This window comes from Channa argus, chromosome 4, assembly GCF_033026475.1.
Source record: "Channa argus isolate prfri chromosome 4, Channa argus male v1.0, whole genome shotgun sequence".
NCBI classification, from domain to species: domain Eukaryota; kingdom Metazoa; phylum Chordata; class Actinopteri; order Anabantiformes; family Channidae; genus Channa; species Channa argus.
In genome coordinates, this window is record NC_090200.1 from 23,525,671 (window position 1) to 23,597,759 (window position 72,089).

Consider the following 72,089-nt stretch of genomic DNA (forward strand, 5'->3'; position numbering starts at 1 on the left):
GTGGGGCGATCCAAACCCAAGAGAATGTTAATCTGTGCTGGTATGCAGGAGGAATTTGAATTTTTGGTCAGACATACTGTAACTACATACACACATATTGTTTGATAGCTTTTTCTCATAAAACAGATACAAGACAAAGACAGCAAAGTTTCACAAAAAAGGACCTTTACAATTGGTCTGAAAAAAAGGCCAAAGGTTGTTCAAAGTCTAAAGATGATTAAGAAGTGTGAGAAGAGAGGATTGACAGAAATAGAGGAAGGAAGTAAAGAGACAGGGGTGATGCATTTAACAAAGCGATGAGAGGAGTAGAGATGGAAGTTAGAAAATAGAGAGAACAAGTAAATTGAAAAAAAAACTGATCAGAATGATCATTAGCAACATCCAGACAAAACACAATTTGGGAATTGATCCTCAAACTCTTAGCTGTTGATTTTTCATTGTACTTAGTGAGGACTTGTTAACTTTGGAGATTATGGTTAATGGTTTGCACTTATATAGCACTTTTCTACCTATTGGCACTCAAACTGCTTTACACTGCTTCTTATTCACCCATTCACACTCACAATCACACATACACCGATGGGGGAGCTGCTATGCAGCTGGCCAACACTCATCAGGAGCAACTAAGTTGGGGTTCAGTGTCTTGCTCAAGCACACTTCGACAACTGTGAGATTGGTGGACAACCGCTCTACCTTCCTGCACCACAGTCGCCCCAAATGGATGGATTGCCAAATGGATTTTGGACTCCTGTGCATTGAGAATATTTGGGAATATGAGAGAATATGCACCAGGGATCTGAAGGAAGCTGCTGCTGACATCAAATTATGTTCATCCAGCCTGATCTTATTTGTTATTGTGATATTGTGTCTGCTTGTGCTGATGAAATTGTTTAATGAAATAATAATAACATTATGGGAAATTATATTTTCTTAGCTTGTGTTAGATGAGAACATCAGTAGTTCAGAGAGTGCATTTAAATGTTTTGTCTTTGTAAATCTTTCCGTGAGAAAGGCTGAAGGTAAGTGTAGTTCTGACATACACTTCCCGAATCTTGAAAACATGTATGAATGTATGATAATGTTTTATTTTATATGAGTTATTTTTCTTGGGAGTTTTCATTTATATTGTTGGAGGTGGAGTTATCTTTCCATTTACTGAACATAACATAACTTAGGGGAGGCTGTAGCTCAGTTGGTAAAGGCCAGTTGTCCATGGACCACAGGGTCAGCGGTTCAATCCCCTGTCCCAGCTATATGTCAAAGTGTCTCTTTGCAAGACAATGAACCCCTAACAGCCCATTCTCATGCATAAAAACTGTGACAAATCAACATGTGGACAATGATCTTCTGTGCTGACCCTGAACTCACGGGATAAGCCGAAAGGACAAAAGTATATAAATAAAAATTACAGAACATAACTCCACATATTCAAACTTCGTAATATTAAATCAGTATTATCCCTAACAACTGGGCCTGACACACTGATTTTCTATTGGCCAAGAAACAGTAACTCATAACCCTTTGTAAAAGCACAATTTGTTGCATATCTTTAGCAATGTATGTAGCCAGGATAGCTGTAGTTTTGTTTCCTGTTGTTGCTAATTTAAACTAAGCAATGTTACCCTAAAATAACCTAAAAAGATGCTTTATTTAAAGTATCATTTATGTGTGACACTTTGTTAGCTACAGTCTTTAAGATGGTCTCTAAAACCACAGCATGTGCCCAAATTATAAATGGATCTACATGGTGAGAAGAGAATATTGAAACTCAAGACAGGGGATGTTGTAACTTTGAGCATGTGTCATATTTAATAACATCATAAAATTTCTCCCATCAACTCACTGTATAGTCTGAAAGGGATATGGCCATCTATTAACTTCATGGTAGATTAATGTAATTATGTGATTGATATCCAGCTATTAAATTATGGTCTGTGGGCAGTGATCAAAGCACAACTGCAGAGAAAACAGCATTAACTTGTGTCTCTATAAACAGAAAGGGTCTAGCATGACACACATAGGCCCATTGAGCAAGAAGAAAAGGTTATTATGGATAGAGAGTAATTCAGAAAAAACAGGGAAACAGTAGCACAGATTTTGGTTTCGAGTGGCATCATTAAGAGTGAAATGGGTCCCAGTATGTCCCCATTTTTCTCTCCAAAAGTGAGAGTAAGAGGCTTAATTATGACCTGTGCCTACTGGTGTGAAAGAGCCCTATTTTTATCAGATAATCTGATTAATAAAATAGAGCAAAATAAAAAATTACATCTTATATCATGACATTATAATTTGACATAACATTTTAGCTCTGTTTTGGGTCTCTACCACCCTTTGGGAAAACACCTGGCTATTTAACATCTAAATGCTCAACTATATGTTTACAAGCAAGTAGTTACTGTACACGTAGAACAAGATAGGGTTTTAGATGCTGAAAACAGCTGCGGTAGTTAGTAAAGAAATGGTGAGAGAGAAGAGAAACAGCAAACTCTCAGATGGCATGTTGAACAACAAGCTGAAACTCTTCAAAGGGCCCTTCAAAAAAGTGGTGTGGCTAGTGATAATGCTGGTAACATTTGTTGCCAGCTTTGAAAATAGCATCTACCAATACTCAAAATGGAAAATGCTGGAACAAATTAAAAGTTTGCCATTTTAGTTTGAGAGATTTAATCAAATGAGAACATATTCTGTAATGTGAAGGAAAATGTTAATTGCTGGATAGTGGTATTTTAGTAAGACAGTACCTATTTGAGGTGTCATTTATACGTAGAACCTACAAAGATACTATGGAGATCATTTTTTAGGGAGTGTAGTCTGTGTCCAATGCTAAAAATGTACTTGGAGACAAATTAATTAATTCTTTCTGTAATCCAGAGTATCTCAACCGTTTTGGTCAGTACCTGTGGTGTTACTGCCAAACTAACTGTGTAGCAGCCGTGCATGCAAAGGTCTCTTATTGTGACAAGAGGCACTTCAATCTGTCCCAAATTATGCTGCATAGCCAGTAGGGAATTCTGCTGAAGCTATTTGTTGGCTACAGCAGACCTGCATATGATTTGTATTAGTATTTTCCATTGTAGTTGAGGAATATTTTCTGGACACCCACATTCCCAGTGTTGGCAAGTAACTTTGCCTGAAACACAAGGCGCATGTATTTTCATAATAGGAGCCAGGTTGCATGTTGTTTTGTTGCTTGTGTCTCTAGGCTCTGGACCTTCCTTGGGATAAACAGATAAAGTACGTAAGGGATATGATAATAATGTGGATTATGTTGACTTTTAGCCAGGCTCAAATTCATTTTGGCATCAACAAAAAAAATGTAATCTGTTTTCATAAAAAAAAGGGAAGTTATTCTAAGCAAATAAAAACTCATCACACACATTGGAATCTGACCAGGGCTCATTCTAAATCTGATCTGCCTCAAAGTGCAGACCACACAAATTTGAATAGAGGCAAAGTGACAGAAAAGAGGGTACTCCTTATGTAACCATTTACATTTACATTTACATGTAGTCATTTAGCAGACGCTGTTATCCAAAGCGACTTACAAGTGAGGTACAAGGCAAAAATCTAAGTCAAGGAGAAAACATCAAAGCAAAGTCCTATCAGGAAAATGATCACAGTTCACGAGATACAAGTGCGAGAAAGAGCAGAAATGAAAGAGTTCTGTTTTCAGCTGTTTTTTGAATATTGGGAGAGAATCTGCTGAGCGTGCAGAGTTTGGTACCTCGTTCCACCATCGTGGGATCATGGCGCTAAAAGGTTTTGTTTGGTGTCTTCTGTGCGGTTCTCCTGCAGGGGGCAGGACCTCTCTTTAAAATCCCTCATATCTAATATCAGGATGTACAATTTTAAATTTCACTCCAACTAGACTGTATCCATTTTGGCATCTGACCTGTCTATATACATAACCTTTAACCCTCAAGCTTGTAACACGCAACAGGTTTTCACAACTGAACCAATCCTTTTAGTTATTCAGATTTATTGGAGCTCTTCTCAGGTTGAAGCTGGGTGTAACAGGGTTTCTTGACGTTACGAAAACTCAATGTGTAAACAAATAATCATAAGAGTAAAAGCTGTCCTGCCCTAACAGGTGCAACAAACCTAACAGGAGAGCCAGAAACTTGCCAGTCAAGAACAATTTGAACACAGCATGTCCACAAAGTCCCAGGAAAACATTTTACCAGGACAACTTGATGTTTAATGCATGTGTCACTGCCTTAAAGCAAAAAGAAATTTAACGGGAACTCCCCTTTTAAATGATTATGGTGGAAATGCTGAATCAAAATAGCAGTAAATGGATAGATAGAATGAGTAAAAACTCCTCAACCCCCCCCCCCCCCCCCCCTGCTATCATATTGTCTGGGGATAGACATGTTTAAAGTGAGCCACATGGATAAACTGGGGAGCATGGTTAAAAATAAAAGCTGATGGCATCAGTAATCTCTAAAACCTCTTCTGGTATGGTGTCAGATAGGTCCCAGAGAGCTTATGTTAGATCTGTTCTCTCAGGAAGAGGCTGAAGTACTGATCTAGATGACAAAAAAGTAACTAGAAGACAGTGTTCACAGTAAATGAACGGTTATAGAATAAATCTAGATGAAAAAAAAACTTTGGTTTGTAATATCATTGCTGCTTGTGACACATTTGATCATGAAATTGCTTTAAATTGATTTTAATTATGACAAAAACAGCTATCATAAGCCGTCACAGTAATCTATAACCAATAAAAGAAGAGACAACATATGAGAAACAATGAGAAACAAAGACAGCAGCCCACTGAATAGGAATAACTCTGATCAGTGTCAAGATTGTTGCCCTGGTCTTTACATTTGTTTTCTCCCTTGGTCTCTTTTGTCCTTTCAGCTGGTTCAAACACATGTATACTAATTCTGTACACACACACACACACACACACACACACACACACGCGCACACACACACACACACAAACACACACTCCCTCTCAGTTGGGTACCTGCTCTGTGCCACACCCACTCTCATACACACCAGATTTCAGTTGTGATCAAACCCAAGAACATAGCAACCTTCCATATTTTACCATCCTTGTCACATCCACCATAACACTCTTGTTTATCACAGACTTTCTCCTTGTTACATGTTTTGTAAGCTGGTTTTGGACTTTGGTTTAGTTAGTTTTCAGATTTTCCCTTCTGCCATGTTCTCATGTGTCCCAGCTCAATTTTTGTTGCTCCAGTTCTCCCATAGTCATGCTCGTGTTTAACTTCTTAGTTCACAGTCATGCTCACTTTTAGTTACTGTGATTCTGGTTGTCCCCATTATATGCATAGTTACTCTGGGTGTTAGTTCACATCAGTCTTTTTGTTTGTTTTAAGTTAGTCCTGGTACCTTTGTTCCTTGTTACCTTGTGTTCTTCATTTAACCCATTTTCATTACCACACTCCCTTTTGTTGTGATTGCACATGGTTCCTCCATTTATACAAAACGGTGACAGGTCACTGGTTACAGCCTTGAGCATCTTCATTTCTAAAGTGGGCTTTAGAATTATAAAAAAAAAAAAAAGAAACAAACACAAACTCTTGAGGTTTTCTGGTAGAGCTGAGTGTTAGCTTCCACAGCTTCCCCCTGATCAGGATCTCCAGCTCAGGGGGCTGTTCATTGACTTTGAAAAAGAACATTCCTTTTGTTTTACTGATGCTCAAACTAAGACATGATTTATTAAGCAATTTTGTGATCCTTTCCATTTCAGTTATGAACTTTTCAGTTGCTTGTGAAATAGTTAAGCATACCAAAAAAACCTGCCAGCTCAATGTAGTTTGTTTGGGATATACTCTCAAATCAATTGGATTCAAAGCTGTAATCTGCATATTAATTTGTCTTTTGCAGAGGATTACTAAAAATAAATTTAGTTGTATTTTAAAGGGCCTGATGTGTGGTGTGATTATATGCTGTTCCATTGTACTAGTTTACTTTTGTTAAATGTGTGCTCAGGCATGGTGTAGATGACATCTGGTAAAGCCAGATGACTAAAACCATTACTCTAGTCCTATCTTAAAGTACAGTGACCCCTAGTGAATAATCAGCAGAAGTGAAGATTGTTGTGAACTATAGATACAGTATATGGAAATGCACGTGTCCATTGATATTATCGGTGGGAATGTTCAAAAGTGACAGGATTAACAAGAATGTAATGTCATAATGTAATGAACTTATTTACTGCAATGAAAATGTAATAAAAAAAGTAATAAAATTCATAATATAAAAATATTTCCCCTTTTATTCCTTTTAATCTTTTCTTTTATAGGATTTCAGTTGGACATTAGTGGGTGTCCTGTTTTTTGCATAATAATGCCTTATTAGCTAAAGAGACACTTTGGAAACTTGAATAACTGTCCCTATAAACTGTACAACTAATTAGATACTACAAAATTATGTGACTGCTTTTTATTATAGTTTCATTTTGTTGTACAGTTAATGATTCTCTCAACAGCTCTGATGATATAAAGACTGTAGACTAGAATCCATCATTACTTGCAGACACACTCTTACCTATTCCTGCTTGATACATAATTTCAGCTGCTTCTCAGCTTGAGGCTTTCTTTGTTGTATTTTTCACTTCATAATGCACCAAACTGTTTTAATGGGTGACAGGTCTGGACTGTTTTTTTACCGCCCACAAATGTGGAGGTTACTCATGGTATGTGCACTAATGCACTCTAATACCTGCAGATGCTGGCCTTTTAATCTTGTCATACCAGTCATCACAAGTCAGATGGTCTCCATCCTCTTTAGCATGGAAGATGAGGCATCTATAATATCCTAAATTGATTTTTAATCGTTAGATCCCAAGACAGTTTTCTACTTTGCCTTAGTCCATTTTATTGAGTGTAGACACAGCACTACGTTATCTATTAATGGTGTGCTATGGGCACTGTTTTTGCAGGTCTACAAGATAAGTTCCTCCACACGCTGACAAGTGTCCATCTGAAAGCTAAAACCATCGGCCATCTGTACTGAAGCTTTGCATCATCATGGCAAATACAGAGTTTGTACAGTACTGTTACCTTTTATTGTTTGCATGCATAGGAAGTGTTTTTTGGGACATTGTGACTCACAATCAATGCAAGTTGCATTATTTTTGTTGGCCAATGCACTAAAAATTCTTCCTTGCTCTAGAGCGTGTGTTATACAGGGACCCTGAAGCTAAGCTAACTGTTTGCTAGGAGTAGCAATCAGCACAAAAACACGAGTGGTAATGTTGGCCTTAAAAATTATTTAAAACTAATTTCTGTAAATGAGAACATTGGGATAAAAAGTAAGATTTTTCATGGGGACTGCTGCCTTTATTTTTTCACATACATAAAAACATATGTGCACTTTAGCAGAAGAAAATGTATTTACAAAAAGAAATCAATATACACAAAAAATTATTATACAACAACAACAACAGAAAAAAAACAAATCCTTCAATAGGCCTTACAACAACAACATAGCAAGTATGAACAAAGCATGTTGGACACTAAAGTTTTTGTGCAGATTCTTTTTCTTAGGATTTAAAGTGTCTATGTTACAAAACTCTGATGCATGTCCAATATGCAAGCTGCAGTCCACATTCTGTGTTGGTGAGGGTTAAAAAAACAAAACAAAAACAAAAACACTACAAGCTTTCTGTAGATTTATCAATAAAACCTTATTTTTCTCATTAGCCCTCTTCTCCATTAGTCACTGTCAGTGCATTACATTTAATTAGTACTAATTACAAACATAACTTAAAGAATCTGTTTGTAATATTGTTCGCTAAGCAAACATATGCAAGATGCTTGGTTAAAAGAAATTAATTAGCAAAGGATAAATCCAAGATCTTGTAGTGTTTGATTCCATTTACTGTCAGATGGACTGACATGTATTGCCTAAAGACCAAGGCCAATAACTCAAAAAGCATCTCAGAATAAAATGCTGATATAGAACTACTAATTTAACAGATAGAAATTTAGAAGTTTAACAATGTATCTAACTGAAGCAACTGATAATGGGAACAAAGTTAACCAATGATCTTCTCTCAATCAAAAATTGTCAAGAGTGAAAAATCAGTTTCAGCACCTGAGTTTTACAACAGCTTTCCAGAGATCATCAGGTTTAAGAAACAACACCTAACTACCAAAAACCAAATCTGTAATAACAAAACCTGGAGGCTGGGGGTCTACAATTTCCTTCTGGATATTAAGACAACTGCTGCCAAAAAAAAAAAAAAAAAAAAAAAAAAAAAAAAAAAAAAAAAAATCAAAATTCGAAAGTAAACAATCCAAAAATTATTTTGAAAAAATAACCCTTTTGGTTATTTTAAATAATTTAGGGAGACTTGGTAGTAATAAAGGCATCATCTGGTTTCAGCCAGTAAAGAAAGTGGAGAAAAGGCCAGCAAACTTGTTTCATCAATAAAGCTCACTACAAGTGTATAAAAAGATTGAAAACTTACTTGAAGCATTCAATTTCCTTATTCAATAAACTGCCATAGCATAAAGATCGTCAGTTTTGCTTAAATTAGGGAAATCTATTGCTTGAAGAGAGATTAAATCAGACTGCATATACACCTAGAGAGAGCTGAACATTGTCATAACGCAATTTCATGTTATATGTACTGTAGCATCATTTGTAAAAGTGTAAATGTAACTGGTGAGGTGACACTGAAGGTCTTTATATCCTTGTTTTAACTGCTCACCAATACAGCTTCAATCTTGATGAGAAATGATCTCCAACAAGTGCCTTGGCAAGAAAATGAACAAGCCCAAGTTTTTTTGTGTGAAAGGTATGTTTACATTCTCATGATGTGTGTTCTGGGCACTAACAAGTTAAAGTTCGAGTTCAAGGATGAATTTTGAAACCTTTTTGGTTTAAATGGTCACTAGCAAAACAGTCTATTTCAACTGTGTCTTCAATGGCATACCGCTGCATATCTTTGTGTGTTACTACCACCTAGTAAAATAGTGTGAAACCATTTGTGACACTGTGTACCATTGCACCCATATGCATGTTACTAGAAAACAAACCATGGCTCTAGATGTCAAAAACTCCACAGGGAACTGTGGTACTTCGAAACATTTTCTTGCTGGTGTGAAATGACTCCAAACTGTTGAAACCGTTCACTGAAACATGCTGTTTCAGAATATAAGTGTATATAAAAATGTTAATAAATGAAAAGCCATGCAAAAACCCAACAATGTCCCCGGTCTGACCATGTCTCTAAAGAGGTGCTAAAAGTCTGATGGGTACAAGGTTTTGGACATAGAACCCATCATGTACTGAGCTGGAGTCACAGAGCCAGTGCTCAGTTACTGGTCCCATGTTTTCTAGATGTTGGTCCTATACTGGGAATCTAAGGACTGTTCAAGGATCTATATTTATTTATTAGCATCTAAACAATATAGACTGCTTTAACAAATATGGTAATTAACAATTTTGACTCTGTACATACTGGTGAGGTTCACTCAATCAATCTGAAAGCAAAGCAGGAGGGAGAGAGAAAAAACATCCCAAAAATACTTTGTCAATAGCAGCTAGTTTGATAACCAGTCTTTATGTAAAATAAAATAAAACAAAATCCATGTCCTCCAGGCAGGAAGAGATGGTAAAATAAATTATATTTATGCTGACGCATATACATATATTCTTGCATGTGTTTATGTATTATGTGTGTCTGCTGATTCTCATAGTGGAGTTCTTTATCCCAGCAGCAACCCAGACAGGGCATTTAGGTCTCTCATGTAAGGGTTATCACTGAGGATGCGGTCAATCCGCTGCTTCTGGTCAGGGAAGATGTCATACAGCTTTCTCTTTAACTCTGATGTCTCCCCTGGAGATCGCTGAGGAGGGGGTGATGGCGAGGGGGAAGGGGAACGGCGAGGTGGGTGCCATTCAGGGGGGCCAGAGTGGGGCCAGTGCGCAGTTGAGTGTGACATTAGGGTTGGAGGAGGACGGGGATTGATGCCAGGGGCCCTAGGAACAGAGTGGATGGCCTGGACGTATGCTGGCTGCTGCTGCTGCTGTTGCTGGGAAGACAGCCGGGAGTCTGGGGGTCTCAAAGGGGGAGGAGTAGCTGGAGCTTTCCTTAAAGAAAAACAAAACATTAGTATTCATTAAGATGATAACCTTTTCATTTCCACTACCCTTATACTTTAAGGACAGCACTCAGCAATAGTTAAATAGTTTTAAATTTAAAATAATTGTGAACATAGAAGATAATTTATATCATGGGTATACATACCTGTTGTCTTTCCGCATGAAGATGTCAAGGTGAGGTCCATTTTTCCCTAGAGGGTCATCAGGGATCATGAAATGGTCCTCCACAAAAGTGAACTGAAGCAACCTGTAAGAGAGCAAAGAAGACATTTGACCAATTCACAGAATTTGATTTTTTTTAAAATATACATTCCAAATCATAACTGTCTTTTCTCTGCTACAGATGCAACAGATTAGCATAAACTCGCAGCAGACTCAGGAGATTGTTGACATTCCTTTTTATTTAAATATTTATTAAAAAGTATTTTTTGTACTATTTGCTACATCAAAATGAGGGGATGCAAAGCTTTGCACTCAACTGTACATCACACATTTTTACCTCTCTTGGATGATTTTGCGCCAGGTATCCGAGGTATCCACAAAATCTCGTAGGTTATCATTGGTTACAATGATTCCATCAGTTTTTTCTGCTAGGTGGAGCAGGAACCTAAATGTGAGAGGAAGAAAGAGAGAGAGCAAGAGAGAGAGAATTAGCTTGTTCCCAGCTTGGCTGTGGGGAATCCACAGCCAGTGGTACACCTTCCATGCTTAGTAAGGGTGAGTGGACTTTTTGATGCCTCATTGGCATCTGCAAGATCTAACATACAGTTGATGTAAATAAACAAAAACGTGCTCTAAGTTTCCATAAAAATACAGAATGAGTGTAGTTGGTAATGTTTCACTGTGCTGGGGATTTGTGTGGGAGGAGTAAAACATCTACAGATTATTGAGTGGTTAAGTTCCTCCTGCTGCTCTAAGACTGAATCCTTCTTTTCTACCTATTTACCATTCTCCACTCACCTATAACGAGGTCTCAGTTTCAAACTGTGTATTACCTGTCATCATGTGATGATATCCTCTGGCCACAGACTTCTCTGGAGGGCGTGAAGGAGAGCAGCCTCAGGTCTTCTAGCTGGTTTAGAAAATGTTGCTCTATAATAGGAAATAATAAATTTACATGAACAATTAAAGCAAGGGAAGAGAGGAACAGGGTTTAAATAAATTTAGTAGGGTCAAATTGGGAGACACCCAAGGGCCAGTGCCACATGACCTGGCACTGCTGTTAGTGATGTAATCTCATCAAAAGCCAAACAGGTTATACTTTGCCTGCTTTCCCCACGCTGTTCTGTGTTTTATAACTTATACATTTTTTATTGCCATGTGGCATTTACAAACACTGCTGCAAATGGCACTTGGTGTTTATAAAGTCAGCACAGGGCACAAAGTGTGCAAACCAACGCCAATGGTGTGCATCACCGATTTCCCTTGTGTAAACAGATCCACACTGTTTTTTTCTTCTATAAGAGAAGAAAATTAATTAAAAAGTTTATTTAATAAAGCAAAATTCCAGAGGAAAGAAGACAAATCAATAACAGTTTTGCTTGTGATACCTTATAGCAGTGCAATGTGAGCTAGTAATATTACAATGCAGTGTTTCCCATAAAAGTGTTGTAGGCACAGTGGATAACAGAGGTTTTGGTCACATATGTTCAAAAGTTTTGGTCATTTCTCATGCAGCACCAAAAGTGCTGCATGAGAAGGTGAGTATTATTAAGATGTATTTATTGCACCCAAGAAATGTTTTTCCTGTATGTCTCACTGGGGGGATACATTAAAGCCCTCTGAAACTGGCTGTTTATGCTGATGGCAAATATAACTAGATTATTTCTACCAGTGAAAATTATATGTTATGAAACTCAATGTATAACAATACTATTTTCATAGCTATTGCTTAATATTGCTTACAAACACACATAAGAAGCCTTTCCTGCAGGCTTGTGTAGTGTGACGATACTTGTTTGTGTTTTAAAACGTAACCGCTGTGTAACAATCTGAAAAGATCATTTGATTTCTTTGATTTGAGAATTTGTTCTCGCTAACGCAGCTAACACTCTTTATTCACTTACTATGTCTCTACTGCTGCTCTCGCTCTCATCATGCTGGGAAGGAGGGGCAATTAAATGGTGTGTTTAAAGACAGCAACAGAAAAATCAACAACTTCTATATTCAAGGGATGGTTTTCATTTATGTAAGAATGAGAGTGACGTAAATGTATAACAGGCAGTGAAATTTGGGCACAAAATCAACCTGGTTGGCTCTCGTACCTGCAAGATGTTGATTAGAACTGGATTAGCCATGAACATAAAATCACTAACTTTAATTAGAAATGTCTGCCTGTGTGTAGGTGTGGGGAAAAACTGAAATGTTTTTTTAACTTTATATACACAGTCACGCAACACTGGTAGTGGGTCTGACAATTCTTATATAATGCTCATGGCATTATGAACATATTTCAGTAGGAAGTAACAACTGAAACCATTTTTGTTTTACTTGCTATATTTGCACTTAGATTTTTCCTTTTGCGGGACAGATCGGTCCCCTTCTACTAATAACCCTCTTACAGAGAAAGTTGGCAAGCTAGAAAGGCTACCAAAACCTGTCACATGTCCCTCACCTTGAAGTTCACATGCATGTATATAAAGCTGTCAAAATGCATTTACATGTGAACATTATCAGGACTGGAAATCTGTGTTTTGTGCATTTTTTTTTTACATTTAGGGAAAGTTTTATTGTATACATGGATATGGAAATCAAAATGAAATAATGCTTAAGTTTTGACTTCAGTGTCGAGGCGGAATGTCACCCCTTAAACCTGCTAGTCTGAGTCAACAACATCAAAACCAAAAAGACTAACAAACAAAACAGATCACTACAACAATACTAGACTGCCCTTTATACACATGTAGCATATGTACCTGTTGTGAGTCGGTCTCTCTTCTGACGCCACTGAGGGACAAATACTGTGATTTCCCTGTGGCCCCGCTTCCAAAATGTCTCCACAGCCAGAGCAATGCCTCGACAGGAGAAGAAACGATGTAGGCCGTGACTAAAGACAGAGGGAAGAAAAAAGGAATGACATAGTGAGAAGCAGGAACCCATGGGCAGCAAGATAAGATAGAAATAATGTATATAGTATGTCTGAGAACTTTACAATGTAGACTATCTAAGGACCATGACTTGATAAGATAAACTACTCACAAAAAATTAGGTATATTCGACTTGTGGGTGAAATTTCAAAATGCACATAAAATGCACCATAACCTTTACAGGTGAACTTAATTTGACCTTCTCTAAACTTCTGAATGCATACGTCAAAGACGTAAACATTTCAGTACTTATTACATAACAAACTGCTCTCTAACAAGGTGATTAACCGTAAAAATCACAACAAGTGTCTAATCCATGAATCAGCCACTAAATGTTCTGGTTCAATAAAAATTTGTCAATCCGCTTCATCATGCTCTTCGGATTTTGACATCATGAGACCAAGACGACACCTGACAAGTTATTGAGTCACTGACATTTTTAGTTGCGGTATCCACCACTGTTATTAGCTTTGTTTTAATAAATTGTTTGAGATGAAGAAATTACCATGTATGCTTCTACTTAAAAGCCCTACTTTCATGATATAATATCACAGTAGCATGAACCTTTTACATTTTCCTTAAATTTCACCCAAATGTTGAATATCCCTAATTTTTTGTGGGTAGTGTATGGTATAAAATTTATTTTATGTTAATTAACTAATTTCTGAACTGCACAGAATTTCCTACCAGTATTGCTACCATGTATTTCAAATTTCTAATCTCAAACTGCTTTTTTATTGGGGTCCCTGGCAACAGTAGTAATGAAAATCCTTTGGTTTATTAATCATTTAATACAAAAAAGCTCCAAAACACACACAGACACACACACACAAACTACTTTCAAAGTACTGTAGCACCACCAGCTGACCCAGATTATCGATGGTGACGTGTACAGTCTCTACATACACGTCACCATCGATAATGATATGAACCACAAAACAACACAAACAAAAAAACACCAACAGAGATGAGAAACTCCCTGAGAGCAGCCAGCTTTGCTAAGCAGGAAGCTGCTGCTGCCGCTACCAGCCACAAACCCCAAACACAAGTAAGGACCTCTGAAAAGTATTTATTTTTACCTGCATATAAGTACTTTGTTTGGTGGTATCAGGTGTGTCTTTTAGAGGAAAGTCTGCCTCATTTCAATGCCTCTTAAAAACCTGCTACTGATCACTAAAAAGTAAATAAAACTAGACATCTGTCTTTCTATTACTGATAATCACTGAAATATCTAACTGGCCAACTAGATATGCCTAAAGAAAACCTGAGTTGAAAAAAACAAACAAAACAAACAAACAAGAAAATCTTTTCCAAATTTAAAGATGTTGCTAGATTAAAGAGAGTTTCTGTTCACTTTTTTCATTTCACATGAATTTCTGTAATATGTGTGCTGTTTACAGTTAGGCCAAAATTATTAGTATAATTTTCATACAATTGTACCTTATGTTTGCACCATTCATAAAACTTAACATTAATTAATATTTTACTATGAAGATGCCCCTATTTGCTATATTTTGGAATGTAAAAAATTAGGTTTGCTTCAAACTAAATGGAGTGAAAATTGCGATTGTCAAAATTATTGGCCTCCATCTTATGATATTCAATCATTTCACAGTGTTCAGAAAAGTTCTACATTGCGACAAAGAGCAAATATAGGGCTGATTTTTCAGTCTGATGAGACCAAACTTGAGATTTTGGTGAAGGAAGGGACAGGCCTTCAATCATAAAACAGAGTTCCCACTGTTAAACATTGTGGTGGGAGCATAACGCTGTGGGGCATCTTTACTGCTTTAAACATACCGAACCTTGTTTGGCTGCATGTAATAAAAAGATTATGTTGACATTTTGAAGGATAATCTAAAGAACTCTGATGCTAGTCTAGCTTTAGGTCAGCATTGGGTCTTCCACCATGCAATGAGCTGAAGCATACATTTAAGTTGGTCGAAAACTTTTAGGACACCAAACCGAAATCCATTTGAGAATTTGTGGTGGGAGCTCAAGGTTAATTTCAATGCTTGAAAAGTGTGGTAAATGCTTACAATCCATAGTGGTGTGACAAAATAATTAGCATGTCTCTGGCAAATTGAAGCGTGGCCAAGAAAACAATAACTATATACAAGGTTATTAAATAATAATCACAACAATAATCTTTTATTTGAGTGGCCATAAGAGAGAGTCAAGAACATCTGTCTAAAAACATGAATAGAATTGTGGAAGTCAGAAGAAAAAGTTGGATTGACTAGGGTTTATATACATGACCTAAATTGTTTGATCCTAATACAACTGACTTGCCTGGTATGCCCAATTACACACTTATTTTCTGTGAAATGCCAAAAGGCAAACAAGCACACAAACACAAGGTGACACAACTTAAAAAAACAAAACAAAAACAGAACACGACCATTTTCAGTTTGTGGTCAGAGCCACAGTGTAATACTCTTGGGAAGTTCCAACAAGTGTTGAAAGAGAAAGTAATGAATGACACCACACCAGCAAGACATTATGCAACCATTAAAATCACTGTGGAAACCCGGAAAATAAAACACCACTTAATTGAATTTTTAGACACATGAAGATGTTTACAATATTTTCTTGTCTTAAATGTCTTCTTACAAATATGAAGGTGAATAGCATTGTTTTAATGACTATGTCTTGCTTTGCTCAAATTAAGAAAAACAATAATAATGAAGAATTTTCAGTAAATAGTTGTTCATTGGATATGATAGATGATGAGTCAGGAGTGACCATTGTCTTCTGGTAAGCAAAAGGAGGGGTGCGAAGGCGAAGTGAGAGGAAAGGCAGGAGCGACACAGAACGTGAAAGGAAGTGGTTGCAAAAGCGAGAAGTCAAGGCAAGGTCACCTTGGATAAAGGCCAAGACGAGACACAGCGTGAGGAAACAAGTTCCAGTCCATCTGTCAGTGTGACATACACAACCAGGACAGCCACCTTGTTTTGTTGCATAATTTCTGGATTGAACAGAAACTTCAACAAACCCAATTTTTACTAGAAAAGGCTTTTATTCTCAAAAACACCCCCGTGCACACCTCCGCACACCAATATCATGTAGTTGTAATTTTACTTTTACTCTGCTGGGCACACACACACACAAGGTGATGACTAACAACGTTATGTGAATGTGTAGGATGGTTCTGGTGCACCTACACAATACGGGTTGTGGTTGGGACCTACGCACTTATACAGATGGTTCATTTAGTTTCAACGTGTGACAGAGAGAGAGAGTATGTGTGAATGTCTGTGTGACCTTAAATGATGATGGTGATGTTGATGGGAAGGGAGATGGCTATGCATATAAAAGGAAAACGTGGTGCATGTGCTACAGGAGTGGGAAGTGACACCATTCAAAACACATTGCAGGAGCACAAATTATACAAACATCTGTTTTCACAATCATAGTGGTATGACATGATGAATCTACACTGGGAGAAAAATACTGCCTGTGATTTTGACTGACAGAAACTCATGAGTAATTCATTTAAAACATTTCTTAAATATTATGCTCTCACAGTCGCAATGAGGCCACTGGAAATAGTTACAGCTATGTCAATAAATGCCAGTAAACCCCAGTCTGTACCTGTCTTGAGGCTTGTCATTGCATTGCTATGGTTACGGGTTCTGTTCCAGGGGGCATGATGTGCTTTGCATGTTAAATTAAAAATACTCAGTCACAGTAGCCTTAGTTTGTTTCCTGTTGTCAATACCCAGAAGGAAAACTGAAGTCTATAAATAGCTTGTTTTTTACAAAAAATAAATATATAAAAATTTGAAATGCTACATTTAAATGTTTCTAACTTGATCCTTTTTCAAATTGCTCTTTGTGCATGTGCAATGCAGGGCAAACATTTATCAAAAATTCCCCTGAACAAAACCGACAATACTTTCAGTGACACCTGATCAAGAAGTGTGATATGTTTCAAAGTGCAAAGATGAGAGATTTTTTAACCCCAGGACAACAGAACACTTTGCTCCTTACGAGGTGATGAATTTTAAGCTACTGGTAACTCTAAATTTTGGCCTTATGGTTGATCTGACATGTTTTTGAAATACTTTTTGGTGTAGGCTTTTATTTCTGCATATTTGAAATAAGAGCAAATGCGGGTCTGGCTATTTACGTAAGACATAATAGTTTTCCACTTTTATTCTGATTCTAGAATAATGCCATACTTTTCTAGCATCAAAATACCATGCAACACTATAGGACAGACCCTGCTTTATTCTAGTTTGTTGTTTCTGAGCATGGACACTTTGCTTATATTTGCTTTGGTGTCTGTGTGTGAACGTGTGTATGTAAGTGAGTAGACTCACGCCATAGCTACATTGCTGCCATCTATGATGATGTGTCTGAGCTCTGGACGTCCTGGTTCGTTAGGCAACTTCAGGGTGTAGGGAGTCCTTAGTGACTGATGGAAACGTGCCAAACCAGTCAGCAGGGGTACTGGGGGATCATTTGCGGGAGGAGTCCTTGCTTTGCCCCCCATGTGGCCAATGGTTTGATAAGGAGAGGCAGAGAGCTGTGTGATTGGCTGAGCTGACTAAGGAAAAAAAAAAGAGATTAGTAAAGTACCAGAAAGACAAAGAGGTGAAGAAAGCGATTCATGGCCTAAATAAGAACAAATCCGCAAGATGTACAACCACATAAGCTTAATCCCAACTCTATTGGAAAAGTTAAGTGATATAGTACAGAAAGTAATATTTTAGTATTATTATTATTATTATAAGGCTTTTGACAACTTAAACATCTAAACATGTATGCATTTTATATGGATTGAGAGACATAATTTTGAGTAACCGATGTATAGGAAACCTTAACAGAGAGAAGTTCTATTTAAGACAAAATTAATGCCCCAAATTCAAATGAAAATGTAAAGTTTGCCTAACAAGTATAACATTTCGTTTTTAGCTATTTAAGCAAACAAAGTTCAGCTTTGTTTGGAAAAGCTTTGCTTTTTGAATATCTTTCGACTTTAAGATTTTTATATCTGATTTATAAATTGATCCCATCATCTACGACATCAGCTACCTTTCAGCTTTCTCCTCTTTCAGCTTTAACTAGTTGGGCATACTTCAGCCTAGAGAGCTATTTAAACTTTCAGTTTATCTTGTATTCCGCTTTTAAATATCTTTTACAGTTTTTGAAAAATCAGTTTTAGTTAGAGTTTTTGGTGAATTTTCAGTTTCTGCCTTTAGTGTGTATTGCAGGATCTTGGCCCAGGTAGTGAGTCACACCTCAACAAATTATACATTAAAATGTAGGTATTTTTGTATTCAGAAGCGAGAGAGTGCCGTCTGAAACTGCCATTTGACCCCATTATAACGGCGGTCCATTAATTCTCCTTAGATCACAAACATTTCTACAGTTTCCAGGATTTTTATGCTACTATTTCATGTTACATCTACCCGAGGCAAAACACTTAACCTTCAATTCCTCTTATTTTTTTTTGTAATTTTTATATTACTATTTAGCAAAAGCAAACTTTCAGCTATTTTAAAATAGTTTAGCTTCGATTCAGCTTTCAGCAGAAGCAAACATTCATTCTTTGAGCAAAAACAGTTCAGCTTTTTTTGCTTTGCTTGGAATATCTTCAGCGCTGAAGCATTAACAGTTTCTTTTTGGAAACACTTTTTCTAGTTTTTAGTTGTTTTTGCTGTCTAATAATATATTTAAGTATAAATGTTGTTAGGTTTTAGTTTATTGAAGTCCAGTTTCATCCAGAGCCAGTAAAACATGTTTTAAATATGTAGTCAACAGCCAGAAGGTGCCTGTAAGAAGGCAGGCTAAAACCCTAGCAAGATAATTCCATTAGTACCGTTTCATCAAATTCTCTCTTTCCAAAGATTCCAATAGGCTATATTCGAAATATTCCAGTACAGCCAGTAATTCCGGAAAACAAAGCCTTTAAGCATGACACCTGTGAGTCAGCGCAGTGGCTTAACGTCACAGGAACTCGTAAAGAAGCCAAGCATATTAAAATAATACCTACACTGGGGGTTGAAGCCAGTGACGTGGTAGTGGCCGTCAGCCACTGAGGCGCGCTGCGCAGTGCTTTCACACTCTCAACTTTCACTGATCCTCCCAAAGTCTGAGTTCCACCTCTTGACAGATAGTCCCGCTGTGAGGCGCTGTTCCCTCCCCGTGCCAAGTAGTCTGTTCTGGACCCAGACTGATCAAGGTGGGCCACCGTCATCAGCCGGGACGTCCTGCTGTCAGCTGTTTTAGTATTAGTAGGGATGACATCATCGTCGTCGTCATCAATGGTGATAACCTCGTAGTTTCCTGCACCTCCTTGAGCACTGGAGCTCCTCTTAATAGTGATGGCCTGATAGCAGATTTAATATTTAATGAAATAATAATGTTTATATACACTGGACATGATAATGGGTTTTAAATCATATTTCCCAACACTTAGTGGAACTGTATTTTGCTAAAGCATACTGATTGTACTACATCTTATATAAATGAATAACCCAAGAATTTAGTGGACAGAGTATAATATAATCAATACAGATTATTTCTAAATTATACACACAGGGTCTATAATAAGTAAATTTGATTATCAATTCTGTGGTGCCGAAATGCTATTTAGGTAGTCCAAGGCCTTTCTCTGAACTACCTGTTAGTAATCATAACTGACTGACAACTCAGTCCCAACATTAATAGTTTGTTTTAAAGCACAAATACACAGTACAATGGGAAACATTTGAGTTTGAGTAAGTGCAGATCTGAGAAACTGTCTCTGGGAGCCATTTCTGAACCACTACAGATTTCAAGCTCATCAGTTCAAGCAATTGTACATAAAAACAAGTTATTGGTGACTACCAAAAGTGTTATTAGGCTCAGCAAAACAACAGAGAAATCATTTAAATGTTAAATGTAAATGTAAATGTTAACTATAAATGTAAATGTTAACTATAAATGCCAAGCAGCATGAATTACAAAAGGCTGTAAATACAGTTTAAAAACAGTGAAACAAATTTATCAAAGTCATTTGAAAATTAATGTATGTAAAATTTTAACATACATACAATACTATACACTAGCAAATGTTAAATATATCCGTATTGACTCAAAAGTGACACATCTCTCAGATAAATTTGAGGCCAGATGGATTGGCAAAATATTTACGGGAAATGATTTGAGAAGGCGAGACAGAGATCATAGTACAAGATTAAAGATAAGACGAAGAGAAGGCGGCTTTGAACAAAATACCAAAATGTTTCATTGTTAACATATGAGAGGTGTAAATGTGATATGCTGTGACAGACCAAATGAGTCACAGGTGATATGTGGGTAACAGTGGGTTAGTTACTTTAGTTACTCCTTTCAGATAATGTAATTTAAACTGGATTTGCTGTTTTAAAACCTAATCAAACCAAAACTTAAGAATGAAACTGTTTACAACATCTACAGGTTCATTGTGGTTTATTTAGAGAAGAAATAATGTCAAATTCAATAGCAATTACTTTTTCTTTTCTTTTTTTTTTTAAGAGGAGTATACCTGTTGGGTGGTGGTCTCGCTGCTGCTGCACTGCCTCCGGTGTCCCAGTCCATTGCTGCTGCCTCCATACTGGCTGGGCTTGATGTTTTCTTTAGATCTGCCTGGGTCTACCAGAGCTCTGCTTAGCTCGCGATCCTTCTCTCTGAATCGAGAGATGGTAGAAGAGGAAGATGATGAAGAGGAAGTGTCAGGGGAGCATATAGAGTTCAACTGTCTTTTTTCCACTGCAATAGACCCCTCTTCACAACGCCTGGTTTCCTCAACAATCTTCTCCAGGACGAGAAAGGTATCCTCTGTTTGTCCTGTCTCCTTGACAACACGCTCCACCACTTCCTGCTGGTAACCCATGGTTCTAAAGACAATCAGTAAACAACATTACGTTTAGCAGTAAGATTTACAGTGCATCCAGAAAGTATTCACACTTAACACGCTTGAAATTTTCCACATGTTGTTGTTACAGCCTTATTTCAAAATGGATAAGATCCCCCCCCCCCTTTAAAATTCTACAAACAATACCCCATAATGACAATGTGAAATAAGAAAAAAAATCATATGCACATAAGTATTCTCCTTTGCTTAATACTTTGTTAAAAGACCTTTAGCTCCAATAACAGCCTATTACTTTTGAGTATGATGCTACAAGCTTGGCAAACCTATTTTTGGGCAGTTTCTCCTATTCTTCATTGCAGTTCCTCTCAAGCTCCATCAGGTTGGATGGGGTGAACAGCCATTTTTAAAGCACTCCCAAGATGTTTAACAGGGTTCAAGTCTGGGCTATGGCTGGGCCACTCAAGGACATTTACAGAGTTGTCCTGTACCCACACCTTAGTTATCTTGGCTGTGTGCTTAGAGTCATTGTCCTGTTGAAAGATGAACCGTTGCCCCAGTCTGAGGTCCAGCGCGCTCTGAATCAGGTTTTCATCAAGGATGTCCATGTACATTGCTGCATTCATCTTACCCTCAATCCCGACTAGTCTCCCAGATCCTGCCGCTGAAAAACACCCCCACAGCATGTTGCCACCACCAAGCTTTACTGTAGGGATGGTATTAACCAGGTTGTGAGCGGTGCCTGATTTCCTTCAAACGTGACAGTCAGGCAAAACAGTTCAATCTGTTTCGTGATGCCAGAGAATTTTGTTTTTCATGGTCTGAGAGCCCTTCAGGTGCGATTTCATATGGCTTTTATTAGATCTCTTGATCGCTCAGTTTGGCCGGCCGGCCCGCTATAGGAAGAGACCTGGTGGTTCTAAACTTCTTCCATTTACGGATGATGGAAGCCACTGTGCTCACTGAGTACCCTTCCCAGATCTGTGCCTCAATACAATCCTGTCTCAGAGGTCTACAGACAATTCCTTGGACTTCATGGCTTGGTTTGTGCTCTGACATGCACAGTTAACTGTGGGCCACGAATACTTATGTACATGTGATTTTTTTTCATTTTTAATAAATTTGCTAAGGTTTCAGTCAAACTTCTTTGACACTGTTTTTATAGGGTATTGTTTGTAGAATTGTGAGGAACATAATAAATTTGATCCATTTTGCAATAAGGCTGTAACATAACAAATACTTTCTGGATCCATTGTATGTATTATAGTAAAAGGTGAACTTCCACAAAAGCCCCAAATCTCTCTCAATTTTGATGAATCATCCTGTCCCTGCTGCTGAGAAACCCCTCAATGCATGCTGCTTCCACCACTATGTTTTACCATACCATTAACCAAGGATGGTCACCCATCCTTTAACACTGCCAGATTCCTCCAACTCTGTCTGAAGCCGATTTCTCCTTACATTGTCCAGGGCTTTTATGTGAAAGAAGCCTTTAACTGATCCTTGGGTTCCTTTCACTTGATTGAGGCCCACAGGTTTTAGTTTGAGTAGCCAACTTTAGTAAGAGCCGCTTTTTTTCCAGACGTGTTCCATTTCACAAGTATTGACTCGACTATAGTACTGAGAAACCGCAAAGATACCTTTAGTATTTCTATGTATTCTGCGGGTACGAGGACTGTTTAAGACAATTTATAAATGCAAACCTATTATTTCATAGAACACCATAATATTGTAGAAGGAACAATTAGGCCTGTCAATATAAAATTTTTGTAAGTAAGTAAGTAAGTAAATAAATAACTAACTAACATTATTATTTAACACTTACTGTTACAAAGCACTGTCGCTGCACCGCCGGAACATAGATGAACTACCCTTTTTAGTCTCCCTGAATGCAAGATGCAGCAGAACGGCAGTTTTTGACATAGGCAGATGCTACCCTGTGACATTTTAACATAAAACTTTCACACAGGGGTATTTCACCTAGTTTCAGTCCAGGTACAGCATGAAGATAGAAAATGTCCACTCCAACTAACATCCCACGTCTAAGTTACAAAGAAATCAGCTGTTTGGTTGGTTTGCCTATTAGCATCTGTTACACATGTTTTGGCTGAAGGTGCTTCGCAAAAATAATACTGAAGTCAGCAAAAATGATCAAAGTCATGCCCGTATATAATATGGTAAGTTGATAACATAATTATTGTGAAAGGCCTACCAATATTAAAACAAACATTTTGTGTTATTTAACACCTTAAGCGCATTACCAACTCTACTATGTTATAACTGCCCCAGGGTTGCATAATTCAGTAAACAGGAAATCCCTAATAGCCAAAACATAAGAAAGACTACTTTATGACCTGTACCTGAAGAAATTGACCAAGCAGCGGAGGTTGGTTTCTGGGCTTACAGCCTCCCCATCTTCTGAGACGCCCTCGCAGGAGTCAAGCACGATCGGCCCAACAGTATTTGCCTTTGTTGAGGAGGAAAGGGATGCTGATGCAGAGGGAGTTTTTGATCTACAGCTGCCCCCCCGGCCTTCTCTGTCTCTTTGTCGCTCCCTCTCTCTCGCTCTCTCTGGTGAATCATCCCTCCGCTCCAGAGAGTACTGTCTTTTCGTGTCTCGAGTCTCGCTCTCAGAGGAGCGCCGCTTGTGTGAGGGCCGAGTGCCATTAAGAAGGACAGCCTCAGGACCTAAGCCTATCACTCCTCCTGCTGCTTTACTGCTTCCACTGACAGATGCTGTCACAGTCCCTTTCTCCTCAAAGCTAGCGTCCAGGATCCGGTTGGAGAGCTCCGTTACAGGTGTGCTACTCTGTGAGCGGTCCTGGTCCACCTCTGCCATACCCGGGTTCACCGTCTGGTTAAGCTGTACCTGAGAGAAGAAAGAAAACAACACCTCTTGTCAGGAAGGTACAGTATATTGGTAACGCACCAGAGTTGAATTGCACACTGACTTCCCTTTCACCTCTAGGTGGTACTCCTTTTCAAAATCAGATTCCGTGTCACAAATAAAGAACAATAATTTTTTTAATTTAAAAAAAGTTTGGATTTTACTTTGATTTTACACAACTTTTATTAAAAGTGAGGGCAACTTGAAATGGTATCTATTGTCAAAGCTTATTCAAAACTGAAAGAAGTTTGACAGTAAATCCACACATATGATGTAAAATTAGGTTAGATGACAGGCTGGGTTTGTCAAATGTTTTACTTTGTAGCTGGAAACATTTTAACATTACCAAAGACTGGATTAAATTTAAACTTCTAGTATTTCATTTGTACATGTGTAGTGACCCTCAGATGTGGCTAGAAAATTTTGTTAGTCACAAAAAAAGCAGGTCTTTAGATATGTAAAGCATCAGAAGTCTTTAGTTCTAGGGTATGAGAGATTTCCATAGAAGGGGAACAAAACAACCTTCTCATCACCAACACAGACATTTACAAATAATAATGGAGGGGAATCTTATGTCAGTCAAGATGGGACATTCAACTACAGAATGTTAACTACAATATGTAAGTACAAAAGATGTTTGTGATTTAGTTAATTCAGTTCAGGGAAATGCTCCAAAAAGAATAAGCCCTACAAAACAGAAATGTCCCTTATTTGACTGAACTGTGGCAAACATTGTCTAAGGATTAAACATTCAGCTGCATTTTCAACTTCAGCAAAAGTTCTGCATTAAAAAAAAAAAAAAAAAGTACCCACTAACCAGGGAGGATGTGTTTGTGCTAGTGGGGCTATGAGCTAGCCCCAATAACTCTTCCTTTAGGGCACTGGGCAGCAGTAAAAGCTCCATAGTGTATTTGTCATCCCTTTCCTCCACAAAGGACTTGAATGCCCGTTTCACTGCTGGCTCCCTGTCACTCGGTAGACTTCTCTTCTCCTGGATAAAACACAAATACACTGTTAAGATTTCATTAGTAGCATAAAATGTATATTCTTATCTTCTAAACAAGGTGCATAGCACTAATTACAGTTTCCGTTATTATTTAAGTGTAAGTATACAACAAGGAGCTGGCGGTTTGAGCTCGAGAATATGACACTTACCTGGAAAAGTGCTACAAACTGCTGAACTCTGCTCTGGGCCATCACTACAGGTTCAGCCTGGCCCAATAGTCGCAGGCGGCCTGGCTCAGGAACCAGGACCTCAGCACTCGTGTCTCGAATAAGCCTGTCCAGGAAGAGACCTCGGGCACCAGCGAAGATACAGTGCATGTCCACTGGGTAGCACTCCTCTTTGTGCAGTTCTGGATCACACAATCCTCGAACATATTCCTGCAAGACAAGGAAAAAAAAACAAAAAACTGTGATAGCATGTTAAGGGGACAATGGCCTCATTAATAAAACTATATATTATATATATATTTTTTTGTATTTATTGATTTTGTAGCTTGACAAACTATGCAACTTCTAAAGAAATTGGGAAAGCAGTCAAAAAAGATGGGGACGTTTAAAAAGCACAACAGAAGGACACAATAATTAATGAAGATCAGAACTTTAAAGAAACTCCCTAAAAATTATTTCATTCGCATTAAACAATATAAACATTTATTAAATATGCCAAAATTGCTTCAGTATGGTCTCTTAAATTAAGAGAACAAATTTACACACCCCCACAGCTTGCAATAGAATGGTAGAGCTGACACGTGCTGAAACTGACCACCTGACATTGATGCAGGGAATCTCCTGGCTATGGGAAATATTTGGATGAATCAGCTGCAGGTGGGTGCGGTAACTTCCTTACAGATACTGTGTCATATTTGTCTAGCATTGACGGGGAATAAAAAGGACTCATGAGTTAGAATGTAAAATGACTCAATAATACAGTCGGACACGTTAGACTTGAAAGAACATGACTGCAAATATCTGGGAGTGGCTTTTTAAATGAAACTACCAATAAAATGAGTTGGGAGTTCAGTTTTTTGCAATACCTTAAAAGGGAAATACAACTTTAATAAAACTTTTGCTTAGTCATTATTTTACATTTGTTGTAGGAAACACTCGTTGGGTTATTGTAAACCTACGTAGTGTTTATTATTGAAATGCTTGATAATAGTCTTGAACTAAGAATCACAAGCATATAGCTCATATGTAGTTAAATTTTTTTTTACTCAGTAGAAACTACCACTATTACCATAGAAAGAGTACCAGTAAAAACCACTGACTGTAAGGTTAGACTAATGGGGAGAATGTTCTTGGTGTGAAACTATATATTTTCTTACTAGTCTTTCTTACTATCTAAGTAAGTCCTCAAGGAATTTGTTTAGTCTATATTAACATGAATGACTGGATCTCCAATTTATGGAGGTTATATTTAACAAAGAAGCTTCTATGCTTTCTTATTATGAAAAGAGAATTACAATGCCGGGCTGACAGAAAGTGTCAAGAAACAAGTAGAAAATACTAATACAGAAAGTGTCTGGGACATTCACAAGAAAAAGTTTGGAAACGCCTATGAACTTTTGTATGGCTAATAACTTAAATATTTGTAAATGGATCACAAATCACAAATAATTATTAAATCCATTTGTAGGCATATTTGAGCAGACTAATAGTCAAATCAATTTTCCATGTTAAACAGAACCTTCAGCAATAACTGCCTGAAAAATCGTGGCATTCTACTGATCAGTTTTTCCGGAAATTCAAGCATTGATGCATTTACCTTAATCACGTATTTCCCTCCTAGGTGTTAAAAATGGGCAAACAAAAAAAAACATTTCTTAGAAACTCATTAGTTTATACTTGGGGAAAAAAAAAGGGTCATGTTCTCTGAGCTATGGCAAAGAAATTAAAGATTTCTTTAAAAAGGTGTGCACTGTAGTCTCCAGGGGTATACTGCAACTTGATCCAATAATGAAAAAAGATGCACTGGAAGGCCTAAGTCAGTGGTTCTCAATGACCCCGACATTGCCTGTTTTTCCAACTAACCACTGGCCTAAGTGTACATCTGCCCAAGAAAACAAGCACATGCAAGCTATATTGTACCTAAATTGGCTTCATAATTCAATAAAACAAGGGAGAAACCAGTCTGCACAGACACTGAAACTCAGGTCAGTTGAACTCATGGGCAGAGTTGCCAAGCAAAACCCCTTTTAAGGCGGGAAAATTGTAAGAATAGGTTGCAGTGCGCCAACATACACAAAAGTGGATTTGCACCTGCCCTAACACCATCAGTGAAGCATGGAGGTGGAGCCATGATGATCTGAGGACGCTTGACAAAGGGGGAGTGGGTGATCTGCATCATGTGCAAGGCATACTCAATCAGCGTTGATAGCACTTCATACTTAAAAGGCAACCCATTTCCTCAGGGCAAAGACTGTTTAGGGATAGCTTCAGTTTTCAGCAAGACAATGGCCCCAAGCATTTTTCCTGGTAGAAAGTAGAAGAAATTAGCTGCTGAAAAAATCTCAGTTATGACCTGGTCAGCTCAATCACCAGATCTGAAACTCATCGAGCCACTGTAGCCTGGGAGGAAATGAAATCTGAATATCTACAAAAAGTGATCAGTAGAAAGCCACAGATTTGTCTGACAGGTATTGGTGCACAGAACTTTTTGAGGAAAGTAAAGTTTAACATGCAAATTCGATTTGACCATTATTTTGTTCTCAACTATGATTAAAAATGAATGGTTGAAGCAAGGTGGTGAAGGGGTTAGCGCTGCCCCCTCACCGCTAGAAGGTTGCGGGTTCACGCACCGGCCGGCCGTGGACTTTTTGTGTGGAGTTTTCATGTTCTCCCCGTGCTTGCATGGGTTTCCTCCGTGTACTCCTGTTTCCTCCCACAGTCCAAAAACATGCATTTTAGGTTAACTGGTGAATCTAAAAATTGCCTTTTAATGTGATTGCAAATGGTTGTCTGTCTGTGTATGTCTCTCTGTGGCCCTGAGATAGACTGGTGACCTGTCCATGGTATGCTCCACCACTCACCCAAAGACAGCTGGGTGAGAGACAGCCCCCCCCGCGACCCAAACACGATAAGCAGTGACAGATGATGGATGGATGGATGGATGGATGGATGAATTGTTGCTTATTTTTTGTGTTTTGTTACTCATGTACAACCATTTAATTGAATAAAATCAACAAAAGATAAAAGAAGTACCAAAGTCTCTAGGCATTTCAAAAATAGACCAGGCTAGCTGGTTCTTTCTGGGTTTAAGCTTTGTTAACCACTAGCAATCTGTTGTTTCCATCTACATATGTACCATATATACCTGTGGGTTGTAATCAGTCTTTATACCAACTCTCAGCAAGAAAGAAAATCTTTACTAATGAAACTGTCCTTCTCTTTAATCAAAGCAGAAATACACTACTATAAAATAAAGATTATTAATTCAGGCATTTGTTCACTGGTCATTGATTCACTGTCAAAAAAACTGCGCAACATTGATAATGTGCTGATGTGGCAATACCATTTTTCTCATTTCACTCCAAAAATGTATATTACATGCAAACTCGTAAAATTAAGCCACAAGAAAAGCTGTCATGTGAATAATGGCAGTGTTTTCCCATACCTGAAGAAGCACCAACATTATCATGTGATTACTACTGCAGCTTCACGGAACGATATTACTGGCTGCTGCCATTCTTGTCCTAAGTTTAACAGACTAAAAGTGAAATTATCCTTTTCACATGACATTCTCGGTTGACCGGCAGAGCTTACAACAGCTGGTTACAGGGGGAGCAACTGGCACTCTTAAGAGAGACTCATGACACAAGATGCAGAAGTGTGAAAGATTCTCTTGTTTGGGAAATCACACAGGAATAAACAAATCTACAGATGTTGACAGCTACTTTGCAATGGAAAAAAATGAAGTATATAATCTACAACTTCAACACAAATACACAAAGCCTTTATACTGCCTGTTCTGTTTTAATTTAACCTAACCTGTGTTAAATAATTTGATTTGATGAGCGCTGATAATGAAGGAATGATACCAACAAGTTCAGATCTCAGATCGTTTGAGTTTGAACCTATTTTGTCAATGGTAGTAGTAGACATCTACATCTTCAAGTAGATGGCCATTAGAAAAAACAGCAAATACTTTAATGTTATGATGATTTCATTGCATATAAGCCAAGTGCATGATACAGAAATGAAGACATACATTGTTTATTCTGTGACTATGACTACATCATAGATCCCTTGTAATTGCAGTTTCATATGCACTTGGTTAGGATACATTTCTGTAAAAAAAAATTAACACAACCTAACTTCCTATATGTACATCCCCATCAACAAAAGTCTATTGGGATGGTGAGAAAACATAGATTTAGAAAATACACACACTGTTCTTATTAATGTCATTTTAGACAAAAATTAGAGAAAATTATTTTTTTGTTCAGATACACAAGATACTGGAGGTTGTTTTATTTTAACCCAAATCTAAAACTACATCATTAACGCACAGTGGGAATAAGAGAGGATGGAAGAAAATGTATGGGCATGTTATGATAATAATGTTTGTTAAATTTTGATAGATTCAGTCCGTGCTTGTATGTATTTACGTTTTATTTATAGTAATTTTATATTGTGAACTATTTACATGTTAGTGTATTGTAATGAGGTGTCAATGTGTATTTCTTGTATTCATGTAATTCTTATTCAAATTGTAAATCAGTGAGACTCCAGAAACAATATCTGCTGTTGTGATATAGCTAATTGGGATCTAAACACACAGACAAACATCTGTAATTATTAAAATAAAATAATTCTAGCAATATGAACTTATCCCGTACATGTATATCAAACGGATTTGCCTGCAACGTGAGTTTGCATATTTCCCCGTGCTCACGTGGTTTTACTCCAGGTATTGCGGTTTCACCCCACAGTCCAAAAACTCTAAATTGATCATATGTGTGAATGTGACTGTAAATTGCTGTCTGTGTATGTTTTGACATGGCAATGGTGGACTGATGACCTGTCCATGGTGTGCCCTGCCTCTTGCTCAATATCAGCAGGGATACCAATCCAAAGGAAATTGACGGATAATTATTCCTTACTGCAGTATAAAGTGTTAGGTGTTGATAGCAACAGCTATGAACTAGGAGAATTTATTTTGAAAGTGAAAGTATCTGTCTAACTTAGAGCATCTACAAATTGCCTAAATTAAATGTCATAACATCTGATTAAATTTAGGAATGGGTAAAGTTATCTCTAGAAAACACTGTCTGCACTGCGGATGTGGTGAAAGCTAACGTTAGTCATTCATTGGTCATATCACTTAACTGCAACAACCTCAACAAAAGTTATCACTAGCAAGTGTAGGCTTACTGGGCCAAGAATACGAAACGCTTAGCTAATACATATTTAATACTGATCATCTCCCAACACTTTCTACACTTTCTACAATTAGATATGGTGGTGAGTTTTCTGATTTACAGCAAATGGAGCCAATCACGGAACACCAAAACACCTGTTCATCAGTCACAAACAATTAGCGGTTAGCGTTTGATAAAAATAATTCTTCTGTGTCAGCTTTCACATCGACTAAAAAATATATATAAGTAATGAACTTTACCTTTGCCTTTGACACGTCGTCTCTATTCCCTCTGAGCTGCAGCCATATCTGCCGTGATGTTTTGCTGCCGTGAGGCTGTCCTGTGTGGTCCAACAGACCAATAATGGTGAACGTTACTTTAAAAACCTGCTCCACTCGAGGCTTGGCACATTTCAGCTCCTCTTCTTTATCCTCCAAGACTGCAAACTCGTCCACGGTGAGGGGTTCTTGTTGCTGCCTGCCGGCTGACGCAGGGAGCCTGCTAGTCGGCTGCTCCGGGCACGTTAGCTCGGTGACTCGTCTCATTCCGAGGAGGGGCCGCGTTGTTGACATTCCGCCTCTCAGACTGACTGTCGCTATTGACAACGACGCCTCAAAATTCAAACCTTTTGGCTCTGTTGGGAGCCTTCAGCGTTTTCATGGTCTCTTCGGTTTTTACTCCGGAGCAACGCGGTGAGGTTTTCAGTGTGTAACAACATGAACACAGAGGTAGAGCTCAGCTAGGTTAAGAATTCGGAAGCCCCGAGTGACGTATGCGGAAAGTCCCAATGATTACGTCATCAAAACACGACAGTCAAGTGTTGCAGCTAATCAGATGTTTATCTCTATAGTTGTAGTGAAAACAAAGACGCAGAGTGACTTAATTTCTTACGACACAAAATCGTAGATGCAGATTGTGTGTGATTAGATTGTGAGTTTTGTAGTATCACCAATAGTTTGGAAATAATATATGTGAGATTATGAGAAGCAGATGAACACTTAGTTGAGCTACAGTAAAAGTGAGTGTGTAGTAGCGCAGGCCCAGACAGGGCAAGCAAACCAAAAATATTACTGCAGAATGTCCTTGCTGCAATACTACATTCGTTGCCTTCCATTAATTCAGAATTTCATTAGCATTTGTATGAGCCAACTACGGTTGTGTATTGTAAGATTAGTTAGTTTATGAAGCATATACATAAGCGTAATGATGATGTCATTAATGACATATAACTGCGTTTGAAGTTTACCTCTTAAGTTTGCTTAGCTAGTTGCCAGTAGAGGCAGTTCAGCTCAGCCTTTGAAAAGAACAGACACAGCTATAGGAGCTACAAGCTACAGCTATTAGAGATTTAAGTTCAGCTATTAGAACTGACAGAAAGAACGGACTACAAAGTAGTGGGAAGCACAACAAGGTAGAAATTAAAGGTTTAGCGTGTAGCTGTGAAGGCACGCGGTTTTTTTACCTTGTTCGGTGGAATTGATTTGTGAACAGCTTCTATCCAGGGATGTTTTGATAAACTACTGCATTTCCTGCATTTCTATGGGATGATTTTGACATAGTGTTAACAGTTATTTAGTGAAATGTTTTTAGGGTTATTGGCTACGTTAACTTCCTCCTGAAGCTTTTATCGATTTTGATAACTCAACATTTTCATGTACAACTCAGAAAAACTCCATCAATAATGGCAAGCATTTCGGTCTCAAAACAGCATTGCATGTGACACTAGATCACATTTGGCTAACTTGTGGGCCAAGTAAAGTTGCACAGTTACCCATAGCACATAGTCTTTGTTCTCATTATTGTTATATAATAATTAAAAAAATATTTAAGAAAGCTACAATTTGCAACATTTAGGAATCATTGATCATCCACCTGGCAATTTTAATAATTTGCTTTGTACACATTTAGACACGGCCAAAGCTGATAAAGTCAAAAATGTAAATTAGATTTTTCTTTGTGATGTCACTATCCCAAAAACATCCACGAAATTAATGTAATTATTGACACTTATGCAATATTTAACTCAAAGAACAATAACAATTTATAGTCTGTAGTACAAGTTGTATTATCAACAAAATGTACCTAAAATGGTTGTTCTGCAGTAAAATGTCCCCTTTCCAGGATTTTAAAACTAATAGAATAGAATATACAGTTTAGAATTAAATAGAATTTTACGGTTGTAACTACTTTTTGTGCAGCACAGTGGTGGAGCTGTAAGTGCTGACACCTCACTATTAGAAGGTCGTGGGTTCACATATCCGGCTCTCTGCGGCCTTTCTGTGTGGAGTTTACTTGTTCATCTCTCGCTTGTATGGGTTTCCTCTGTGTACTCCAGTTTCCTCCCACAGTTCAAAGACATGGATTTTATGTCAATTGGTGAATTTAAAAGTGTTGTCTGTCTGTGTGTGTCTCTCTGTGTTGACTTTAAGATACAGAGGATAAGCAATAACAGATTGGAAGTAGTTGTAAGATGAATAATGTAACAACAGATAGAAAGAAGGAAGAAAAAATAAAAGAAGTTCTGATAGAATGGCAAGTGTTGTCTCCAATCCTATTGTTTTGGCTAATGATAAATGTTCCAGTATGTACAGTATTTTTCAAATCAACTCACATAATTTTTTCCACCTCTGCTGAAATGTAAGACAATTTTAGGAATCCTATATGTTGCTGTTTTTCCTCCCAGGCAGCAATTTTGAATGTAGTCAAAAACACATTACCTGACAGTATCTGTGTGTTTAAATGATGAGATGTGAAAAACTATTTTTATAGCCCTAAAAGCATCTTTGTGGTTTATAGATTGTTATTGTTTATGAAATATTGTGAAAAGGGCTTGACTTAACAGTTATATTTTGTCTCTGGACTTTGTTTGAACTTTGTACACAAAGCAACTTACAAGTGAAAAACACAAGTTTCAGTATCTTGCTCAAGGACACATGTAGACTGGGTTAAAGCCAGTGATCCTGTTGTTGGTTGCTCTGCCTCTTGAGCTACAATGCCGAAATCTTACGACTAAAGTTATTCAGCTATCACATATTTTTTTATTATAAATGCATTATTTATACTTGAGCTTTTCCCATTACGGCATGTCAGAATACTTATGATAACACTAGGGTAACAAAGCTGAAATAATTGTTCAAATGAATCAAATTCTACTCTCATTTTATCAAAACGTCACGTTTTCTCTCTCAGAAAATGTTCACAAAATATAAACTGTAAAATTAATCAACGTGCTGCTAACCTGGGAGAATTTTGCTACTACTATCAAAAGACACACAGTTCTAAAAGTTTTGCAGTACAAACCTTTAAGGGACTGTATTGTGGAGTAAGTGGGGTGGGTTAAAAACACTTGGAGACATATTAACATATGAAACAATTGTTGCTGTAAATATGTTATCATTCTAAACAGATACTTATAATGTTAGTAAAACACAATTAGCTGCATTTGTAATAGGGAAACCTAAAAATGTTTAAACTTTAAATGTTAAGACTCTCCAAATTGATACTGTTGTGACCAAAAGTAATACGGGAGAAAAGTCATGCAGAAATACTGTTTAAGTAACAGAAACAAAGGAAGTGGAGAAATTTAAGAGTCAACAGTTACACAGCAATATTAAATTAAGGTTTGCTAGTTTTAACCACCATTATCTTTTGGTCATACAAAATCAAAAAGAGTATATCAACAAAACTACTCATTGTTCTGACTTGACAAAAGGTGCATTATTACTCATGAATCAAACTTCATTTTCAAAAGTTTCATCGTCTTATTTTTAAAGGAAACGGTAGGAGGGTTAGTGAAACTATGCAGTTGCCAGGCTGGTATCTACCATCCCACATGGTTTTACAGTCAGGTGGAATCGAAAACTCGTTTTTGTGTGTGAAGCTATGTCTTCCACTAAATACAGTCAGAGTTTAGAAGCTCATAAACATCTAAACATGCACTTACACCTACAAGAGAGCTACACATACAAGGCTTTACCCACTTTTTGACCCTATCAACACTTATGAAACTTTGGTTCGTTGAAACATTTGACCCTCAAAAGATTAAACTACTAATATTTCCCTCACTCGATATTTGGACTTTTCACAGTGGAAAACAGGTGTTACTAATAACATTTTTGTTCTATTCAACTGTCCCCAAAAAACACATGACAGTGAACCAACATTCCTGATGCTTCCTGATCTGTAAAACATCAAATGAAACGCAAAAAAAAAAAAAAAAAACGTAAAGATTTGTATTTTTAAAAAGTGAAGCTTTCACTTATTATACTGCTCAAAATCTGGGTTGTAAGAGAACTTAACCTTGTTCTAATCTTTTCAATTTTGAGTTTTGCTACTTTTGCTATGTCACACCTTTTCTGAACATTTTACAGTAAATACCTCTAAAGGACTTTATTTCAGCATTATACCTATGTAAGTGATTTACATTAATAATAATAAAATATCGAAGTTCTGGAATACACATCCATCAATCCATTATCTGTACACAGATACACAGATTCATACCTACGGGCAAATTAGAGTCACCAGTTAAACCACATGCCTTTCTAGTTTGCCTTTTAAGTTTGTTGTCCAGTGGTCGAGGAAACAGTGCACAGCAAAGGCTTTGTACAAGAGACGGAGTTCAGTTCAGCTACTGAAGGGAGGAGACATGACAAGGTAACTGGAGCATGGGACTGACTACAAGGTAGTGAGGAGTGGAACAAGGTAGAAGTCAACAGTTTCTTACCGAGTTCTGTGGATTCAGCAAAACTTTGGGGAAACGGGTTTAGCTATACTTTCAGAAAGAGTCGTGTCAGTTTAGCCATACTTTGAGACACTTGTTTGATGAAACTGTTTGTGAACGTGTTTGTCAGATTACTGTTCTTAAACTTGTATGAACAATTGGTCCGTCATCGGCTAAGTTGAGAAGCAAATACAATAACTGTTCAATGTTTGATCTCCGGATTGAAGTGTTTGTTGGACCATCAGATTTGAGTAAGATCGCCTCTACACCAGCTCACATGGAATAAACAATACATATTAAAATATATTTTGTTAAATTTACCACAAATTCCCAAAGTCACTAATTTCCTATCCTTTTTGGTGTTGCATGGGGGGTTATTACAAAAATTGTTATTCATTAAAGGGCGACCTTACCAATCTTCACCTTTGCTTTAGTTCATGGTGTAAATATATATTTATGCTTTTGAACTTCCCCCTGAGTTCTAGGGGGAAGCAGACAGTACATTTTAAATTAGCCTGTACTCTTCAATATAGAATATGCTGTATTGTCAGCTTGAGTACACTAACATCATCTTGTGAGGATGCCCCTGCCTTTCCATTGAGTACGTACCTGTGTTGTAACTTTTTGTCATGATAATGAAAAGCATCACCACGGTAGAATAAGTGCTGCAAGCATAACAGGTAACACGACATGAGGTAACATCCCATTCTCTGTTGTTTTTCCCCTACCTCTTTTATTTATTGAAGTCGAAATGGATTATATTAACCCAGTAATGGACCCAGTTAGGAAGATCCAGTGAAAACATTAAGGGTAGAGAAAAGGATCTGGTCAAAAAAAGTAAGACAAGTTCACTCCTCCTCCCACACAAATCATTTTCCTACAGTTCCTTACCAAGTAGTTAATTCATTCACCTAAAATATTACACTTATATCTTTTTTAACAGACTGTATATGTTTCCAAGGTCAGTGTGTTCATTGTCACAGACATTTTCCATTTCAAAATATGGACAAAATTTTGAATATTTTCCAACTCTGTATGTGCTGCTGTTATACTCTCTACAGGAAGCTGAAACTTGCATCACTGCTGTTCAGTGCCTCAAAACACTGCAGCCTGACAAACTGTGAATTGTGGTTAAAGCTCTTGAATTTATCCACTCTTCTAATCATTTAAAAAACAAAATAAGCCAGCTGCAACTGTCTTGGTAAGTTGAATGTGTCCTTTTCATTTAAAAAAGGCTGCAAAGACCTAAAAGGTCATTGCTTTGTGGAAAATTAAAGTTTTAGAATTTTTCTGCTCATGCCTAAATTATTTTTAGGTTCTTCTCCTTGGAAACGAGCCTGATAAAAAATAGATTTCTATTATATAAATAAAAGATGGGTTTATGGATTGAGTAATGGTTTTAGATGAAGCATCATATAAATTTTAGGCTTTTAACATGAGTGATGCTTTTAGATCTCAAGACTGCCAGAGAGAATATGCCTACAAATATGGTAGAAGACTGATGTAGTTTCAAGCGACACACAAATACACTAAATAATATGTGATTGATGAACAAACTATGAATGAGTAAAATCGCATATGCTTTTAGATATATGTGAACACATACAATATTCTTATGTGCACAACAGGCCAATGTCCTTAGACCTTCCACCATCATCAGCCACTAGATGGTGCTGTAAGCCTCAGAATGGTAACTTGACACTGGGCTCTCTTCTGTGCATGTTCCCTGATGACACAGAGTAATATCAACTTAAAGATGTTTCAAATCAATATTTTTCATTATTTGGGATCCAGACGCAACAGCAAAGGAATATTGTCTTTATTAAAGTTCATTGCATTCTATTATGTGGAGAAAGAGGGAGACTGAAGACAGACACACAGTTGACAGCAATATCCACAGACTGTTGTACTGTACTGCTTTGTTTACTGTAGTTGTGGCACTGTTGAAGTGATGTGTTCTGTTGTGATGTCAGTCCATGGAGTTTTTCAAACCTGTCAGTAGATTTGTGCTGAATAGATTATTCTCTTATCAGCTACTTTTTCTGGACAGATAGACAAACGCAAGTGTCTTATTTCTTCATAATTCAGATGTTGAGAGTAAAGGAAAATATTTTACAGCCTTGAAAACAAATAATTCAGATTAAGTTGTCAAAAAGTGTCAACGTAAATGTTAAACAGTCATGAGTGTAAAAAGTACGTCCACCAATAAGAGATTAGTCACTGGGTGGGTGCTTCACCAGGGGGCTCCACAATGCAGTCAAAGATCTATGTATGTGTGCATTTGTGTGTGTGTGAACATCTGTGACTGCCACCTGTGAGGTGAAAAGGAGGCTGACCTGCGACACACGGCCCTCTTTAGTTTCACATGAGTGGGTGTGTGTGTCTGTGTGTGTGTAAGTGTTTGAAAGAGGTGGAGAGACAGGCAGAGACAGACAGACTACAGTATCTTGGGGACCACTTAGTAAAATGGCCACATGAAATAAAAACCTAGCAGAATCCATTCAGACTGAATTTTGGAGTGATGGTTTGAATATCCAAACGAAGATGTAAGCAAAATGTGTAAGGCAGAATTAGGTCTTTATAAATAATTACTTAAATTTTGGTTGCATTCGAAAATGAATCAAAAAAGCAAATTTAACCCAAGAGAAAAAACATTAAAGACAGCTCAGAAGAAGCTGACATTATTTATTTGTATAGGAATAAACCTTTTAAGCAAAATACTTGAAACCTAACCAGTCATGTCCACTGACTGTTGCTGTCTGTCACTGAAGTTTTACCATGGCTTAATTATGAGTCGGTCCCACTTCAGATGTCCACTGGAAGCATTTGAGAAGCTGCATATCTTTACTTTGTTTACCAGCATTTATCACGTTTGTTTTTTCAATGTGATTTACCAAATAGAATTCTTATTTGCAGCTCATTTACTTGATTAACATTTACCATGACTGTAATAACATCAGGAGGCCATCTTTACTTAGTACCCGAATGTCTTTATCCATGTCCATGACATCAGCAGGAGAATCATTTTTGCAAACCTCCTGTATCCTCACAAACACTGGGGGAGCTTTTGCATATGCAGAGCTCTGACTTCAGAAAGAGCCCTGAAGGTGCTGGTTAATTTGCAGTTGCGTGGTTATCGGCTAACCAGTCATGTCCAATCATATTCACACAGGTGAACAATGTGCACAATATAGTATAACTTGAAGGATGTTGATGTTGTCTGGAGCTGCAGTTCCCTCCACCACCAGTATTGTAACCAAACCCAACAATGATGTCACCGTGTACTATTACTCTATAGTACATCATTACTGTGAATTCCTATTGGTGCTCACATTAGAAGCTCCATCAAAGAAACAGAGATGAAAGGCATCAAATATGAATCTGATGCCAACTGGCAAGAACTACAGCCATCAGTGAACATTCACAAGTGAAACCTTAAAGCTACAGGTTTGTCCTGCAGATATAGATGTGGAGAAAGATGGAGGTGACCAGCTAGAATGGCAGTTTTGGTGGCTGCAACAAAGAAAGAATATGATTCAGCCCAGCCAAAACAGGCAACACGAAAGTTGGAAAGAAAGTGGCGTTCCAGAAATTTAGAAGAATCTCATTTAGCCTGGAAAAATAGTTTAAAAATGTACAAAAAAGCTCTCCGTGATGCCAGAACAGCATATTATTCATCATTAATAGAAGAAAACAAGAACAACCCCCGGTTTCTGTTCAGCACTGTAGCCAGGCTGACTAAGAGCCATAGTTCTGTTGAGCCTACTATTCCCTTAACTTTGAGCAGCAATGACTTCATGACCTTCTTTATGAATAAAATTGTAGATTGCTATTAGAGAAAGAATTCAACAGATCCTCCCCCCAGAAATTACAGATAGATCTTCATGTACAGCAGTGCTATAGTCATCGATAAGGCCCCAATCCCTGTTAGACTGCTTTTTACCCATAGATCTCTCTGAGCTAACTTCAATTATTACCTCCTCTAAACCAACAACCTGTCTGCTAGACCCTATTCCAACTAAGCTGCTCAAGGAAGCTTTACCCTTAATAGATACATTCATATTAGATATCATCAATCTTTAGAAACAGGCCATGTACCACAGGCCTATAAGGTAGCTGTAATTAAACCACTACTTAAAAAACCCTGTCTTGACCCAGGTGTTTCAGTCAATTACAGACCAATATCTAATCTCCCCTTTATTTCTAAAATAATTGAAAAAGTAGTTGCAAAACAATTATGTGATCACCTTCATAGGAATAATTTGTATGAAGACTTTCAGTCAGCATTTAGAGTTCATCATAGTACAGAAACAGCACTGGTAAAAGTCACCAACGATCTTCTCATGGCCTCAGATAATGGGCTCATCTCTATACTTGTTCTGTTAGATCTTAGTGCTGCATTTGATACCATTGATCATAACATTTTATTACAGACTGGAACATGAAATTGGGATTAAAGGAACTGCACTAGGTTGGTTTAAATCTTATCTGTCTGATAGATTTCAATTTGTTCATGTTAAAGATGAATCCTCCATGCACACAAAGGTTAGCTATGGAGTTCCACAAGGCTCTGTGTTAAGACCAATACCTTTTACTTTATATATGTCTCCTTTAGGCAACATAATTAGAAAACACTCCATAAATTTCCACTGTTATGCTGATGATACCCAGCTATATTTATCTATGGAACCAGATGAAAATAATCAGTTAATAAAGCTTCAGGCATGCCTACAAGACATAAAGGCCTGGATGTCCCACAATTTTTTACTTTTAAACTCAGACAAAACTGAAGTCATAGTATTTGGGCCCAAAAATCTCAGAGATATGTACACATATTGTTACTCTAGATGGCATAAGTCTGGCCTCCAGTACTACTGCAAGGAACCTTGGAGTTATTTTTGATCAGGATCTGTCCTTTAACTCACATATAAAACAAATCTCTTCCCTTTTTAACAGACTGTAGATGTTTCTAAGGTCAGTGTGTCCTTCTCTAGCCTTCTTCCACCTACGGAACATTGCCAAAATTAGGAGCATCCTGTCTCAAAGTGATGCCGAAAAACTGGTTCATGCATTTGTTACTTCTAGGTTGGACTACTGTAATTCCCTACTTTCAGGATGCCCCAGTAACTCCCTAAAGAGCCTGCAATTAATCCAAAATGCTGCAGCAAGAGTGGTGACTGGAACTAGCAAGAGAGATCATATTTCACCTTCACTAGCTTCTCTCCATTGGCTTCCCATTAAATTTAGAAAATAATTTAAAACCCTGCTTCTTACATATAAAGCTCTGAATGGTCAGGCTCCATCATATATAGAAGACCTCATAGCACCATATCATCCCAGAAGGCCTACTTGTGGTTCCCAGAATTTCCAAAGGTAGAATGGGAGGTAGAGCCTTTAGCTATCAAGCTCCTCTCTTGTGGAACCAGCTCCCAGTTCACATTCGGGAAGCAGACACCTTAAAACCTTCCTCTTTAATAAAGCATATAGTTATAGTTGTGCTGCCATAGGCTTAGACTGCTGGGGGATCCAGCCCCCCAATGCACTGAGCTCCTTTCCTCCTCTTGACCATCTCTCCTCTCACCCCACAATTGTCACCACTGTATGTCTTTAACTCTGTGTGTTCTATCCCGTAGTTGTCTTTGTCCTCCTCTGTCCCCCTCTCTCTGTCCCTTTCTGCAGGTGTCCCCCGGCTTTGAAGCTGTGTGTCTTCCAGCGTGCAGCTACTGGTCCTACCAATCTGCCCGATGTTTTGTTGTTGCTTTTTGTTGCTCTGTTCTTTTCTCTCTCCCCTTTCCGCTCACCCCAACCGGTCGAGGCAGATGGCCGTCCACCCTGAGCCTGGTTCTGCTGGAGGTTTCTTCCGAAAGGGAGTTTTTCCTCTCCACTGTTGCCTATGGCTTGCTCCAGGGGGAATTATTGGGTTGTCTTTATACATCTTTATAATCTTGACTTTATTCTGTAAAGTGCCCTGAGATGACTTTTTTGTGAATTGGGGCTCCAGAAATAAAGTTGAAAGTTGAAAGCCCTATATCTTTAGAAAGTATCCATATTAGACCATTCTGTACCTTTACATGACATGGCAATGGCAGCATTCTGTGTGAAAGACAACTGAGATTGTTGAAGTTGGGGTGGAGGATGATCATGAGACTTTCATTTAGGAGTCAAGACTGTCACACACATGTATTTAATACTAATGCTTATATTAACCACATCCACACCATCAAAGTTACAGTATATTACTTATCAGATCCTTGTTTTAGCAGAAATATGCTCCATAACGTTTCTTGATGTGGCAAGTTGACACAAACATGAGCTTGTGAGATACGTATCTTTGGTTTTTAAGTGAGGCTCAACCCTCCAACCAGTCAGAGAATGTCAAACCCTGTGCAACTTTGTGAAGTTCAGTTTATATTCTCTTGCATTAAAGACCAGCTGATGCCACCGATGCTCTGGTTCATTTGGATCCACTCGGCCAATAGACATACTGTCACACAGACCCTGCCAGAGACCCAAAGATGTAAAAATAGACCCAACCTGACATAACTGAACAGAATCTTTAACCTCTTTTGTGATGAATGTGTGGCTTTTACAAAGCGTCAGTATTTGACGCATTGGGTGAATTGATTTTGGGCCTTAGTCTACTTCAAGCTTTATTCCCAAAAGTGGCATTTTGTGGCTTTAAACAGATATTGCAGAACAAGCGAAGAAGAAACATTTTAATTTCTGCACTGGATACAAGTCAATAAAATCGACTTTTGTAGACAGGTTTTGTAGAATCAATTTAGACATTTTTGTTCAATGATAGGGTTTGTTCTTCCATGTTTGATGTATAAAAAAGACAAAATGACTTGCTGTGCTTGTCCCAATTATGGGTGTATTATTAGAAATGGATACAGTATCGAAACATGGAAACCATACATTACAATATGCTGAAAAGCCTTGCCACATGTGAGCTCGTCCACGCACACAATAAAAGGGATAAAATAAAAATAATCATACAGCTCTTATAGATTTTCTAAAATACTGGACGAAATAAATCAAGCTCAGATGAAAAAAGCATTAAGTCGCTTTTGGTTTGTTTCTTCAGAGGTTGCAATAATGCACGTTGATCTGGCATTGTTTTTTTGTATCAGATGCCCTTTGGCCCTGCTGTGTTGTCTGGGCTGGGGGCTGGTGTTGGGGTGGCTGTCCCTGGTGGGGTGGGATTTGAACCTGTGGCCTCTGCCTCCCAACCAGATGCTCTACCCACTGAGCCATCAGACCCCCCATGTATGACAGTAATAAGAGAAAGACAGAAATACTTTATGCACTGCACTCTATGTACTCTCTTTACGTACACTCAAACCTAACTTTTACAATGCTAACTACGTCAGAGAAATGCCAGGACTCTACACAAAACTGTCCAAGAGACAGAAGGACACAAAGGAATGAGACGAAGATGCATATGTGAAGAGGAAGAGAAGACAAAGAGGAAAAAGCAAAATGTGTTATGCAGGATTGAGGCATGTGGTGTGGTTTCTGGGCCTCATGGTGGGAGAAACATAGGTAACACAAACGCTCACACACCAATACTCAACCACACCCGCCCACTTAACAAATTTATTTATGTACAGCACACCTAAAGCTTCCCACCCCCTCCAAACACAGACACTCTGGCTTTTCCCTCCCTCTTTCTTTTCCTTTTTTCCTCCTCCTTTATCCCTCTTTCTCTTGCAGGTTATGGGAGATAGCGAAGAGATAAATATCGCTGACAATAAAAGGCCTGCATCATGAATAATAAAACAGCCGTAATCTCAACCAATGATTTATACATCTACAGACACGCACGCACACGCACACACACACACACACGCACACACTCACTCACACACACACACGCACACACACACACACAAAGGCAGCGAGTTACACGTTGAACACTGTTAAATTGAGATGAATGGTGATGCAGAATGTGGGACTGGTGTTGGACACACACGCAGAGAGACACCCACCCACACGTGCTAAAGAAGAACACAAGAGATTCATGCTGAAAATATGGAAAAACACACACTCACAATGGTTCAGCAGTGGGTGAGATTGGGTGAGAAGACAGAGACAAGTATGAAGCAGCATGGCTGATGGAGGCAATGAGAATATAGAGAAAAAGCAAAAATCCTCACTAGTGCACTTCGGTCCAGAATGAGAGGCCACTAGAACAGTTACTCTTCACATGACTTCATGTTCACAGCTCTTGGTTAATACAGATGAAGTAAAAACAGAGGAAAAGTCTAATCCCTCAGAACATCTTGATTTATTCTAATCCAGTTAACAGGAGCAAAGGTTTTAAAAACAGAGATACAGCAGCTGGGTTTCAGCTGTTAACTTTTATAAAATCTTTAAAGATCTTGAGGTTGCAACTTTCCTACTACATGAAACAATCATTAACATCAAATTTTCTGTTTCAGGATTGACTGGCACTTTAAATACATCATCCTATATCAGTCAACCTTACATATCTCATAATACAGCCCCTGAATAAAATATATACCCTAATTTATGCATAAAATGGGCTCTTTAAGTTATTTAAAATGAGAGTGAGTGGTGTTTAAGCTGCTCCCTATGTGACATTATGTCCAGCCATGAAATTATATAATCTAAAAATAAGCCCACACCTGCTCAGATGGGACTTTGAGGGGTTAAAGAGTTGTACAAAGCATACATAGTTTCTGTGGAGCATGGTATAAGATATGTGGTCTTTAAAGATTCCCCTTCTTCCCCCTTCACATTCAGGACCAACCTTTAGTTTACAGTTATCTGTATACTTACTGTCTTAGTCTCTGTCTTCAGAAGCAGCCATAGCATAGATTGAAATGCATAGAATATGCAATAGTTGTTACCTTTATTAAATGTATTTTTGCTGGGGGTCAACGTGGAGGCCAAGTCGCCAATTCTGAAACAGACTGATGAAGGAAAACAGGTGATAAGGTTACAGTACCCATAGTATTTATAAAAAGAAAGAAAGAGTGCCATAATAATCACTCTTTAAAATACTGTGTGAGCTACATTTATATAGAAACCCGCGTGATTTAAACCTACAATTTAGTTTGTTTAAAGGAGGCTACATGTCAGGAAGATGTCTCTCACTTGACTAATTTGTTCTTTCAGTATTGTGTTGCTACAGTGTAACATCATTAAAGGGGCTCTGAAACGCTAAAGTGTAGCTTCACATCAAAAAACATAAGGAATGAGCTGTTAACAGAAGGTGAGGTTTTAAACAATCTGCATTAGCTGTTTTTTGTTGTTTTTGTTCATTTAAAAGCAGTTGTAGAGGTGATCTTACTCAAATCTGACGCTCCTAACTCTACAGCACATAATTAACTCAGAGATCGTTGTTAGACAAACATTGAACATTTATTGTACTTGCTTCTCAACTTAGCCAATGACGAATCAATTGTACATACAACTTTAAGCACAGTGATTTCACAAGCACGCTCACTAGCTGTTTCATCAAACAAGTTTCCCAAAGTATGTCTGAACTCACAGAACTCACAGGACTTGCAGAACTCGTAGAACTCGGTAAGAAACCGTGTGCCTCTACAGCTACACACAGAACCCTTTTCTTCTACCTTGTTGCGGTCCACACCTTTCTTGTAGTCAGAGTTCCTCTGCTTCAGTTACTGTGTCACGTCTGCACCCTTCAGTAGCTGAGCTAAACTCTCTTTCTTTCTTGTAATCACTTCCTCTGCTTCAGTTACTGTGTCACGTTTACACCCTTCAGTAGCTGAGCTAAAAACTGCATCTCTCCTTAACAAACCCTTAGCATTGCAATGTTTCCTTGACCACTGGTCAACAAACTTAAAGGTTATCTGCAAAGGCAATCATCAAAGGCAAACTATCAAAGCCATATGATGTCACTAAAGACATCATCAGTACATAAGACACATCACAAACACACATTACATAAAAAATTACATTACACACACAAGCAACCATTACATAAAACAAGTAACTAAACTAACCCCCTTGGTTGGATCATACAGCAGTGAAAACAAGCAGTTAACAAAACACTGAACATTATCTAAGCTGATATGTTTGTTTTTTTAATTGTCATCCAACAAACAGAGCACCATAAGATTTATCTTGGATTCATTAATGATTGATTCATTAATCGATATTCACTCCCCTTTAGTTCTGTTTTAGTCTCTTTTAAAAATGCAACATATTATTGAGCTACTGGTAGCATTTGGTTCTGGAAGGGTGGAATACAATAGGATTTTAGTTCCTTTTTGACTAAACACAACTAATGACAAGAGCCAATAGAACAAACTGAAACAGTAAAATTATGGGCTGTAAAACTGAGGGAACTGTTGAGTTGTAATTAATCTCAGTGGGTTTCTTAATATGAGCAACTTCTTTCACATTGCACACGATCTGTTGTAAATGCAAGTGTTTTAATAGCAGTTTTAATAAAACATAACCTGCTTTGGATATTGCAGGAATACTGCAGCAATGTAACTGATTCACATGAGAATGTGCCTTAAGTAGGACATTTCTTTAGTACAGTGTGCCAATTTTATTCTTAAATAGATTTATACTCCTATTCCCCCACAGTTTAGACGAAAATGTTGTCCTTTTTCCCATCACATTTGTTGTTTCTTGAGAACTAAAGTTACTTTGAAAATAAGTATTTTATATCCAAACCATGGGAATTTACTCACCGAGTGGATCCACAAAATATGATGGATTTTTATATGAAAACTACATGATAATATGTACAATGTGTTATCATTCCCACTGTGATCAGCTGCAATATTGAAAGTGTTGTTAGGTTATTTTACAGATTAGTAAAATATAATCAAAAGAAAACTTCTTTTGTGGCTGTATGACAAATAATTATACTTAAATATATTTCACTTGTGATAAAAATATAATGCATTTCTTGTAATTGTGTATTTTGTTCTTTTACAGTAACGGTACATTTTATGTCAAAAGTACCACATAAATGTGGGAGTGAATGTTATATACATTTCTAATTTAATTTATTAGGAATAGGGCTAGGGAACAGAGTTGTGCATACTATGTTAGTAATCTTTAAGTTTTCAATATAGTACAAATCTGTTATGTGTTTAAATTTTGTAGAGCGACTCAGATGGTCTTTAAAGTGGGCTGAAAGTTACACTTGAAATGACTGATAATGTTGCATTTTACTGCCGTATGTGTTTATGTTTGCAGAGAGAGAGTGTCACACAAATTGGATATATTACATCTTGATCTTAACATAACTTGATACTCAGTCCACATCTCTGTGTTATTCCTATATGTCTAATATTTCTCCTACTTCTTTCCTGTCTGCAGATGCATGGTGAGAAATATCAGTGGGTCATTTTTCAATGAAAGATCTGTCAACCATGTGATCTGAGTTTCTACTGAATTCATCAGGTTAATTCACCACTTTATTGTTTTTGTCTTGACATTTAGTTGGGAGACATAAACACAATTCAGACAAAAGAAAAAAACACCATAAATTCAATAAAACACAAAACATTTCACTACCGCTTTTAACACACCTCAGTTTATAATACATAACGTGGAATAAACAACAAAATTGACTGTCAGTGTTAAATACAAAGCTGTCACAGAGGCACTGGATTATTAAACACTGAACAATAGCTAGACAATAGAAGATAGCTACTACCACAGGACTAATATTCAAAAAACTGCTGAAAACAGAACTCTTACGGATCTTCTCATGCACTTAAATCTTTTTTTTTTAAACTTTGCTTTGATGTTTTCTCCTTGACTTAGATTCTTGCTGCCTTGTGCCTCACGTGTAGGTCGCTTTGGATAAAAATGTGTGCTAAATGACAAAATGACTGTGCTCATGAAATCCTTTAAACAACTAGTGTTAAACCACCTGAAAGACATCACAAGGCCCCTGCTAGACCCCCTGCAGTCTGTCTACAGGGCAAACAGATAGTAGATGATGCAGTTAACACTAGATTGCATTACATCCTGAAACACCTTGACAGCCCTGCGACATATGCATGACTTTTGTTTGGAGATTTTAGCTTGGTGTTTAACACTATCATTCCAGAAATCCTATCATCCCAACTCTCTCAGCTCTCTATATCCACCTACAGGACACAACAGATAAATTATTCTCTGTCGATGCAACGGCAAAGCAGACCTATGCTCGAATACCTTCACACGTGTTTCTTTTACTGTATACTTGCATGGTGTTTAGTATATTTCCACAAGGGGCAGTATTGGATTTTACAAACCTCAATTTACTATAAGTGAAAAAACTATGTGGAAACAGAAATTAAATGCATTTTCTACAATTCACAACATTCTGTATCCGTAAAGGTAAACATGGATTTCAAAGATAAAATGGACCTGGTGACTTTCACATCTGACTTTCCCAGTAGAAAGCACAAAATGTCAATGACAAGAGAAAGTATGTGAAGCCTCTTGTTCCCTTGTTTTCTGCAGTCATTGCTCAGATGAGGATATTATGTATTTGATACACATAGAGAGCTACCATGTCCTATGCTTTGTTGTTATTAAATAAGCCTATTAATATTTTGAGAGGTAACAGGAGTGGTCCTTTCAAGACCAAAAGGTAAATTGTGAAACTATTTCAATTTTCATTAACCAAGAAGTGTTTGTCCTATGTGCAGTGCAGTATGCTATCAAACCCAGCTTTTTTTTATTTCCTTTTTTAAAATTTTCCTTTATGGAAAAAAAGTCATAAGTTGAAATATATATCTCATATATATCTCATGCAGGACCCTGTTGCTTTATAATAAAAGTACAGCCAATTATCAAAACACAGTGAAAACCAAATGAATACATTAAAGACTTACATCTTGACATATAAACAGTTATGTTTTTTGTTCTATTTTTCTGTTCTTTTTTCTGGTTCTATTCCTTACATTATCCAATCAGCTTCTTCAATGGACATCTTCACACAACATGTTAAGATTTGGGAGTTGTGCTTGTTGGGGCCTCTGCGAACCTCTGTGGCCTACAGTTAGCCATGGTATTCTTCTCTGCGTAGGGCCGGGTCAACATTCGATGGAGAAGTATAATTCGGCCTTAAGGATGGAGAAGTTGGTGCTCCTCAGTGATGTGTCCTCTCCCCTCTGCTCTTCCACCTCTAACGCATATGACTGGACCTCAAGCAGCTTGAATGACATGCTCCAAAAGTTTGGGGATGACACAAGCGTTCTTGGTCTCATCCAAGATGATGATGAGACTGCATACTGATAGGTGGTTGTGGTGCAGGCAAATCAACCTGGAACTGAACATGTACTCCAGGAATGTGTCAGCTGTGGAACCTTTAAAATTCTTGGGGTCCACCATCTCTTATGACTTAAGTTGGGAGAATATCATCAACTCTATTCTAACAGCTGAGGAAATTCAACCTACCACAGGAGCTGCAGATCCTGTCTGTCCTCTGCTCCTCTATATCACTCTGGTTTGGAGCAGCCACCAAGCAGGTGAAACTGCACTGCATCACAGTGCACCTGGGTTTGCTTTCTTTTGTCCTTGAAAGCTCTCACCGACCAGATGTAAATTTCTAGTATACTTGGCCAATAAAGCTGACTGATTCTAAAAAGGTAATATCATGCATTTCTGGGCACCAATGAAACATTTTTGCAATTAATTGGTGACCTGTCCAGGGTGTCCTCACCCATGACAGCTAGGTTAGGCTCCAACTTCCCACAACCCTGAACATGATAAGCGATTACAGATAATGGATGGGTGGATGAGAGTTGATGGGTGGTTTACAAAAGCCACTGTCAGTTTAATCAGATGAGTTTTTAGTTTTAAAATCTAAATTCATTATACATCAAGAATGGTTTCCCCTGTGACACTTTTAATAATGCATTTATTTTTTTAAATACATGTCTTTAAACTGCACGAGAACAACTATATGAGATTCAATCTGCTGATAAAGGCCGTAGACATTTAGTAAAAATGTTTACATGTAACTTTAGAGCTTTAATATTATATGTAACTATGTTATATAATGTATAAGTTGTTTAGTGTTGACCACTTACTTTGGTTGAATGCTAGGTCATTAAAGTTATGACATCAACAAAATACAGACAGGTGATAAACTAAAAGAAAAATTTTAATAAATCATTGGAGAAACAGGATGACAATGCCATTAACAACGGGGCATGAAGGGTCAGTGAAAATTATGGAAATCATTTGCCATGGCTTGTGGAGTCAGAGATTGTGGACAGAAGGGTTAAGCCAGGTAATAGAGCACATGGATTATGACCTGTGTTGTAGTCAACTATTCATTGACTATAATCATACAAATATTAAAGCTGATGTCTTACACAAGTTTATTAAACTCATGTCTCACAGTGTGGCTTTTGATGAATTAATAAAAGATTGCAAAATTGTATGGTCTGTAGGCACCTTTGACATCACCTCCACCACCATCATTTAACACTAATAAGGGAAAATTTCTTTGGAGAATGGCATTCGCACCCTCCAGTTGAGTGAAGGCCAAGAAGCACTGAAGCTGTCTTGCCTGCACAAGGTAGTACAACACTTTATGTGGGTTTTTCATTAAACTTGTCATCTAAGCAAATATTTTTTCAATGATTTCTCAATGAAAGCAATCTAAGGGCAGTAACATACTGTAGAGAATTTAAAAACATATTATTTGAGATAGAAGTCTTTCTTTATTTTACCTAATCCATTGCTATAGATTTATTAAAACTGTTAAAATGTATGAAGCAGATTTTCAGGTTGCCGTTCATTTGCCTTTTTGTTTGTAGATACAAAAATAGACCAATAATGCAAATTTGCCTCTACTTCTATAGTGTAAATCACCCAAATTGTATCTTGCATTCAGCTTAGTAAGATCATTTCTTAAGCTGTGCAGGAAATGACAGCTTCTTTTCACTCTCACCCACTTATGGCCTCCTCCTCCTCCTCCTCCTCCTCTTATCCTTCTTCTCCTCACAAATTGAAAAGAGACAGGGGGAAGAGATGAAAAAAACATATTAGACTAAAAGAAAGGAGAAAACACACAGAATGGTAAAGATGTGACAGAAAATACAGAGAGCTTAATTATATGAATCTGTGGCACAAGAGGAAAACCAAGGATGATACAAGAATAATGGACACCTAAGATTTGAATGAAAAATAAATTTCTTCACAAATATCAAATACACTTAACAAATCTGACATAAATTTGCCTTGTTCCTCTTGCTTGTGCCTGTTCTTGTCTTACTTCTTTTCTTCTTACATTTGTCTGCAGGTCAGCGATAGGAACCTCCCCTTCTCTTCCTCCACCCTGCTTTTGATTTTTCTCATGAACCTCCTCTTCTTAACCTGCATTTTTGTCAGCTTTCTAACTCTAAACCTTGATATCTTTTATCCACTTGCTTTTAAGCTTCATCTTCTCTAGTCCACCATTGTTCTCTTCATCTCCTTCTCTCCTCCTCCTCCTCCTCCTTTTCCCTTCTCTTCCCTCCCACTGGGCGATCTGTTGCAGACATGCCTGTTCTGTGCTACAACCCATTTCGGACCCTGCTGCGGTAGCCACCAGGTAATTGGAGCTGATGCCAGGACCAGCACAGAGATCATAGGACAGGGGGTTGTGTGTGTGTGTGTGTGTGTGTGTGTGTGTGTGTGTGTGTGTGTGTGTGTGTGTGTGTGTGTGTGTGTGTGTGTGTGTGTGTGTGTGTGTGTGTGTGTGTGTGTGTGTGTGTGTGTGTATAGGTGTGTGGATGTGTTGCTTCATACAGAGACAAAGGAAAAAAGAGAAAACAGAAGGAATGAAGGAAAAGAAAGGCAGAAGACAGACAAATGTGGTGACACACACTAAAGTTAATAAAATGATCCACTAAGGTAAAGTGGAAAGGTATTTTTAATTTATTTGTGAAACATAGTTTTGTTCAATGTTTACTAATGTCAAAAGGTTCAGAAGTGTGCTGCCAAAGGTTAAGAATATGATGGTAATAGATGTCTTGGAAAATTCAGATGCATGCTGATGACAACCTTTTTTTCTCAAATGATGTTAGTGTGCATATAAGCCTAACCATGCTATTGTATTCAGTTAGTAATGAAGTATACAGGTCTTGTTACTTTTAGAAGAGTTAACAGTGTGTTGAGTTATGCACTCTTCAGGTGCTACTAGTGGTCTGATTTAGATGCAAGTGCCTTGTAAAAGGTAGTGTGCATTTCTGATGATGTTGTGGGTCTATAGTTGTCCAGGATGTGATCATTTGGTTTTGTTTTGTGTTTGTGTCTATACCCCTACCACAGAATTTATTTTATTGTAATGGAAGTTTATGTTTAACTTATGCTATTTTTGTTCTAATATATTCTATGTTGAAATATAAGGTATTAAACTGTAACTGTGGCACTGTTGCAGTGGCATATTAGGTGGAAATTGATTGAAAGACTTTTTCGTTTTTGCTAACTGATAAAGTGCCATCAGTTGAATTAATGACCATAGACAAAGAGTGTTTGGAAATCACTCACATAAACTTGAGTTAAAATATTTAAAATGTAATACTGATGTGTCACTAGGCTTAAACATTAAATCAGAGCTGCAGTCTTTGGAAAACTGTATTAGTATTATTGTAGTATTGTGGGTGCAAGTCTAAAACGTTCTTGAAACCTGTATGTTAATTGCATTTACACATACAGATATACGAATAAAATGCTATATATAATAGTAAATACTTGAAAAAATAAATAGTCTCAGATCAAATTGAATCAGGTTGAAATGTATCTTTGGTGTATTTACACCTGGATTTTACAATTGTATTTAATGGTATTTGCGAATCAATGTTTTGCTTTGTTTTGTTGAACAATGCTGGGAACTCTGGTACACCGTGTGAGAAAACTCTTTTTAACAGCTCACAACAACACAACATAAAGGGCAAAAAAACATAAATACGGTGATAACTCATCCAGACATCACATTCCCCCTTTCCTCCCCACTTATTTCCCTCATCTATTCTAGCCTGATTTTCCTCATCCACACCTCTTCTCTGTCTCCACCTCTTGTTTCCCCCCCTCCTTCCCTCATTCCTTCTTTTGGTCACCTCCTCCCTCATCTCCTCTCTAATGCGTCCATCCTTCTCTCGCTTTTCAGCACAGTGGGGAAGAGCTGCATTTGAAGCTCATTAAATAAAAACCTACAGAGTTCTGTGGTGTGTGTGTGGGGTGTGTGTGGTCATCTGGTTTCTCTTTACACATTAAGAATTTATGACATATAACTTCTAATATTTGTGTCTGCTGCAGGACATGCCAACAGATACCAAGTGATGTCTGTCATAAAGTTTCTTCTAACACTGACCTTTTAGAATAGATCATTAATTACTAATTATGAACAGGTTTTAAATAGTTCACATATGTAAATATGTATAAAAAATTAGCCACCTTAAATCATTATGTGCAAAATGTCATCATCACATTATTTGTTTTAAATAGAAATAGGTGAGACTTGTAAAATATACTTTGTACTGTAAAATCACAATGCTCAGGCTGCGTTCTGATTACCATTAGCACTGCATTCAAATGCAGCCTCTTCATTCCTGTCCCAACACAGCAGGCTCTGGCCAAAGGACTCAACCTTGTCTGAACCAACAATCCACTTTAGCTCTTAATTCAAAGCTACAGTCTGCAACTTTTCGGAATCAAGTTATTAAATAGCATGGGGCTCAAAATCAAACTGCTCTGCTCCACCGTGCCTTCCATGTATATAGCAACTACTAACAAAATTATGTTAAATAACAGCGCTTCAAAACTCACCAGTCAAGCAGAAATAATTGCCTTTCTCTTAAATGGTTATTCTTGCTGAAACACCTTTAAAATTATTATCTCTGCACTGCTACAAGGCTGTTGAGCCTGTGTGGGTAAAAGTGTTTTATTAATTCCCTTTTGTTTTGTTTGTTTCCATGTGTTTTCTTAAGTGGCAATGCATTGAGCTGTAAGGGCCACTGTACATCTTTATCAGCAAGAATGTTTGTGTTAGATCTTGCATTTTGACTTTGTTAAATGATCCTATCAGAGCACAGCATTGTCTTCTGTGGACAAATTTTACTTACTGGATTGTCTGTTCTCTGGGTCACTGTCAGTCATAGTAAGTATTTATGACTAATATGACAAACTGACTCTTCAGAAGCCCAAAACATTGTATAGACTGATCCTGGCGTAACACAAATCCTCAAGCTGAACTGAATGTACAGATTCATCAATGTCAGACACAGGAGTTTTTTGAGCCAAGTTGCTTTCTTCCAGCATCTGAGAGTATGTTTCGTAGTTGTTTAACGCTTAATTGAGGACCAAAAAAGGCTACAGAAACAATTATAATATGAGAAGTCTGTTGCAGATAGGTAACTGCTGAGCTTTTAACCAAATTAACTGGGGTTACTGGACTGAATGAAACAGTATTACCTGGTATTGTGCCTGCTAAAGCACATTTAAACAAACTATCATTGTACTGAACTGGAAAAAATGATTCACATCAGCAAAGTTAGAGTTTCAGAGCCTCTGCCAGTAAAGGCTACCACAGAGATAACTCTGCAGAGCTGTAAATACTGAATTTGGTTTAAATTGGATCTTGATAAATAGAGCATGTATCAAGTCACGTTTTCTCTCTCTTCTCTTCTCATTTTACTTGTTCTGGTCACCAGCAATAGGTGATGAGAGTAATAAACTACAAAATCTATCATCTCTATTACCAATATGTCATTTCTAGTGCAAACCAAGTTGCAGTTCTGCTGAGCTATTGTGTTTTTCCTGCTTATACCAGTTTTGAAAATCAGATGATTCATGGCTTTCTGTCAAAACATTATGCACATTACACAGATCTACAGTACATGGATGATACAAACATATGAGAAATGCAGGATGAAAAAGCACTGGTACAGTACTTGAAGATATTTTAAAACACTTCAGCCACAATTTACACAAATTATACTGCATTGATCTGGCTAGAACAACTACAGTGGAGTAAAAGCTGAGAATTTAATTTTCAACAGATGTATGGAAATAGCCGTTTAAACACTAAACAAAATGGAGTTTCAGGCAGTGTAGCATCTGTTGATTCCCATGGTTTCAGCTCATTTCATAAATCCTGTTTTCTCTGCTTCATTTTTATATGTGGCCCTTTCTGTTTATGTATGAACGTATTTGTATATGGTGATCCGCGTGTGTGTGCACATCATTGTTCCTGTTTGTGTATGTGTGTGCCTAGCAAAGAGAGTTGGGGAGTGGGGGTGTGGAGGAGGCAGGCGAAAAGCTAAGCTGGCAGAGATGGACCACTTCACTTTCCTAAGATGACGGTTCCATCGTTAATGACGTTACGCACATCCGGGGGGCCAGCCACACACAAACACACACACAGACAGACACCTACACGCTCACACTGCAGATGGCAGACAAATAAAGACAAATAAATATGTGCACACACACATATGGCACCAAGATTAAGGTCTGTTATTAATAACTTAAAGTGACAAGGACTGCTCCACTTCCAAAGGCTGATTTACACTGTAATCACACCTACATTACCAAGACACATACACACATCACCATACCTGCAGCTACCAGATGTGCATATATGAGGAAGGAGGGTAAAGTGTGGCTATACACTTAGTATTGTAATGTGTTAGCAGGATGTACTGAATAGGATAGAATGCTATTTTCAGGTGTCAAGGAGCCATGTGAAAAATGCAGTACCAAGTCATAAAAGGGATAGGGGCTTTTATCCTAATAGCTGAAGGTCTGCACCGTTGCTGGGATAACATGTTGTGCTGTAGGTGGGTGTCTATGGTGTACTACTCCTTGACAAACAAATCAGTTCCTCTTGTTTCATTTAAAGCAATTTCTTTCATATTGGCTTGACTGTTATGACCCTATGTTGGTCTAGAGGAGAGAGAAGTAACATAATACCAGATGAAGAGATGAAATTGGTTCATTTTCTTTCTTTTATTGCCAATTCAAAAGGTTTAAACAACTTAAGGAAGAGTCCAGCCCAAAATACCAAACCAGCCAGGTCTGGCTAGAAATAAAAGTCACAACAGTAAATAAACTGCACTAAAAGAAATGAAAAGAACAGAACTAATGTACGTTCCCAAAGAAGATACAGAGAAGCACACAAGCAGCTCCCCCCTACAGAGTCAGAGAAACAGTTAGAAAACAAGTAGCTCATTAACAACATGAAAACAAGTAACGTCACACGAGACAAATATGGATTTACTTATGCAAAGATGCTGTCACTAAAAGCTCAGAAAATCCATAATTTCGAACAAGCAGTAAATATTCAGTGTGGGACCTACAAGTACAGCTTTTCAGCGCGTATACACTCCTGATAGTGTGTGATGATGTGTTTTACAGCCTGCAGTCCAGGAAGTAAATCTGAGGACCCCAGGTCTACATGTGCTTCATTGCATACATCATTTTTTTAAATGTGCACCTTCAATTGTGAGGGCAGAACAATTAAAAACTAAAATCTCCTCTCACAGGTCAACATCTTAGAAATTGTATTCTAGAGTCTTGAGGAGTTTTAGCAATGTGTGGAGTAGAAAGAACTTTTAAATATCTCTGTGTGAAATGTCTCTTATTGTTTTAGAACCCTCCTGTTAATTTTTACTGCATAGAGATATTGTGACAACTCATGACTCATGACTCATGACCAAAATGATACGATGTTGGGTTGATAATTTTTAACACTCTAGTGTCTGCTGCACTACATTTAATCAAAAAGACCAGGGCATTTGGTGTGTTTAGCTGCACATATGTCTATATCACTACAAGGCCCCATTTTCACTTTTAGGTAACTGCCAGACATTCTTAAGGAAAAGTAACTTTACAATGTAACACTTTAATTACAATAATTAATAGTTAGAAATAACAACATGACAACCGTAGCTCAGGGCGTCAGATTGTCTCCAGTGTAAACCAGTTGGTGATGTCATGCTTTGCTATGTTACTATTTGCATTTAGAGTCATATTTAGTCATTTGGCAGATAGATTTTTCAAAGTGACTTTACAAGTGAGGTAAAAAGTAAGCAAAACATGTAAGTCAGGGAGAGGAAACTAAAGAAAAGTGCTATGAGAAGAAATGTTTTATTTTATGAGACATTAAATGCAATATAGGACTGTAAGTTTTTTTTTCTTATTGAATATTGAAAGTGAGGTTGCTGAGCGTGCAGAGTTTAGTACGTTGTTTTACCATCATGGGCCCATTTAGCTGAAGAGCTTTTTCTATGTGGTGTAGTGACCATCAGAAGCAGTTCATTGGATCAGTGCAGTAGGTGAGAGGGAATTGAAGGAATGTGTGGTTGGGTTGACAACTCTGTAGGTGACAGTCTGCTCTTTCAACATGATGTAAGCGGCTAATGGACTTGCCAGTTTAGAGATCTGAACAATGGTGTGACGTGTGTAGCAGTTTATAGCTCCCAAACCCATAATTATAGTTCAATAGGAAACCTTTTACATCCTATCAGGTTCAGTAGGTTCTTATTGTGCATAAAATAAACACAGAGTTTCTTAAGAATATAAAATAAATAATAATAAATATATAACGCCCCATTGAATGGTCTGATAATAGTAAAATCAGTGGGTAAAGCTGAGTTGGTCATCAGGCGTGATGATCGAAGATACCAAATTAATGCTAATGCAGTGTTGTGTAGAAGATGAGGCTAGGAAGTCCAAAACTTCTGCCCTTTGTTCATATGGTTGTGTCTGTTCGTTTACCAAAGCCTTAATTAAAACAGGACAGTGTAAGCTGAAAGAATTTGGTTGCACTTCTACCAATTACAGTGACAAGAATATCATTGAACGCAGGTGTGTCGCGTATAGTCCACATTGACCTTGTGCAAGCAGATGGGCAGCAGATGGCGCAAAAGACGGCCAATCTTGTCAACAAATCTTAAGTGACACCCTCCCTACAGTATGTGAGAAGTCACCAAAATATGAAGTCATCACAGGTGAGAAAAAAACTTGCGATATCTTTGAAAAATACTCAGCTGACGCAAAGCAACGCTGAAAACAAATATATGTACACTACTGCTGAGTAAAGTTTTCACCTTATACTTTCTGATAATCTGCCATCAAAAATGAGTTGACATAAAAAATATTTTATAGGTCAGTAAGAGTTCTCATGATCAGGACCCTCAGGACTCTGCATTCGAGCAGCACAGTTTATAGCCATATCTTAACCTGTAACCTCAATGGATGGAAAGCTGCCTCTCTCCACGCTGTCTCCACTGGATGTTGATGCTGCTTTGTTACTTTCCTCAGCCTCCTGTTTCATCTCATCATTTCATTCCTTGCTCTTATGTGCTTTGATCTGATCCCATTCCCCTATTCTTTTCATCCTCCACAATGCTCTCACGTTCAGCTTGTTATTACTTTCTCTGTTTGTCTAACAGTTTTTTTCCCCGCTCACCTCCACCTCTCCTCTCTCGCATAACTCCTCCACATTTTTTCCTTTCTCTTCTTCACACGAACCCATCAGTGTTCATCAGACCCCTCCTTCTCAATCTTGTCTTTTTCTCTCTGCTCCTCCTCATCCTCCTCCCTCTTCGCCGCTGTTTCCCCTGTTCCTCACGGATTTCATATTTTCAAAGTCAAATAGCAGTCGCTGGCATGCCAAATAGCACCAAAAACACACGCGGGTCGACTCTTGCAGGTTGCCGTCTCACTTCAAATATAAAAGAAGAAATACAACACACAGGCTGTGATGCAGACAAGAGAGGGATATACAATACAAACAGGATTTCAAATTGATCTTTCTCCTCCTGTACCTGCCTCCCTCTGCTCTACAGCAGGAGACCAGGTGCTGGAGCAGGGAGATGCTTTAATTGTGTGGTGGGGTGAGATGAGAAGGGAATTCGAGTTGCAAGGGTGTGTTTTTCTTTGTGTGTGTGTGTGTGTGTGTGTGTGTGTGTGTGCTTCTGAGAGGCAGCAGCAGTAGCAGATAATTGGAGAAGCACACCTGGACACTGGTCACCTCTCAACCCACTCCTCTGCCCTTCAAACCAGCACTATTCACTCCTGCTGCACACTGTATGTGTGTGTATATGGTGAACTCTCTTTGCCCATCCGGCCAGGGATTGCAAGTGTGCGGGGGTAACAGCAGGCTACTGTATATGTATGCCCATCTTTGTCCATGTGGGCAAGTGTGTGTGCAATTTACTGTTTCTGACCAGCCATCTTCAGTGTGTGTGTGTGCGCGGTGTGTGTGTGTGTTTGTGTGTGTGTGTTGTGTTATTGGTGAGAGCAGCAGGTCATTCAGCTGTTCTATAAAAGATTCAGGACTGACTGATGACCTGCACCAACTAAAAAGCTCACACTTTTTAAAATGCTTTTCTTTGGGAGACTTTATGTTTTTTTATCTAACCTTTACTTTGACAAAGAAAACACATCAAAAATTCTGTTTTGCCACTGCACCCTGTGAAGAGTAAACCAGCAGTTTGGCTCCATTGTTAACAGGCATGAATTTTGGGTTGGGCTCATAGATGTAAGATCTTTTTGCAGTAAGACAAAATAACAAGCTTAGGGTGAGTTGAACTGCTGGAGTGTTCATTCAGAATAAACAGGGCTGACTCATGTTTACATTCACTAATCATTTATTTTTACATGGAATAGCTCATTTTCGGCTAATATTCTTATTCATTAATATTAATATTTGGCAATATTTGTATATTAATATATATTTTTCTTATTCAAGAAGGAGATCTAAAATAAACGAATATTTTGTGGTCATACATAATCTTGCATGAATTGTATACACATATACTGCATATATTGTATACAATCTTCTTTGTTAAAACCTCCTTCCTTCCTGAAATGCAACAACAATGTAAGATAAAATTTAAGAAAAAATGCACTTCAAAGTTTACCTGTGACTTTTGAAATTTCAGCAGTGAATTAGCCAAATTAAACTGGAATCAAAGAAAAGAAAAAAATTGTTTTTTTCTCACAGATAGTCCCTTACCTGCTGCTGTTGTTTGTACAGTCAGATGCATAAACTGCACTCACTTTACTATAAATACCATCTTGAAAACCTCAAACTATTCCTTTAAATGGTTTTATTAAAACCTAATATTTTTAGGGGCAAAATATGTTATATAAAAACCTGTGTTAATTCATAATTACTTCCCACAATTTTGTAGTTTGTCGTTATGGTTATTAAAGTCTAGACTTTGAGAAATCATTCAGTCCAATTCCTTGTCCAGTTATGGACATAGACAAGGACAGGCAAACGCTCCTATTCATTCTACAAGTGGGGCTACTGTTGTAAGCACACTGTTAACAAAGTTAAAAAAATAACGATATTTGCCCAACGTGTAATTATTGTTTTTTAAATCAGTTGTCATTAGCCAATCGTTATAATTTGGCAGGTCACCTATTGCGTACTCTTATAATCATTAAGCGTGTGCGTATGTGTGATAAATTGGGGACATCTAGTGGCTGTAATACATATTACAGGCTCCAACGTGACATCTGATAATGTACTTCAAAGTCGATAAAAAAAATGTTGCACTCAGAACAATGCAGAAGCGTGGCTGAGAAAACAGGATTTGGAAACAAGAGACAGCAGTTTGTGTCCATATTATTAGTCAGTGTTGTTACCCACCCATAACCACCTCTTTATTGTGCTTAAGCCAAATGATATAGTTATCAGGTATCAACATACTGAGCCTACTTACATAAAGAGCATGGACCTACTGGGACTGCATTAGAGCTGGATATCATCATGCGTTATAGGTGTAACTGTCAGCATAAAAGTGTACATTCTGGTTAACAGAAACAGATGGAAAAAAACAAGAAAGGGTGGAAAAGCAGAGTGAGGTGAGGGTGTTTGCTTGAGGAGGATACTGGATACTTTTCCTTTGTTCCTCAGAGACACAAGTGTTCAAATTTTTCTAAGATGACAGAAACATCAAATTAAACATAAAATAATTAATTTCATATTTTTTATATGAAAAACAGCAATATATAATCAATCAATCTATAAACAATCTATAACATCAGATTCTACTGAGATTCTACTTCATCAAACACTTTATGTGTTTACCCAACTTTATGTGTACACATCAAAAAAAATGTATTTTTTTTTTCTGAAAAAAAAAGAGAGAAATTAATTTTGTTTAACAAACTTACCATCTTATACCTGAATCTGGGATGTAGGAATCTGATTCTTGTTTATGACTTTTCATCTAAATTTCAGTTCTTTTTCACACCTGAGTTCAATATACAGTAGAAATCTGGGATGTGTTTGTGTGTGTTTTAAAACACCGTCATCACAGTGCTCCAATGGCCCCATCTCCATCTTCACTCCATTCTGTCTGTGTGTCTTTTAATCCTATACTACTGTATGTGCCCCTAGTTTTAACCTTATTACCCTGCAAACTCGGGGGACTTGTAATGAAACAGTTCCCTCATTCAGGAGGTCAATTTGCTCACTTTCCTTTATGAAGTCTAAAGTCTCTTGCATCCCAATGGCATACCTGCCTGTCTGATTCTCCACCACTCTGGCTTTACTTTAATTAGCTCGTGTACTTGAATGCATGTGTTACAGAGTATATAGAGAGGGAAGTTCTGTCTTGAGCTCACTTCATTGATTTTAGGTTTGATCTATCAGTTGCAATAATTCCTCTTCTTACTTCTTACATCTTGCCTTATTGGTTTGACTGCCTGTGCACAGAGAGATTGCTGCTCTGGTTTTCTGCCTCTGAAACAGGAAAATCAAGCATTACCAATTACAGAAGACACACACAGAGCATTGCAGGCCCAGAGCTGTCATCACATTCAATCCAACTGTCAAGGAATCAAAACAGATCAAATGCAGCAACACAAAGCCATGCAAAAACAAACAAACACAAAAAAACATTATTTGTTCCTCTGCAGCCTTCTATGAAATCACTATTGCAATCTGTTACATCACAATTATCACTTTGCCCTTTGTGTAGTTTATCAGCCAATCATTGATTAAATAAATAACAGAGTACAGTTTATTCACTCAAGAAACGCTTTTGTTAGAAATGTCATTCAAAGTTTGCTGAAGAGAAATATATATATTTTTTTATTAAGAGACAAACAATAATGACATGACTAATTACAGATGGGATTACTGCTACTGCAAGCCAGCACAGTGATGTAGCCCTTTTGGTCAGTCAATAATGAGACATGTTCTTTTATTTTGGATCATCTGAAGTTTGTTTATCCTTGCTGGTATAATTTTTAATGGGAGATAGCACTAGTTAAGTCACATGGTGACACGTGCCTGCAAAAAGAATTAGGTATATTCAGAAATTGCTGTCTAATCTTTCTGATATAGTTGAGGGACAAAGTGACATATCCAAAACATCAGCAGAGCTTAGTTTGTCATTTCAAATTACACCTAGATTTCTGTTGTACTTTGTGGGGACAATCATACCTCCTGTCTTGGAGAAATTGAGTTGAAGATGTCTTTCTCTAATACAAGCTGAGATGTCAGAAGGACAGGCAGAAACACTGGCAGAACCATCCAGTAGATGGTAGAACAAGTGAAGAGAAGATAAAAGATGTGAAAAGAAGAGAAGAAGAGAAGAGGGTTGATAACATAGCCTTGCGGCACCAATTGTGGGGAGAGAATAATAAAGTAACTGTACAGGAAATTCACTAACTCAAAGTGAGGATTTATTTGGTGTTAAGTTACTATTTAAATGCACTCTGAACTCAATTTAAATAGTTTATATCATTGATTCCTTGTGTGCAAAACAGAAAGACTTGTAAATGATAAATGTCATTTAAAACTAATTAATGAAACATTATCATTATGTGTTGTCACCTCCCTTTCCTTTTCATGGACAAAAAGAAAAGAAAAACGGTGACGGAAACTTCTGATCCATAATGGCTAATTGCCTCTGCCTCAGAGGACCCAGCTAACTGCAGAAATTAGAAAATGAAAAACTTTACACAGTATTTGAATATGTACATGTGTGAATATTAAATTAGATAATAACATTAGGACTTGGATGTGAAGTTTTCTCATCATGATGACTGTTGATTGGAAGGTCATTGTGTCACAGAATGACAATCATTGTCTTAATCACCAGAGGACCAATGAGACATCTAATCAATGCAGAGGAGGAGGGGTTTGGGAAAAGGACAAATGAGCTTTTAATGATGTTCTGTGAACCCCTCAGAGACAGACAAGGGACGAGGAAATTACAATAATCAAACACCAGATTTTTCTAAGGTCTGATTTTGTTTTTTTTCTCTCCCTTCTCCTGCTATCTTCACTTACATGTCCAGCTCTCCTTACTCTTCTCCTTACTCCCTTTTCCTTCCTGAATCTGTGCTTTGTCCTGTGTGTATAGAACAAAGAAAGATGTTGTCCGGCAGGTGATGAGAGGGCTGCTGAGGGTCAGTGTGATATTTGGGAGTGATATTTCCATCACCAGCCTAAATGTCTGGTGTCAACCAATTTATCACCTGGCAACTAGAGAGAAAAAGACTGAGCAATATAAACAGGCTACAAAGACTGCTGCGACCTGAAGGATGAAAGGGACGGGGAAGGAGGAGGAAAGGAGTTTTTTTTTTTTTGTCCCAAAGTAGGTCTATATTAAATATTTCACAAGAAGTTAAAATAGAAATACTATTATATAACCCATTGTACAGAACATTCAAATATATTAAACAAGTCATTGCACAAAATAATCCGTTTGGATTACTGTAATGCATTATAGAGTGGACTTATCAAATTATCAACTCACCTGCAGCTGACAAGGCACAAGGCAACTCACAAGGCACGGAAAGGCCTTGATTCACCTTATTTATCCGATTTCTTTAAGCCATACAGGCAAGCTAGATCATTATGATCACAGGATCAGAGCATAATGGCAGTCCCTCGCACCAGATATAAGAGATGGGGTGTAAAAGAGATTTTGGATTGTGGCACCTATTCTATGGAATGATCTTCCACTACAACAGTGTCTAGCCTCAGATTTAAGGTCTTTTAAATCAAAACTCAAATCACACGATGGTATGATGTGTATTGAGAATGGGTAGCTTTATTATCTTATTAATTTTCTGTATTTTAGTTCTTAATTGAAAAAATTAAATATTAATTTTTTTTGTTTAATTTAAACTTTTATCTGTGAGTTCTCTAGTTCTGTAGAGATTGTGTTTAATTACATCTCTGCATTTTATGCATTTTATACATTTTATACATCTTTAATTAGATTTGACAAATTGCTCTCAAAAATATCTGTTATCTTGAGACCTTTACTTGTCTTTATAAGATGCTACTTTTATTCTGATATAACATTATCTCGTTATTATAAGAGTAGTTTCTCTCTATGACGAGATAAATCATCTCTGGTTCTTACAAGATTTATTCTGTTGCCATGAGTAGCATAGCAACACACAGACAATCATAACAAACAGACAAACAATCAGCAAAATGAAAGGAATCCTCAGCCATAACACACCATGTTTAGATTGTGAAGTTATTTATTTACAACAGGATCTCATACCACAGCGTCACAAAATGACGCTCCCCAAGGTGTGGAATTGTGCAGCTTTTATATATCCTCTGGCATACTATATTGATACCACAGGTACCCTTTTGCCACTACCGGATGCTCCAGGAGCAACACCTTTTGATGCCGCTGGAGCAACTTTATGTACATGTACATGCAGGGAAAACAACTTCAGGATTATTATTATTTTAAGAGACAAAATGGGATAGGGTTAGACAAGAAGACGTGTTACATAAAAACTATATGTGACATCTACTTCTTTACTACTGCAACCACGTGCGTCATGTTATGTAACAATCACCAATCAAGCGCACCACTCCGTCTACCTTCCTACAACACGTTTTTGCTGTAGATACTACGTCATTGGTAAAGGTCAGTCTAGAAGGACAAGAAAGATGGAACTGTGGCTGTTAATCATATAACATTATGGCCTAAATGTAATGTATTAAGGCTATGGAATTCTTTTATTTCGTCTGAGCGATTGTGCATTATCATTGATTTGGTAGGCTGTTGTCAGTGGTTAAATGCTTTGAAGATAAAAACTGTCTAATCTGTATCTTGGAATGTGAGAAAATGCTGAATCTCGTAATACCGACAAACAATTTTATCTTGTAAGAATGACACCTTTACATCTTTAACTTTATCTAACTTTAGCATGTTTTACTTTTAAAAAGGCTAAAAAAAGACCCTCCAAACTATTGATCCTCTTACAGCCCCATGTATACTGGCACAGTGGCCCCATGAATGGCCCCGTAAATAAAGATATGTAATTTTTGTGATCTTCTATTTTTTCACAGCATTCAAGAACACACATTTCCCCTTGGTCTGGTTGTTGTCATGCTGTCAGAACATGTTACCTTGCAATTCAGGCTGCTTCCACATTTGATTATCTTCATATTGTAATCCGATGAAGTAGATGAAGTCTCTCTTTCTTATTCAGGGTTGCACTGTGGTCACAGTTCTCCATAGTCTGTAAGAAGCCTACTGTGTCAGTGTGAATCAATGTAAATGAAGCAGTGTGAAACAGAGTAGAGACAGTAAGAGTGGATTAAAATGCTAGATGTAGCTGCATCCTGAATTTAATCTTATTGTGGAGATCGACCCCCTGCTGCTGTTCTTCTTTGACTTTATGTGGAACTTTCACTGTACTGTTACTGCAAGTGTTGGAATACAGAATTTTGTGTTGTATTTCTGTATAGTGCTGTTTTGTGGAATAGTTTTTCTTCTTTTTTTTCCATTTTGTTGGTTGCATTTCATTATGTCATAAGCCAGATGACAGCCATCTTTTTCGTGTTTGCACTAAATTTACAAACTGTGATCAGTGGCAGCAGCAGAAATCAGATTCTGGTGCTTCTGTGATGCAGCACTCCTTCTCAGTGTTGGAGAGTGACGGCAGAGATGAGGAAGATTAGATTTATTAGATGGTACATTAGTGAAAAAGAAATCAGATTGAAACTAGCAAGAACATGAAGTACACTTTACATGTGTCGTCTCAACAGTTCACATAGTTCAGTGTTCACAGAGCTGAAGTTAAACTGAAATAGAAATTGCTTCGAAGAAATCAGTATGCTGGTTTTAAACCACTGAGCATTCTACTTTGATCATTATATTTAATGGATTTCACTTAGCTTGACTGCAGTAACTGGTAATACTTTCAATTTTATTACATTTTGGAAGTGGAGAACAAATGGCTGTAAATGTGGTCAAAATCTTGGTGAAACAAACTGTGGATTTTTAGTGTTTGGCCATCAGTATGTTATCTTTAACCACTTATTCTGTTCAGGGTTGTGGGGAGCTGGAGCCTATCCCAGCTGTCAAAGGGCAAGAGGCGGAGTACATCCTGGACAAGTTGCCAGTCTATCTCAGGACCAACACAGATAGACAAACACAGACAGACAACCTTTCATACTCACATCCACACCTTTGGATGATTTACAGTACATACAGGAGTACCTGTTAGAAAACCCACACAAGCACGAGGAGAACATGCAAACTTCTCAAACTAAGGCTTTACCAGGCCAGGCAGGCCGGTCCAAGTAAGGACCATCTGTCTGCAACATGGCAGTGCCAACCACTCCACCACCATACAGTCTAGTGTGTGGCCAGTTGTTTTTTTGGGGGTTTTTTTGTGGCTTGTGGTCTTATCTTCACTTAACTTTGGTGTGCACTGCCTTGAGCTGTCTTTTTTTTATTTCAGAGATGAAGGGCAGGGACACAGGATGCTACAAACTTTCACTACAGCTTATGAATTATGAATTTTCTTTAATTGTTAGGTTTACATTTCAGCTTGTTTTTTTTTGGTTTTTATAGAGTTTAGGGGAAGAAAATAACCTTGCAGGAAATCAGTAACTTCTGTGTTTTTCAGTCCCTCCAGGAATTTCCAATGTTGCAATCAATAAATCTCATGTGAATTCTGTGACCTTGCAATTTAAGACATAATAAAAACGCTATGTCACAATTTGTCACAATGTTTTAGAAAAATTGCTAAATAAGTTGTCTTAGGCCAAAATTATCACAAAAATGCCCACAAAATCCTGGAGGAACTGAGTTATGAACCACTCAACTAACAGCAAAGACTTAAGTGAAACGTTGCTTCTGGGCAACAATCTCATCTAAAACAACTACAAATTTGCTTTGGGTATGAACCATTGCTATTAATGGATTTTTCACTGTGTAGACTTACATATAAAGTCACAGTGGTGTGGAAGTTGAGAGGTGGAGAAAAAAAAGTGAAGGCAGAGGAAATGAGGAAGGATGATTACTCGTGCAGTGAATCTCTGAGGATGAAGGGTTTTTATTAAAAACAGATGAGAAGAATGCATGACAACTACACTCACTGTCATTGCCGCTCTGTATTTTTCTATGTCTCTCGACCATCTCTCTGGCTTCTCCATCCTTTCTCCCTCTCAGTATGCCACCCACCTCAGGGATTTACATGTCATATTGCGAATGGATAGACTGTACCTGAGAAGTTTACCAAACTAAACAGCTTAAAGTACAGCTTGTCCATTCAGATGAGGTGATACGAGAGTGGGGACGGCAGACTGCCTCCCACTGTCTGTTCAACTCTGGTGCCCACCTTTACAGAGAGCTGGTGGTTTTACCCACTAACTGTGATCAGCTCCTGACAGCCAGAAATATCAACAGAATAGAAAATGTTAGGCAAAAGAAGGCTACAGTAAATTGATTAACTGCCAAAAAATATGATTATGGCTTCACTGAGGACTGTTGTTGAAATTGTCACCACATACAGAGTAAATCCCAAAGACTGGTCTCTGTCGTCATAATTAGAGCAGGGCCAGAAGCTCTAGTGGGATAAATTCAAAATCAGAAGAAGCAATTCTTTGATTGCTTTGATTTCTATAATAATAATAATAATAAGAAAATTAGGGCATAGTTACCTTTTAATATTGAATGTTTGGAATGTTTGAATCTTTTAAAGGACAACTTCACATATTTTCAGCCAGCTTCCTAAGGTTTTTGTTGGGGAGTACATCTACAGGTATATAAATAGTGTGATAAATAGTATTCTCTCTGCCTTCCCTGTTTTAATATATCATCATATAAATCAATATATATCATTTCTAGGTAAAAAAAAATCTTAATCCAAATCATTGAGTGAGAGGCAGAGTACATCCTGAACAGGTCACCAGTCTATCTCAGGGCCAGAGAGACATACACAGACAGACAACCATTTACATCAGTTAACCTAACATGCATGTCTTTGGACTGTGAGAGGAAACCCACAAGCACAGAGACAACATGCAAACTCCACTCAGAAAATGCTTCAGCCAGCCAGGATTCAAACCAGGGACCTTCTGGGGCAGCAGCGCTAAACACTCCACCGCCGTGTGGCCCTTCCCTGTCTTTGAGTATGAGTAGCAGCAGTAGCAATTTCTCATTTTAGAACAGACATCAACTTTGTCTTGGAACAAAGTAATAGCACAGACTTCACCACAGATCATGTTTTTTCGTGTTTAAGTGGCTTTTTGCTGGAGTAACTGTTGTAGCAACATCCCCAGTGAGTTCCCCAGTGACAGAACATAGAATTTCAATTGCACAAACAGATTTTCTTTCCCCATCAGTTTAAGGGTTTTTTTCATTTTTTAGCATAATTGTCTAACCTAATTTGACAAGCATATAGAATTCATAAATATGGAATAACAGTACTGTTTGTATCTTTAGTCATAACGTCTATAAGGTACGTATAAGGTAACATCTATAACTGTATTATTATTGTGTGGATGTAAATGTACTAGTTGAATGTATGTAGGTCTAAAATTTATTTCTCATAAATTACAAGGTCAATGCTGTGTCATGCACAGCATAGCAAAATATAAGAAAGAGATCCAGATTGTGGTTATTTAAACATGGACAGTTAACACATTTGTAGATTTTAGATATAGAATTAACATGCCCAGTTCGCATCCAATATTGACTTCATCTCTCAACATGAAGTGAGATCTGTTGATCAGGATGTTTGACACACAGTGCTAAACAACCATGTTGAGACCTGGGAAATATATGCCCCAGCTCCTCTGCAAGATTCATATCTCAGCAACCAATGATTACACATACCACTTTACCTATATACTGTACATCTAGTCTCTAGAGAGACTAAACTTGCCTAAGTGTTTTTTAAACATAGGGTTGTCACGCTTCCTGGGATGAAAAAAACATTGCCAGTGATCATACTAAGCAGCTATATGTTTTCTTTAAAATGGTATTGTAATTTAGAGCAGATAGTTTTATCTATGTGGCTGTTTTATTGGGGTTAGCTGCTTTTCTCAGTGCAGTAATAAGAAGCATCTACTATGTTCTTTTTCATGCATAACAGTGCTGGATGGATGAACAATAAAAAACTAAGACTGAATATACAAACATGATGTGTCAAGACTACAATGTTGGCGTATAGTGTTGCACCTTTCTAAACAGACTATCACCTCCTCTAGTCCTCTGTTTTCTTTCCTCTCCTTCCTCCTCCTGTCCTTTCTGTCACTCTGTCTCTACTCGCTCTCTGTCTCTCCTGCGATATGAAAACTTTATTGGATGCCGGTTGAGCCCTTGAGGGGAAACACTTTAAATGTCTCTGCAATTATACTTCTAATAATGGCTTCACACACACACACACGAAGAGGCACGCATGCAGCTGGGGGCTGACAGTGACACAAAGGAAGTGGAAGTTACTCTGTCAGTCAGTAAGGCTATTAATCTCTGTCACCTGAAGCTGTGCGCATGTGTGTGTGTGTTTGCAGATGTGTGTGAATGGGAGCCACCAGTTGGCAGGAAACAGCATTGTGTTTGCCTGTGTGTTTATGCCTTGACCTGAATGATCAGTAGCGGGCCAACAGCAGTGAGCAGTTTAGTCTGCACTTCACCTTGGATTTAACTTCTGCCTGTTGTTGTTGTATGAGAGACGACACACCCATCTACAGTGGCTCCCAATTAGACCCCTTCACTTTTTCATCACTTTATTTTGTTATAAATTTAATTTAAAATTGATAAAATTTAAATTTCTGTCCATCAATTTACACTTGTTTGCCCATATGATAAAACACGAAGATTGCTTAATATGTTATGAAATCTAAAACTAAAATTTCTCTATAACAGACACTAAAAATCTCAGCGAGTCAATGGACATGAAGAGACTATGATATTAAGATAAGATAAGATACGATAAGAACAGATTCAATTCATTTGCCTAAGCCTGGTCTCCAGTGGTCTGGTGGCCATTACCCCTCTTCCGTGGCCCAAGATGTGTTTCAGTCCTCTCCACACATCATGGACATTGTTCTGCTCCATGTGCTGCTCCAGTTTTTTCCTGTAGCTGTCCTTTCATCTCCTGATCTTGTACTTCAGATCCCGCTGCACTCTGCTCAGCTTCTCCCTGTCCCCTGAGAAGAAAGCCGTCTTATTCTAGTTCAGCAGGGCCTTTAGCTCGGGGCTCACCCAGGGCTTGTTGTTGGGAAAGCACTCTACTTCTTGGATGGCACAGTGTTCTCAACACAAAAGTTAATGTAGTCTGTGATACAGTGTGTAAGACTGTCAATGTCCTCCCCGTACGGACTGCAGAGAAGGGAGAATGCAAAATTTTGTGCCAAATTAGACATGTACTCAAGTCTTACTCTTTTCATGGAAGAACATCATGCACACTACATGCTTATCGGTTTTCGTCTGTGCAGTGTAGTCAGGCCTGTTGAAACACAGTGGGGAAATCACAGTTAAGTAAAATCATAAAAACATAACTCATTAATGGATCAAGTCTTACAAGTCTGCCAGCTTCTGCAACTAAATAGATTTTCTCTGAAAACGGCTGTCGTCTTTGAAGATGACACCCAGAGTCTTCTTTCCATTTTGTAAAAAAGATTTCATTTGTAATGTCTATATTTAAATATTCTAGCTCTTATGTCACCACCTTTTTATGAATGACGGTGTTAAAGGCTGTGGAACGGAGGTGGCACCAACAGAGAGGATCCAGACACTGAAATAAATGTACTCATGTAAAAAAACACCTAATCAATTTTCATGAGTTAATTATAGGGATTAGTTCGTTAGGCATGCACATTCACGGTTTATTCATGTTTCTTTCTCTGCTGATTATTGGCTGACTCACCCTGCTGCTGCTCGCCCCCACCTAGTCAGTTTAGACAGCCACAGCTGCATTCAAATGGTCGTTGCATATTTACGCACTGCTTTTTTAAGTGCTTTACCATTTCCTTTCAATCTATGGCAAGTATATTTCAGATTACCGGCCTTCCATAATGCACCAGGAATCAAACCAAAAACTCCACGCTGTAAATAAAAGAGACGCTGTCACTGAAAAAGCTGACCTCAACGTTTGTCAGTCGATAAGTTAAAGTCTTAATAAAAATCTAAATTGATTGCATGGGTGTTTTAAAAAGTTACATTAAAAGCATACACTCCTGTACAATCTAATGCAATCCAATACAGCAGCTCTGCCATGGATCATACTTTTTCAGGGTAGCTACTTAGTTTAATCTTCCTTGATCTTTGGTCTTTCTGTAAAAATCACCATGTATTGTGAAGGAAGGTTCTTGGGCTGTGTACCTGGGTAAAGATTGTATATAGACCTTTTTGATGGAAATGAGCCCTTACTTGTAACTAAGGAAGCTATTGTTTTAAAGATTGGTGTACACAATTTACTAATGCTAATGCTGTGGATTAGTTAGAGGCAACAAAACTGCTACTGGCAATGGTTATAATACTCAACTCTGCTTCTGTAATCATTAATAAGGCATTCTTGACTTGGGCTTCAACCTAGAGGGTCTAAATACTACGGTAATAGTCTTAAGTTTACTAAAGCTGCTAGATGTACAAACAACCTACCTAGTAGTATTTTACTGGAGGACAGTCTCGGTTTGTACAACTTGGCAACTAAAATGTTGTTCTTATAAGTTTTCTAATTGATATGTGAATAATAGGTAAAATGTACATTAGTAGGTTTATTACAACTTACAACCAAAGGTTATTTTAAGCTAACTAATTTATGTCATGAGTTCCTTTCTTCTTCCTTTGTATACTTAAATGGATGCACATGTGATCATCCTTCTTTGCTTTACAAAAAACTGTCCCGTGTACTTTGGGTCACTACAACAAAAAGTGTGGTCCACACTTTGATTTGGCACAGTTTTTTTGCAGCTGACTTTCCTTATGCAACCTTCCCCAGCTTTGCTGGACATTTGACCAGCTCTCTGAGTGCTTTGACTTAGGTATTGCACAGCTTGGGGGTTCAGGGACACTTGTTCTTATGCCCACAGAGAGTCGGACTGCAAATGCTTGCTCTGAGGTCGCTGGGCAATACCTATTAGTACTACTACAATGGCTGCCCCTGACATTAGAAAATATAAACAAATTATTATGTCATCAAAGTGTCAGAAAGTAAACCAACAAAACTGAATTTACTCTTATTTTGTCCTATAATTCATAACAGTATAAGTGAGAAACAGAAGAATATACAGGATAGATAGAAGTAAGGGATGACATAACCGTAGAATTACTGTCAAGATTTGAAAACCACACCACAAATGAGCCACTAGAAAGCTTAACTTAAATTCTTTAGCTTTGTTACCTATTATAAAGTTAGAGGGGTTATCACTTCATCTCTATTCTCTAAATTATGCCTCTATCTGTCTTTTATAATTATGTTGTTCACATGCTTCTGTTCAAGTCTTTTTTTCCCCCTCATGTTTCTTCATGTCTCTTTATCCTTCTCCAACCACCCTTAATGTTTGTCTTCTGTCTTTGTTTTTTTTTTTTGGATCATCATTACGCCTTATCCATCTCTCCCTCTTCTGTTGACCTTCTGCCTTCCCTCTCTTTCCTCCCTCTCTTTCCTCCCTCATGCCATCCTTCTCTTCTCTCTGTTTGAGGAAAGAACGAGAGGAAAGAAAGAGCTTGCACCCTAACGTGAAAGATGCCAAATGTCTGGGTCACTCACATACTGAGAACCCACTGCTGTGTTTGTGTGTGTCTGTCAGTGTGTGTGTGAGTGAGTGACAGAGGACCAGCAGGGAACTTGAATGAGGGGAGTTGAAGTGTTTTTGTTAAACCCTTAAATGCATGCCTAC

General features: G+C 37.8%; 1 protein-coding gene across 1 annotated transcript; it reads right to left on the minus strand.

The window, feature by feature from the left end:
• Positions 1–7,295: 7,295 nt before the first annotated feature.
• On the minus strand, positions 7,296–31,058 carry n4bp1 (nedd4 binding protein 1). Its single transcript, XM_067502015.1, has 12 exons — positions 30,537–31,058; positions 25,067–25,294; positions 24,729–24,902; positions 23,385–23,893; positions 20,698–21,049; positions 19,183–19,518; positions 17,507–17,733; positions 13,011–13,141; positions 11,091–11,187; positions 10,595–10,702; positions 10,241–10,342; positions 7,296–10,083 (listed from the first exon to the last, which is right to left on the minus strand). The coding sequence occupies exons 1-12, from the start codon at positions 30,846–30,848 to the stop codon at positions 9,699–9,701; spliced, it is 2,961 nt and encodes a 986-aa protein (XP_067358116.1). The 5' UTR covers positions 30,849–31,058; the 3' UTR covers positions 7,296–9,698.
• Positions 31,059–72,089: the final 41,031 nt, after the last annotated feature.

What these genes read in the sequence shown, in the direction of transcription:
- n4bp1 (XM_067502015.1), bottom strand. Translation starts at nt 30,848, where the DNA reads ATGTCAACAACGCGGCCCCTCCTCGGAATGAGACGAGTCACCGAGCTA. An exon ending in GCACAAACACATCCTCCCTG is followed by an intron (nt 23,894 to 24,728) that starts GTTAGTGGGTAC and finishes TTCTTCTCTCAG; the next exon opens with GTACAGCTTAACCAGACGGT. An exon ending in TTCATGCGGAAAGACAACAG is followed by an intron (nt 10,084 to 10,240) that starts GTATGTATACCC and finishes TTTTTCTTTAAG; the next exon opens with GAAAGCTCCAGCTACTCCTC.